General features: G+C 42.3%; 1 protein-coding gene across 1 annotated transcript; it reads right to left on the bottom strand.

Annotated features, from left to right (window-relative positions):
• Positions 1 to 25,353: 25,353 nt before the first annotated feature.
• On the bottom strand, positions 25,354 to 70,591 carry ephb3a (eph receptor B3a). The gene is made up of 15 exons (XM_064941186.1): positions 70,055 to 70,591; positions 56,136 to 56,200; positions 51,445 to 52,117; positions 47,437 to 47,592; positions 45,600 to 45,935; positions 44,947 to 45,071; positions 44,057 to 44,213; positions 43,016 to 43,124; positions 42,706 to 42,758; positions 41,898 to 42,020; positions 38,849 to 39,096; positions 32,381 to 32,596; positions 31,823 to 31,972; positions 29,795 to 29,988; positions 25,354 to 27,351 (listed from the first exon to the last, which is right to left on the bottom strand). Exons 1-15 carry the CDS (start codon positions 70,116 to 70,118, stop codon positions 27,237 to 27,239), a joined length of 2,784 nt encoding a protein of 927 aa, XP_064797258.1. The 5' UTR covers positions 70,119 to 70,591; the 3' UTR covers positions 25,354 to 27,236.
• Between the last annotated feature and the right edge of the window lie 1,498 nt (positions 70,592 to 72,089).

Below are 72,089 nucleotides of genomic sequence, written 5' to 3'. Positions count from 1 at the left end.
TGGGCTAAATCAGGGTCACACAGAGTGTTTCTTGGTAGTCTTAAACAAATAGACTTTGAAACAAAAGTATACACCTCACATACATGGTTAGGGGATTTCCAGATATAGAGTTGAAATGTATTAGATTTTGAGTTTGCATCCCAATATTCCAATATTCCAATATTACACTTATAAACATCACAGAAGACTGAAATACAACAAAACTGTTTGACATAGAAAGACCAGATTTGTCAGGTTATTATTATAAAAAAATATATATATATGAAATTATGCAAAATATTAACAACATTCCATCCATGAGGCCAACAGGACGCTTTTGGTCATTGACTGCAGGAAAGGGCTACTGGAAAGCACACTACTCCTATTTTGAAAACAGTTTCTGCAGGGAGGGGGGGGGGGTAAACACAGACGGACCCGAGTTTATGACCTTGAACAACATATTGACTCCTCCCCTCAGAAGGCTCATTTACAATAATGTAAGTTATAGAAGTTGTCTGCTGCTGGGTACTTGACTTAGCTTAGCCTACACAATAGAAAAGGGTTAGAAGAAGTCAATGACACTCTTTTGCACTGTCCTAGTTATCTCTGCATTTAAAGGATGATAACATCTTGACATTAGATTAATTGGGGCAAAAATCACGTGGTTATGTGTTATACTGGCTGCAAAGGTCAGCAATTTCTTCACTTAAAAATGTCAGGGTTTTAGATTTTTAAGAAGACAAATGTGCAGGAGTATCTCTTATGACGGTGCTACTTTACATAATAGCAATGCAATTGCTTTTTAAAAATCAAAATACTAAAAAAGGTGCAGCATTACCAAGAAACTAATACCATTGTATTCATTCACCTGCTAAAGCAGTATTGCCAGTATGAATGAGAACTAGAGGGAAAAAAGAGGAAAGTACCTGTTGTGAGTGGGCCTCAATGTGTCAGTTAATCATTCATCTAGCTCCATCTATTAATGATAACTTATGTGGTTGAAAGCAGTGAATAGACCTTTTATTCATTTATTTGATTGAACCTTTATTTGACTAGGAGAAGTCAGTAAAGAAGAAATTCTCATTTACAATGACAGCCTACCTAGGCCAAACCCTAACGACGCTGGGCAAATTGTGCGCCGCCCTATGGGACTCCCAATCACAGCCGATTGTGATACAGTAATCGAATCAGGGTCTGTATCACTGAGATGCAATTTTTTTTAAATTTAATTTTACCTTTATTTTACTAGGCAAGTCAGTTAAGAACAAATTCTTATTTTCAATGACGGCCTGGGAACAGTGAGTTAACTACCTGTTCAGGGGCAGAACGACAGATTTGTACCTTAGACCGCTGTGCCACTCGGGAGCCCAGTATCAAAGATTCATCAAAGTTAAGATTAAGTTACCATAGTAAACACAGTCAGTCTTCTTTTTTTTACAGTTAAACCATATGTGTCACGTTCTGACCATAGTTTTGTTATTGTATTCTTTGTGTTAGTATGGTCAGGGCATGAGTTGGGGTGGGCAGTCTATGTTTGTTTTTCTCTGTTGGTTTTTGTGTTCGGCCAAGTATGGTTCTCAATCAGAGGCAGGTGTCGTTAGTTGTCTCTGATTGAGAATCATACTTAGGTAGCCTGGGTTTCACTGTTGGTTTGTGGGTGTTTGTTTCCGTGTGAGTGTTTGGGCCACACGGTACTCTTTCGGTTTTGTAAATTCACGTCATCGTTTATTGTTTTGATTCAGTGTTCAGTGCCTTCTTTAATTAAAATCATCATGAACACTTACCACGCTGCACTTTGGTCCTCCTCTCTATCTCCCGACGAAAAACGTTACAATATGTGCATCTATCATTACTTTCTGCAGCGCCCATCTCATCAAATGACTCACTGTTCATGAATTTAAGATAAAGGGTCCTCGTAAAAATCCATCTCCACCTGCTTCTCAGCCTCAAACCCCTCCCTGGCCTGGCTCACGGGCTGACGTGCCAAATGGCACCCTATTTCCTACATAGTGCACTCATTTTGACCACCTTATAGGGAGTAGAGTGCTATTTGTGACGCAGCTTCTCCTTTACTCTCGAGGGCTTTGTTTGCACTAGCTCCCGCAAAGGCTTCATTGTGGCTCTAACGACAAAATCAGATTAGTGAGAATTCACAGTTTGGTGGCATGCCAAACACTTTGATGACCAAGATACAAGAGCTGCAAAGAAAATCTCATCTTCCAAGAAGTCCAATGCCAACTGATTTAACTCATTGGGGTTCAGCGGAAATGTCAGTTTTTAAATCTGTTTTCTGTGAAGTCTGGGAGAAACTCATATTGTCTTCAGTCAGCCCTAAGAATCTGTGCAGATGGACCCTTTGAAAACGATGCACTGAATCATTCATAGTTTTGTTCCCTCAAGTTCAACTCGCTAGTAATACAAAGCATCTAATCATCTTGGCCTTTTGCAAACATGAAAGTCATCTTAAGTATGCTATTGAAATATGTATATTTAATATAGCCTACATGCATTGTTTTGAAAATCCTTCATTTCTAGAACTATTTTCTTAAAATTGAAGTTTTCAAATATACTTGCAGAACTACATGTTGTACTAGCTAATAGTGAGCCCCAAAGTACAGCAACCCTCCCTACTGTACTCCAGTCTATCTCCCAGTACTCATTATCCTGACAAATCTTTCACTGTGCTATGTTCTGCTGTGAATGAACAAAGGGAGCTTGGGGGGAGGAACAGGAATAGAGGAATAGAGGATGAGAGTCTCGGAGCTTGAAGCGATGTTGGGTGTGTGGAAGTAGATTCACATCTCTTTACATACAGCTGGGGCTCAATTAGTGGCCATTTTGCCTAATTAGGTACACTCAGCCCAATTCATTGCTGAGAAAACAAATGTTGTGTGTCCAATCCCACCCCACATCTGTCTCGCTGCCTCCGAGGCAGCCTTTAGGCCTGACATACTGAAGCACACAAGCAGCTTCTTCGGCAGTGTGAAGACTCTAAGGAAAGGAATTGAGCATCTATTTCAATTCCAGTAGCTTCTAAGCCAAGGTAGCTTTGATTTTGAGTAAAAAAGTATTTGCTGTACCCAAATTCACCTCACTATTTTTGTTGTTGTTACTGTTTATGACTGCAATTATACCTTGACAAATGAGTCGTCTCATAAAGTAGGCTTTCAAAGTGTGTTTCTAATAGTGAGTGAAAAATAAAGTAGTGGCAACTTCACTTTAAATGAGTAAAGTGAGAAAGATCCATCTAGAAATTTGTAAAAATCGCCTCAGAAGTGTCTGTGTCACTCTTGTCTCATGATATGTGTTAAATTGCCCCCCAAGAGAGTTTGGGGGCCCATACTGTCAATCTCTATACTCCAACTGCGTACGCTATTAATTCACCAGACGAGACAGGTCCTTGGCAGAAGGGTCAGGCTTCTCCAAACGATCTGCCGACCCTTTCATCCCGTTCTCTCATCCCTTATCATCGGCCCGCTTCTCTCCATCTAGCTGTTGCCATGGCTACCATTCGCCAGGGATGAGGGAATGAGAAACCCACTGGAGTTCAGTGGAAAAATAACTCCTATCCTCTGTTATGTAGGACTAAATCCCGTCTTTTCATCCTCCTTTGATGGAGACATTAAACTTGTAGGAGAGAAGGGTGTACCTCACAACCTACTGTATAGTTAGAGCAGCTGACGTATTCAGCTCAGAATGTTTTAGGTAGGTCTACATCCAATGGTTATTATTCCCAAATTTTCCACAATTTGTGAATGGGTCCTTCCATATGCATTTTTGGAAGTTATATATTTCTTTCACCTGAGACCTGGAACACATTTTTAAGGGCTCATCCGGGAGTTTAATATCTTACACTCTGGGACGATCTAACGTATGAAATACATTATGGAATGTATAGCATGTACAGTATGACATCACTTTTACTTTGGTATGCTAGGTGGGAAGGAACAAAGCTCATTTAGTCTCAACAAAAGGTAAAAGGTCACTCAGTACACCTTGATGATTTTTTTTTTTAGGTCAAATAGTGTGAAGAATAGAAGACAACTGGATGACTTCACCATGAGGATGTTTCTATCCTGGCCCAATGGCAGGATGACTATACTAGGGAAACATCGACATCACTGACAGATCGTTACACACACACACACACACACACTGAACTCTGCAGAGGTCTGTGAGAGGGCATTGTGCACTGCTCACCGCTACTACTCTTACTCACATACAACGGGTTCCATTCAATTACAGAGGTCAGCAGCAAGATACAATGTAGTTCAAAACTGACAAGAGTACTAAAAGGTTGTCATTGGTAATAATGATTATTTCAATCAAGTACAGGCTTAACTGAATGGCAACAGAGGCAGACTACAATATGGAATTTTACTGAAAAGTTCGGTGTAGGCCTCGTCTCCAAGGAATGCTCCCCAGAGTCAGATGCTGCTGACAGGTTGCCCTATGCTGGGCAGCTGGCATCGAACCCCCCCTGGGGATCCGATGACGGGGCTTCAGTTGGTGGTAGTGGGGGTGTGAAAGGTCATTGGAAGACCGTTGCTGAAAAACAGCAAGTGGAAGACACAAGGTTGGAGTTGACATATAAATACTCCCCGAGATTCAAGCCCATTGGTTGAAAGAAAGGAAAGTGGTTACTGCACGAGTGAGCCTACAGGTTAATCAGCAACCGTGGTGTAATTTCCCTAGTGTGACATGCTCATAGACTGAAGTTATTACAGTATGTGAATGACATTCCACACATGTGCTAATAGAAAAGGAGGAGTAGAGAAGTGACGCTATACTGATAAGGTAGCATTATGACACTTCCTATTAATACCTGTTATGCTGACGAGGTAACATTATAGACACTACCTACAAATACCTGTTATGCTGATGAGGTAACGTTATAGACACTACTTACAAATTCCTGATATGCTGACGAGGTAACATTATAGACACTACCTACAAATACCTGCTATACTGACGAGGTAACATTATAGACACTACCTACAAATACCTGTTATGCTGATGAGGTAATGTTATAGACACTACTTACAAATACCTGCTATACTGACGACGTAACATTATAGACACTACCTACAAATACCTGTTATGCTGATAAGGTAACATTATAGACACTACCTACAAATAACTGTTATGCTGATGAGGTAACGTTATAGACACTACCTACAAATACCTGTTGTGCTGATAAGGTAACATTATAGACACTACCTACAAATACCTGCTATGCTGATGAGGTAACGTTATAGACACTACCTGTAAATTCCTGTTATGCTGACGAGGTAACATTATAGACACTACCTACAAATACCTGTTATGCTGACGAGGTAACACAATAGACACTACCTGTAAATACCTGCTATGCTGACAAGATAACATTATAGACCCTATCTATAAACACCTGCTATGCTGACGAGGTAACATTATAGACACTACCTGTAAATTCCTGTTATGCTGACGAGGTAACATTATAGACACTACCTACAAATACCTGCTATGCTGATGAGGTAACATTATAGACACGACCTGTAAATACCTGTTATGCTGACGAGGTAACATTATAGACACTACCTGTAAATACCTGTTATGCTGACGAGGTAACATTATAGACACTACCTACAAATACCTGTTATGCTGATGAGGTAATGTTATAGACACTACTTACAAATACCTGCTATACTGACGAGGTAACATTATAGACACTACCTACAAATACCTGTTATGCTGATGAGGTAATGTTATAGACACTACTTACAAATACCTGCTATACTGACGAGGTAACATTATAGACACTACCTACAAATACCTGTTATGCTGATAAGGTAACATTATAGACACTACCTACAAATAACTGTTATGCTGATGAGGTAACGTTATAGACACTACTTACAAATTCCTGTTATGTTGACGAGGTAACGTTATAGACACTACCTACAAATACCTGCTATACTGACGAGGTAACATTATAGACACTACCTACAAATACCTGTTATGCTGATGAGGTAATGTTATAGACACTACTTACAAATACCTGCTATACTGACGACGTAACATTATAGACACTACCTACAAATACCTGTTATGCTGATAAGGTAACATTATAGACACTACCTACAAATAACTGTTATGCTGATGAGGTAACGTTATAGACACTACCTACAAATACCTGTTATGCTGATAAGGTAACATTATAGACACTACCTACAAATACCTGCTATGCTGATGAGGTAACGTTATAGACACTACCTGTAAATTCCTGTTATGCTGACGAGGTAACATTATAGACACTACCTACAAATACCTGTTATGCTGACGAGGTAACACAATAGACACTACCTGTAAATACCTGCTATGCTGACAAGGTAACATTATAGACCCTATCTATAAACACCTGCTATGCTGACGAGGTAACATTGTAGACACTACCTGTAAATTCCTGTTATGCTGACGAGGTAACATTATAGACACTATCTATAAACACCTGCTATGCTGATGAGGTAACATTATAGACACGACCTGTAAATACCTGTTATGCTGACGAGGTAACATTATAGACACTACCTGTAAATACCTGTTATGCTGACGAGGTAACATTATAGACACTACTTACAAATAGCTGTTATGCTGATGAGGTAACGTTATAGACACTACCTGTAACACCTGCTATGCTGATGAGGTAACATTATAGACCCTATCTATAAACACCTGCTATGCTGATGAGGTAACATTATAGACACTACCTACAAATACCTGTTATGCTGACGAGGTAACACTATAGACACTACCTACAAATACCTGTTATGCTGACGAGGTAACATTATAGACACTACCTACAAATACCTGCTATGCTGATGAGGTAACATTATAGACACTACCTGTTATGCTGACGAGGTAACATTATAGACACTACCTGTAAATACCTGTTATGCTGATGAGGTAACGTTATAGACACTACCTACAAATACCTGCTATACTGACGAGGTAACATTATAGACACTACCTACAAATACCTGTTATGCTGATGAGGTAATGTTATAGACACTACTTACAAATACCTGCTATACTGACGACGTAACATTATAGACACTACCTACAAATACCTGTTATGCTGATAAGGTAACATTATAGACACTACCTACAAATAACTGTTATGCTGATGAGGTAACGTTATAGACACTACCTACAAATACCTGTTATGCTGATAAGGTAACATTATAGACACTACCTACAAATACCTGCTATGCTGATGAGGTAACGTTATAGACACTACCTGTAAATTCCTGTTATGCTGACGAGGTAACATTATAGACACTACCTACAAATACCTGTTATGCTGACGAGGTAACACAATAGACACTACCTGTAAATACCTGCTATGCTGACAAGGTAACATTATAGACCCTATCTATAAACACCTGCTATGCTGACGAGGTAACATTGTAGACACTACCTGTAAATTCCTGTTATGCTGACGAGGTAACATTATAGACACTACCTGTAAATACCTGTTATGCTGATGAGGTAACGTTATAGACACTACCTACAAATACCTGTTATGACGACGAGGTAACATTATAGACACTACCTGTAAATACCTGTTATGCTGACGAGGTAACGTTATAGACACTACCTACAAATACCTGTTATGCTGACGAGGTAACATTATAGACACTACCTACAAATACCTGTTATGTTGACGAGGTAACGTTATAGACACTACCTGTAAATACCTGTTATGTTGACGAGGTAACATTATAGACACTACCTACAAATACCTGTTATGCTGACGAGGTAACATTATAGACACTACCTGTAAATACCTGTTATGTTGACGAGGTAACGTTATAGACACTACCTACGAATACCTGTTATGCTGACGAGGTAACATTATAGACACTACCTACAAATACCTGTTATGCTGACGAGGTAACACTATAGACACTACCTGTAAATTCCTGCTATGCTGACAAGGTAAAATTATAGACACTACCTGTAAACACCTGCTATGCTGATGAGGTAACATTATAGACACTACCTGTAAACACCTGCTATGCTGACGAGGTAACATTATAGACCCTATATATAAACACCTGCTATGCTGATGAGGTAACATTATAGACCCTATCTATAAACACCTGCTATGCTGACGAGGTAACATTATAGACCCTATATATAAACACCTGCTATGCTGACGAGGTAACATTATAGACCCTATATATAAACACCTGCTATGCTGACGAGGTAACATTATAGACCCTATATATAAACACCTGTTATGCTGACGAGGTAACATTATAGACCCTATCTATAAACACCTGCTATGCTGACGAGGTAACATTATAGACCCTATCTATAAACACCTGCTATGCTGAAGGTAACATTATAGACCCTATCTATAAACACCTGCTATGCTGACGAGGTAACATTATAGACCCTATCTATAAACACCTGCTATGCTGACGAGGTAACATTATAGACCCTATCTATAAACACCTGCTATGCTGATGAGGTAACATTATAGACCCTATCTATAAACGCCTGCTATGCTGACGAGGTAACATTATAGGCCCTATCTATAAACACCTGCTATGCTGACGAGGTAACATTATAGACCCTATCTATAAACACCTGCTATGCTGACGAGGTAACATTATAGACCCTATCTATAAACACCTGTTATGCTGACGAGGTAACATTATAGACCCTATCTATAAACACCTGCTATGCTGACGAGGTAACATTATAGACCCTATCTATAAACGCCTGCTATGCTGACGAGGTAACATTATAGACCCTATCTATAAACGCCTGCTATGCTGACGAGGTAACATTATAGACCCTATCTATAAACACCTGTTATGCTGACGAGGTAACATTATAGACCCTATATATAAACACCTGCTATGCTGACGAGGTAACATTATAGACCCTATCTATAAACACCTGTTATGCTGATGAGGTAACATTATAGACCCTATATATAAACACCTGTTATGCTGATGAGGTAACATTATAGACCCTATATATAAACACCTGCTATGCTGACGAGGTAACATTATAGACCCTATCTATAAACACCTGTTATGCTGATGAGGTAACATTATAGACCCTATCTATAAACACCTGCTATGCTGACGAGGTAACATTATAGACCCTATCTATAAACACCTGCTATGCTGACGAGGTAACATTATAGACCCTATCTATAAATACCTGTTATGCTGACGAGATAACACTATAGACACTACCTGTAAATTCCTGCTATGCTGACAAGGTAAAATTATAGACACTACCTGTAAACACCTGCTATGCTGATGAGGTAACATTATAGACACTACCTGTAAACACCTGCTATGCTGACGAGGTAACATTATAGACCCTATATATAAACACCTGCTATGCTGATGAGGTAACATTATAGACCCTATCTATAAACACCTGCTATGCTGATGAGGTAACATTATAGACACTACCTACAAATACCTGTTATGCTGACGAGGTAACACTATAGACACTACCTACAAATACCTGTTATGCTGACGAGGTAACATTATAGACACTACCTACAAATACCTGCTATGCTGATGAGGTAACATTATAGACACTACCTGTTATGCTGACGAGGTAACATTATAGACACTACCTGTAAATACCTGTTATGCTGATGAGGTAACGTTATAGACACTACCTACAAATACCTGCTATACTGACGAGGTAACATTATAGACACTACCTACAAATACCTGTTATGCTGATGAGGTAATGTTATAGACACTACTTACAAATACCTGCTATACTGACGACGTAACATTATAGACACTACCTACAAATACCTGTTATGCTGATAAGGTAACATTATAGACACTACCTACAAATAACTGTTATGCTGATGAGGTAACGTTATAGACACTACCTACAAATACCTGTTATGCTGATAAGGTAACATTATAGACACTACCTACAAATACCTGCTATGCTGATGAGGTAACGTTATAGACACTACCTGTAAATTCCTGTTATGCTGACGAGGTAACATTATAGACACTACCTACAAATACCTGTTATGCTGACGAGGTAACACAATAGACACTACCTGTAAATACCTGCTATGCTGACAAGGTAACATTATAGACCCTATCTATAAACACCTGCTATGCTGACGAGGTAACATTGTAGACACTACCTGTAAATTCCTGTTATGCTGACGAGGTAACATTATAGACACTATCTATAAACACCTGCTATGCTGATGAGGTAACATTATAGACACGACCTGTAAATACCTGTTATGCTGACGAGGTAACATTATAGACACTACCTGTAAATACCTGTTATGCTGACGAGGTAACATTATAGACACTACTTACAAATAGCTGTTATGCTGATGAGGTAACGTTATAGACACTACCTGTAACACCTGCTATGCTGATGAGGTAACATTATAGACCCTATCTATAAACACCTGCTATGCTGATGAGGTAACATTATAGACACTACCTACAAATACCTGTTATGCTGACGAGGTAACACTATAGACACTACCTACAAATACCTGTTATGCTGACGAGGTAACATTATAGACACTACCTACAAATACCTGCTATGCTGATGAGGTAACATTATAGACACTACCTGTTATGCTGACAAGGTAACATTATAGACACTACCTGTAAATACCTGTTATGCTGATGAGGTAACGTTATAGACACTACCTACAAATACCTGTTATGACGACGAGGTAACATTATAGACACTACCTGTAAATACCTGTTATGCTGACGAGGTAACGTTATAGACACTACCTACAAATACCTGTTATGCTGACGAGGTAACATTATAGACACTACCTACAAATACCTGTTATGTTGACGAGGTAACGTTATAGACACTACCTGTAAATACCTGTTATGTTGACGAGGTAACATTATAGACACTACCTACAAATACCTGTTATGCTGACGAGGTAACATTATAGACACTACCTGTAAATACCTGTTATGTTGACGAGGTAACGTTATAGACACTACCTACGAATACCTGTTATGCTGACGAGGTAACATTATAGACACTACCTACAAATACCTGTTATGCTGACGAGGTAACACTATAGACACTACCTGTAAATTCCTGCTATGCTGACAAGGTAAAATTATAGACACTACCTGTAAACACCTGCTATGCTGATGAGGTAACATTATAGACACTACCTGTAAACACCTGCTATGCTGACGAGGTAACATTATAGACCCTATATATAAACACCTGCTATGCTGATGAGGTAACATTATAGACCCTATCTATAAACACCTGCTATGCTGACGAGGTAACATTATAGACCCTATATATAAACACCTGCTATGCTGACGAGGTAACATTATAGACCCTATATATAAACACCTGCTATGCTGACGAGGTAACATTATAGACCCTATATATAAACACCTGTTATGCTGACGAGGTAACATTATAGACCCTATCTATAAACACCTGCTATGCTGACGAGGTAACATTATAGACCCTATCTATAAACACCTGCTATGCTGACGAGGTAACATTATAGACCCTATCTATAAACACCTGCTATGCTGACGAGGTAACATTATAGACCCTATCTATAAACACCTGCTATGCTGACGAGGTAACATTATAGACCCTATCTATAAACACCTGCTATGCTGACGAGGTAACATTATAGACCCTATATATAAACACCTGTTATGCTGACGAGGTAACATTATAGACCCTATCTATAAACACCTGTTATGCTGATGAGGTAACATTATAGACCCTATCTATAAACACCTGCTATGCTGACGAGGTAACATTATAGGCCCTATCTATAAACACCTGCTATGCTGACGAGGTAACATTATAGACCCTATCTATAAACACCTGCTATGCTGACGAGGTAACATTATAGACCCTATCTATAAACACCTGTTATGCTGACGAGGTAACATTATAGACCCTATCTATAAACACCTGCTATGCTGACGAGGTAACATTATAGACCCTATCTATAAACGCCTGCTATGCTGACGAGGTAACATTATAGACCCTATCTATAAACGCCTGCTATGCTGACGAGGTAACATTATAGACCCTATCTATAAACACCTGTTATGCTGACGAGGTAACATTATAGACCCTATATATAAACACCTGCTATGCTGACGAGGTAACATTATAGACCCTATCTATAAACACCTGTTATGCTGATGAGGTAACATTATAGACCCTATATATAAACACCTGTTATGCTGATGAGGTAACATTATAGACCCTATATATAAACACCTGCTATGCTGACGAGGTAACATTATAGACCCTATCTATAAACACCTGTTATGCTGATGAGGTAACATTATAGACCCTATCTATAAACACCTGCTATGCTGACGAGGTAACATTATAGACCCTATCTATAAACACCTGCTATGCTGACGAGGTAACATTATAGACCCTATCTATAAATACCTGTTATGCTGACGAGGTAACACTATAGACACTACCTGTAAATTCCTGCTATGCTGACAAGGTAAAATTATAGACACTACCTGTAAACACCTGCTATGCTGATGAGGTAACATTATAGACACTACCTGTAAACACCTGCTATGCTGACGAGGTAACATTATAGACCCTATATATAAACACCTGCTATGCTGATGAGGTAACATTATAGACCCTATCTATAAACACCTGCTATGCTGACGAGGTAACATTATAGACCCTATATATAAACACCTGCTATGCTGACGAGGTAACATTATAGACCCTATATATAAACACCTGCTATGCTGACGAGGTAACATTATAGACCCTATATATAAACACCTGTTATGCTGATGAGGTAACATTATAGACCCTATCTATAAACACCTGCTATGCTGACGAGGTAACATTATAGACCCTATCTATAAACACCTGCTATGCTGACGAGGTAACATTATAGGCCCTATCTATAAACACCTGTTATGCTGACGAGGTAACATTATAGACCCTATCTATAAACACCTGCTATGCTGACGAGGTAACATTATAGACCCTATCTATAAACACCTGCTATGCTGACGAGGTAACATTATAGACCCTATCTATAAACACCTGCTATGCTGACGAGGTAACATTATAGACCCTATCTATAAACGCCTGCTATGCTGACGAGGTAACATTATAGACCCTATCTATAAACGCCTGCTATGCTGACGAGGTAACATTATAGACCCTATCTATAAACACCTGTTATGCTGACGAGGTAACATTATAGACCCTATCTATAAACACCTGCTATGCTGACGAGGTAACATTATAGACCCTATCTATAAACACCTGTTATGCTGATGAGGTAACATTATAGACCCTATATATAAACACCTGTTATGCTGATGAGGTAACATTATAGACCCTATATATAAACACCTGCTATGCTGACGAGGTAACATTATAGACCCTATCTATAAACACCTGTTATGCTGATGAGGTAACATTATAGACCCTATCTATAAACACCTGCTATGCTGACGAGGTAACATTATAGACCCTATCTATAAACACCTGTTATGCTGATGAGGTAACATTATAGACCCTATCTATAAACACCTGTTATGCTGACGAGGTAACATTATAGACCCTATCTATAAACACCTGTTATGCTGATGAGGTAACATTATAGACCCTATCTATAAACACCTGTTATGCTGATGAGGTAACATTATAGACCCTATCTATAAACACCTGCTACGCTGACGAGTGAGATAGGAAGCGATGTGAATTATATGGGTTTACTAGATGAATGAAAAAGCCTTACTGATTGACCTTTTGTAAACTACATCACATGCCACCTGGGACATAAATGTATAACCTATCATGTCCGTCGATAACAGAGGACGCATCACACGCGGTGGCATACGCCAAATTGATTGGACTAAGCCGTTCACTTTTTACTCTTTATGGACTCGACTGGAGTATTATGGGGTGTGTGATAAATTGTCGATGTCAGGCGTTTCCATGGGGATGATGACTTGAAAGCAAGACAAGGGAGCATGAGCATGTGAGATTGCAAGCCAGCCCATCAAACGCTCAACAGGCTCATTCATTTCACATATACCAGGTAGTTTCAGATAATAAGAATCTGCCACTGTATGCCTTTGTGTTTGTTAGTCATCGGAGGTGGCTTTGTTGCTATGGTAAACACATCTCAAAATCAAGACTTTTGTGTTGGTTGAGGAAATCAGTTTGCCTGTCTCTCCTTATCGTGTCAGATATAAATCCTGTTGAAATGGTCCCCAAAGCTGTTCTCACTCCAGTGTCCACATGCACTAGGGCCAAAACAAGGCCATTCTTGAAATAATATTTCAGAACTACAACTGCCTGCTATGGCTACATTGCACAGATACACCTTTTTTGGTGAGGAATTCCAAGCTTTAGATCCAGCAACCCCTTTCACTTTCTCTCTTTCTTCCCATCTGTTCAGAGACCTCATCGCCCCAGTATCAAACAAACTCCAGTAAGTTTGCTCAAAGGCCTATGTTACCCATCTATCTCTCTTTTCCCCTTCCCTGGTGTGGTTTGCAAATGCAAGTCGGAGGTTTGTGGGACCTTCCAATCCCATCAGCAAACACACGGACGCATAATCAGGCCAAATCTGCCCTTTCTCCTTCACCCATTCACATGCAAGCTAATTGTCTCGGTAGGCTCTTCTCTTCAACCAGTGTCCATCACTGTGATTGGATAACTGCTTGACACCACAAGTCAGTGATCAGGCCTTCTTTCCCACAATGCAATTGGGTAACACTTTAGTTACAGTATTTTTTGACTCTCGCCAGTGGCTTAAATCTCTGCTTTGAGGTCTTTGAGCTCGTGTGATTCCAATAATAGGGCACATTCTCGTTGAATGACGTCAGACTCAGTCATCTCAAACTCACAATCAGTGGATTGGCATAATTGTGATGCAGCTCCACATGATGTGTAGATCAGTGAATTAGTGTCATCCCTCGAGCCATGATGAGCAACCGTCAAATAACAAACCACATAGGTTCACTTATATTAAGAGACCAATGATCAAAACGTATCTACTTTTACTTCGAACCACAAGACCACTTCATCCTCCTCTCTCTTTTCTGTTTCTGATGACCCCCTTCGTCCCCCCGTCCCCCCAGGCACATTCTGATGCGCATCCGGCACCCTGTCCATCAGACTCAGGCCCTCTGGAGCATTGACACCAATTGGATCAATGGTAGGCTTAGGTGGCCTCTTAGCAGATCACAACACTGGCACACAAGCTTCATGCCTCCTCAGCCTCACCGGCCAAACACAAAGTGCACTGTCATGCTAATGCGAAAACATTGGAAACTAAGGATGTTAATGTCAAAGGCTGCTGGGAGTTGCTGAGTTGACTTCAAAACAGGAAAACAGGGAAAAGTTTAGCAGCATTGCTTAGGTTATTTTTGTTTGTCACAATTATACAATTTTAAGAATTATCACAATTATTACAATTCAATCGAGCTATAACGCGGACCTTCTGCGCTAAGTTTTGAATCGATCCCTATGTTCGTTAGCGGTATGAAGGTTCAACTCAACAATGTTTCTGTGCATAATGCGATCACTATAATAAAAGTGTATGGGCCTTATTCATACCGCAACATTTTGCAATTTCCCAACAACTTCGCCTGTCAACTTTTCCCCGTCCTCCTTGATACAACCTTTCATCTGCTGTGTTGAGGTTTCCTCCGATAGAGAGATAGCAGGCACAGTTGAAAGGCAGATCTTTTTGTGACTATCCCAGCAGTTTTCAGCCAAGCAACCTTTCGTTTTCTACATAAAGGGGGTAGTTTTCCACTGATGGGGCCGTACAGACACCATCATCTGCCCCACCCGCAGAAAATCGCTACTCTGTTAAAATGCCCTGATGCGTAGCAAACTCTGGCTCTGACCTCGCCCCAAATCTGCCTGCTTGCAGAGCCTCCTGTAATTGGAGACATTACATTTGCTTTGGACAGAATGGCAAATGAGTGCTTTGAGCTTAGGCAGAAACCGTACCGGTGAAATCAGAAGGTGATACGTGAGAGAGGGGGAAGTCGAGAAGTCACTGCCAATCCACTGGTCGTATGTGGGGGCCGGGGTTGGGGGATGTATCTGTGTGTGTGGGGAGTGGAATAGGGTGTGTGTGTGTTGGAGGGATGGCATGTGTGCTTTATGTGTGTGTGTGTGTGGCTGTGTGTGGGGGGAAGGGACTGTGTGTGTTGTGTGTGCATAGGCAAGCAGGTGTGCATGTATGTATTTGTCTGCGTTTGGATACATGTTTGAGCGTGGGTACATGCTGGCATGTGTGTGGATGATTATCCTTCCCCCACACACAGTCTCATGTACACACAGTATTAAGTACAAGAGCTTGTCAGTTGTTAATCTCACATTTATCATGGGATCACACTGGTGATGTGGGGATTTGACGTTTCACTGCACGAGTGTCTGGCCATCGATGAGCATACGACAAGTAAGCAGGAAATAAATTGCCCTGAAATTGACTGTCATCTATGTGCCGCGTCCTCCATTTTTACTCCATCAAGCACACTCATTAAAATCTATGGATGAACTGTCTCAGTTGATTTCTCATTACCTAATAGTCTGTAATATGGGGATGGTGTCGCATCTTTTCCTGTGAGCTTGCTGTCATCTCGCATTAAATTAGAGAATAAAAAATGAGTTCCGAGACACTCCCAGTGAGATTAAGTGAGCGATGGAAGATTGAAGATTTCTAGTCCACGGTGGCCCTGAGAGATTGTAGAAAAAATAGAATGCGAAATCCCACTACTGGCACCACGTGTCAATGGTCTTAGTCAATATCAAGCATACACAATGTCTGAAGCCAATAGCAAGTCAATGCCCTCTCATTTGAAGGGCTAGTGCACTGAAGAGCCTCTATGAAGCAACAGCTACAGTACTAGTTGTCTTCTTCTTTCCTATGAGTCTCACGTCAAAGGGTCCGAATACTTCTGTAAATGTAACAAGACTAAAGCTATATGAGAGAGCCATGTGAAGGGAATAATAATTAGTATAGTTAGCCCAAGGGCACCACAACCACTGGCCGCAAAAGACATGGATTTTTTTAGGGGGCATTACGGACACACAAAGGACATGCTGCCGGGAAATTCTAGGCATTATCAAGTGCTTGTCAAATTGTGAATGAGAGACTGATGAAGTGTGTGCAGCCTGTGCAAATAACAAAGCGGAGCTCATGCCTTTCATGCAACCTTTTTCAAATCATCATTGGAGTTGCATCTTGCAGCCTTATAATGTACTGTATTCAAAATGAAAATATATAGCCCAACGTTTCTCTCACAACTAAAGTTGCATAAATAACTCGAAATTAAGCAAATAGGAGTACCTGTTTCTTTGTTAACCCCTCAACGCAGAATAGCCGCATGTGCGCACTCCCTCAAATCGCTTGGAGAAAATATCCTTTCTATTTTATTCAGCTATATTCAATTGTATTCTTCATACAATAAAATCATATAAAATAATGCCACAAAATTCTAAGCAAATCTAAATTAACTAGTGTACACCACAGCCATATGGTCAGCTCAGAGAATGCTATTCTGTTCTTCTGAAACAGACTACATTTTCTTCCTGTCATGTACCTTTAGACCTGTCTAAAATAAATAATGGGTTTATTGTGATGGTGTAGGCTATATTACATGGATTTATTAGACTTTGTAAAATGTAGATGTTACAAAAGGTCAATTACCGTGAGACCGGCAGTTATTTGCTTGACAATCACTGGCTGACAAAATGTTATGACATCACAATGATGCAAGTTGTCAAATTAAGGTTTGTCAGGCCATGAAAAGTAATTTTTATTAGTTTCATGATTTTTGTTAATGTAATTCATGAAAGATCACTTTTAAATATGTTCAATCGATTAAAAAAAACGACATGTCAGCCATTATCAGAATGACCCTTCAGTGCATGTGGTGCTGCATGTGGTGCTGCATGTGGTGTCGCATGCGGTGCTGCATGTGTGCCATTGCAAGCGGGCCATTGCCCGAGGAGAGACCACGACATTTCAGCAGCAGGTACTATGAAGTAATGACAGACTAACTTGATCACCAATTCAACACATAACTTGTAGCAGTTGTCTCGCTAGTTAACTATAGCCAACTAAGCATTCATTTTGTTGTCCATAGATCTCCCCTGAAACATGAATATTTGAGCCTTATATACGGTATAAACATGTGTAGTTAGATACCTTGCTTTGAAGTAGCCTACCTTATCCATTCGCATTGCTTTGCAGTAGCCTACCTTATCCATTCACCTTGCTTTGCAGTAGCTACCTTATCCATTTACCTTGCTTTGAAGTAGCCTACCTTATCCATTCACCTTGCTTTGCAGTAGCCTACCTTATCCATTTACCTTGCTTTGCAGTAGCCTACCTTATCCATTCACCTTGCTTTACAGTAGCCTACCTTATCCATCCACCTTGCTTTGCAGTAGCCTACCTTATCCATTCACCTTGCTTTACAGTAGCCTACCTTATCCATCCACCTTGCTTTGCAGTAGCCTACCTTATCCATTCGCATTGCTTTGCAGTAGTCTACCTTATCCATTCACCTTGCTTTACAGTAGCCTACCTTATCCATCCACCTTGCTTTGCAGTAGCCTACCTTATCCATTTACCTTGCTTTGCAGTAGCCTACCTTATCCATTCACCTTGCTTTGCAGTAGCCTACCTTATCCATTTACCTTGCTTTGCAGTAGCCTACCTTATCCATTCACCTTGCTTTGCAGTAGTCTACCTTATCCATTCACATTGCTTTGCAGTAGCCTACCTTATCCATTCACCTTGCTTTGCAGTAGTCTACCTTATCCATTCGCATTGCTTTGCAGTAGCCTACCTTATCCATTCACATTGCTTTGCAGTAGCCTACCTTATCCATTCACCTTGCTTTGCAGTAGCCTACCTTATCCATTTGCCTTGCTTTGCAGTAGCCTACCTTATCCATTCACCTTGCTTTGCAGTAGCCTACCTTATCCATTCACCTTGCTTTGCAGTAGCCTACCTTATCCATTCAACTTGCTTTGCAGTAGCCTACCTTATCCATTCACCTTGCTTTGCAGTAGCCTACCTTATCCATTTACCTTGCTTTGCAGTAGCCTACCTTATTTTACATTTACATTTAAGTCATTTAGCAGACGCTCTTATCCAGAGCGACTTACAAATTGGTGAATTCACCTTCTGACATCAGTGGAACAGCCACTTTACAATAGTGCATCTAAATCATTTAAGGGGGGGGTGAGAAGGATTGCTTTATCCTATCCTATCCTAGGTGCTTTATCCTAACCTTATCCATTCACCTTGCTTTGCAGTAGCCTACCTTATCCATTCACCTTGCTTTGCAGTAGCCTACCTTATCCATTCACCTTGCTTTGCAGTAGCCTACCTTATCCATTCACCTTGCTTTGCAGTAGCCTACCTTATCCATTCACCTTGCTTTGCAGTAGCCTACCTTATCCATTTACCTTGCTTTGCAGTAGCCTACCTTATCCATTCACCTTGCTTTGCAGTAGTCTACCTTATCCATTCACCTTGCTTTGCAGTAGCCTACCTTATCCATTCACCTTGCTTTGCAGTAGCCTACCTTATCCATTCACCTTGCTTTGCAGTAGCCTACCTTATCCATTTACCTTGCTTTGCAGTAGCCTACCTTATCCATTCACCTTGCTTTGCAGTAGTCTACCTTATCCATTCACCTTGCTTTGCAGTAGCCTACCTTATCCATTTACCTTGCTTTGCAGTAGCCTACCTTATCCATCCACCTTGCTTTGCAGTAGTCTACCTTATTCCATTCACCTTGCTTTGCAGTAGCCTACCTTATCCATTTACCTTGCTTTGCAGTAGCCTACCTTATCCATTCACCTTGCTTTGCAGTAGCCTACCTTATCCATTTACCTTGCTTTGAAGTAGCCTACCTTATCCATTCACCTTGCTTTGCAGTAGCCTACCTTATCCATTTGCCTTGCTTTGCAGTAGCCTACCTTATCCATTTACCTTGCTTTGCAGTAGCCTACCTTATCCATTCACCTTGCTTTGCAGTAGACTACCTTATCCATTTACCTTGCTTTGCAGTAGCCTACCTTATCCATTCACCTTGCTTTGCAGTAGCCTACCTTATCCATTTACCTTGCTTTGAAGTAGCCTACCTTATCCATTCACCTTGCTTTGCAGTAGCCTACCTTATCCATTTGCCTTGCTTTGCAGTAGCCTACCTTATCCATTTACCTTGCTTTGCAGTAGCCTACCTTATCCATTCACCTTGCTTTGCAGTAGACTACCTTATCCATTTACCTTGCTTTGCAGTAGCCTACCTTATCCATTCACCTTGCTTTGCAGTAGCCTACCTTATCCATTTACCTTGCTTTGCAGTAGCCTACCTTATCAATTCACCTTGCTTTGCAGTAGACTACCTTATCCATTCGCCTTGCTTTGCAGTAGCCTACCTTATCCATCCACCTTGCTTTGCAGTAGCCTACCTTATCCATTCACCTTGCTTTGCAGTAGACTACCTTATCCATTTACCTTGCTTTGCAGTAGCCTACCTTATCCATTCACCTTGCTTTGCAGTAGCCTACCTTATCCATTTACCTTGCTTTGCAGTAGCCTACCTTATCCATTCACCTTGCTTTGCAGTAGACTACCTTATCCATTCGCCTTGCTTTGCAGTAGCCTACCTTATCCATTTACCTTGCTTTGCAGTAGCCTACCTTATCCATTCACCTTGCTTTGCAGTAGCCTACCTTATCCATTTACCTTGCTTTGCAGTAGCCTACCATATCCATTTACCTTGCTTTGCAGTAGCCTACCTTATCCATTCACCTTGCTTTGCAGTAGCCTACCTTATCCATTCACCTTGCTTTGCATTAGTCTACCTTATCCATTTACCTTGCTTTGCAGTAGCCTACCTTATCCATTCGCCTTGCTTTGCAGTAGCCTACCTTATCAATTTACCTTGCTTTGCAGTAGCCTACCTTATCCATTTACCTTGCTTTGCAGTAGCCTACCTTATCCATTCACCTTGCTTTGCAGTAGCCTACCTTATCCATTTACCTTGCTTTGCAGTAGCCTACCTTATCCATTTACCTTGCTTTGCAGTAGCCTACCGTATCCAATTACCTTGCTTTGCAGTAGCCTACCTTATCCATTTACCTTGCTTTGCAGTAGCCTACCTTATCCATTCACCTTGCTTTGCAGTAGCCTACCTTATCCATTTACCTTGCTTTGCAGTAGCCTACCTTATCCATTCACCTTGCTTTGCAGTAGCCTACCTTATCCATTCACCTTGCTTTGCAGTAGCCTACCTTATCCATTTGATCCCTGATTTATTGAAGGAGGGACGCATTTTATAGATTCAAAAGTATTTGGCTGTAATGTTACAACATTTTCAGACAAGAGTGGCTACCATCCTCCAGGATAACTACTGGTCTAACAACATTGTAGCCTAAACATCAGCTGATCAACAGGACCTTGATAAGCAGACTTGGGTGTTTCAGTGCTGGATCAAAAGCCAAGCCGGCACACCCAGAAGATCTCCAAATGGAGGGTTGACAACAGTGCAGTTCTATGTGTGGGGCTAAGTGCCTTGATCAAGGGCACAATGGAAGGAGGTGGTAGGTCGACATGGGATCAGACACAGCAGCTTTCCAGTGTCAGTAATGCTTACATTTCCATGTAGGCTATAATAAAAAACATGGACATTTGGTTAAAAGTCATGGAGAAGTCATGGAAAATGTGTATAAACCCTTGACATGGAATAATCAGAGGTCTCGATAGCATAATGTAATGTGTGAAATTTGGTGAACATAGTCTAATGGACGGACTTGGAAAAAGAGCTCCTGCACGTATTCCATCCCAAGTCAAGCACGGTAGAGAATGGAAGTTCGAAGACATTCAAAGTTCCTCCATATGTATAATTCTGTGAGCCTAATTCAGATAATGCATGTCATAATGAGATGTCCAGCTCTTCACGCCAAGCCTCCTCCTCCACCCTCTCTCCCCACCTACACAAATTTCAGTCGCGCCTCACGCACTACACTGGCTGTCCATTGTGTATGTATACAACCCAAGCCTAGGCAGCTGATAGCACCCATGCACTGCCTAGGCTAAAACAACTATTGCTTGTCCGCTCCATAGCAAACTGCTCTATCCTCACTGATTGCGAAGTTATTTCATGTCGAGATAATATAAAAACATTTTTAGTTTAGGAACAGAAAATAACAATGTAAACCTGCACTTTGAAGGCGGTTTCAACTGGTTCGGAAGTTATTTTGCAGATAGGAACAGGGGAAAGGAACAAAAAATCCTTACAGTTCGGTTCAGAGCTTAACAATTTCAGTTCCAATCCCTTCTTTTCATGTAGCCTAATTTTGGACAAGCAAATGTTTTAACCACCGATCAAGCAACATTATGGACTAAACATTCAAATCCTGTTTCTGCAACAATACTGATCAAATTAAGATCCTACACTTGTATATGAATAGGCTGTCTCCCATCAATGTATAGTTGTAACGGCTTTCTTCCTGGGTAGGAGAGAATCGGACCAAAACGCAGCGTGGTTATAGTTCATGGTCATTTAATAAGGTAACTCAAACATGAACAAGATACAAAACAATAAACGTGAAAACCGAAACAGCCCTATCTGGTGCAGAAAACACAAAAGAACTACAGAACCCACCCACCCAAACAGTACCAAGCAGCGTGGTGACAGGCAACAGCAACAGCGGCCAAAGACACAAGACTCTTGGACATGGGAGGAAATCCTCGATGGGAGAGGACCCTGGGCAAAGCCAGGGGAGGGTAGCCTCCCCAAGGTGCAGCAGGAGAAGCGGCAGCAGGAGCAGCACAAGGAGGAATGGACTTGGGAAGACGAATTGGACGGTAAAGGACCCTGGGCACAGCCAGGAGAATATCGCCGCCCCAAAGAAGAGCTGGAGGCAGCGAAGGCGGAGAGGCGCTGGTATGAGGAGGCAGCACGGCGACGTGGATGGAAGACCGAGAGTCAGCCCCAAAAATGTCTTGAGGGGTGGCACACAGGGAGTATGGCGAAGCCAGGTAGGAGACCTGCGCCAACTTCCTGTGCTTACCGGGGGCGAGAGAGACCGGGCAGGCACCGTGTTATGCTGTGGAGGCCACGGTGTCCCCAGTGCAGTGCATAGCCCGGTGCGGTAAATACCAGCTCCTCGTATCGGCCGGGCTAGAGTGGGCATCGGGCTAGAGTGGGCATCGAGCCAAGTGCCATGAAGCCGCCTCTACGCATCTGGTCTCCAGTGCGTCTCCTTGGGCCGGTGTACATTGCACCAGCCTTGCGCATGGTGTCCCCGGTTCGCCTGCACAGCCCAGTGCGGGCTATTCCACCTCGCCGCACTGGCAGGGCGACCAGGAGCATTCAACCAGGTAAGGTTGGGCAGGCTCGGTGCTCAAGAGCTCCAGTGCACCTGCACGGTCCGGTCTATCCAGTACCACCTCCACGCATCAGCCCTCCGGTGGCAGCTCTCCGCACTCGCCCTGAGGTGCGTGTCCTCGGCCCAGTACCACCAGTGCCGGCACCACGCACCAGGCCTACAGTGCGCCTCGCCTGTCCAGCGCTGCCAGAGCCTTCCTCCTCACCAGAGCTGTTAGAGTCTCCTGTCTGTTCAGAGCTGCTAGAGTCTCCCGTCTGTCCAGAGCTGCTAGAGTCTCCCGTCTGTCATGAGCCGCCAGAGTCTCCAGTCTGTCATGAGCCGCCAGAGTCTCCCGTCTGTCATGAGCCGCAAGAGTCTCCAGTCTGTCATGAGCCGCCAGAGTCTCCCGTCTCCCGCCAGGATCTTCCAGAGCCGCCAGTCAGCTAGGATCTTCCAGAGTCGCCAGTCAGCCAGGATCCGCTACCCCTCAGTCCTGAGCTACCTCAGTCCCGAGCTGACCCTCAGTCCGGAGCTGCCCCTCAGTCCAGTGGGGCCCTCTGTTAGGGTTCTTAGACCAAGGTCGGTGACGACGGTCGCCTCTCAAAGGACGCTAAGGAGGTGGACTAAGGCAATGATGGAGTGGGGTCCACGTCCAGCACCAGAGCCGCCACCGCGGACAGATGCCCACCCAGACCCTCCCCTATAGGTTTAGGTTGTGCGGTCGGAGTCCGCACCTTGGGGGGGGGGGGGTTCTGACCATAGTTCTTTTGTGTTTTCCTTGTTTTAGTGTTGGGCAGGATGTGAGCTGGGTGGGCATTCTGTTGTGTGTCTGGTTTGTCTATTTCTATGTTTGGCCTGATATGGTTCTCAATCAGAGACAGGTGTTAGTCATTGTCTCTGATTGGGAACCATATTTAGGTAGCCTGTTTTGTGTTGGGTTTTGTGGGTGGTTGTTTCCTGTCTTTGTGTTTTCTGCACCAGATAGGGCTGTTTTCACGTTAATTGTTTTGTATTCCTGTTCATGTTTGAGTTACCTTATTAAATGACCATGAACTATAACCACGCTGTGTTTTGGTCCGCCTCTCCTTCCCAGGAAGAAAGCCATTACAATAGTGCTGTCCGTCACCATGCAACTTACTGTGGGCTATAGTAGAAGAAGCATATCTTCCCCACAAGCCACACTATATTACTGATATACTGATACCAATTATATACAAGATGGAATTCATGCCAGAGCTGACCCATATATCTCAATGATGATCCCCATGTTGTTTATGAACTGGGACACAGTAGCAAGTTCTCTAACAATTCTATATGGTTTCTATATGGTATGTCTCTCTTGATGGGCCTAGTAAAAATACAGTGTCTACCCTCTCAAGGACATATCGGAGGAGTACGGACAAGTCACCATTGATCTCTCCTCAGGGAGATTATCATATGCCTGCTGGCTCAACATTGAGTCCAAAGAAATCCCTAAATATGCATAGGGCTTCAGAACCCTCCGTGAGGATCCGTTTCAATGCAGTCAATAAGAACATAACATCAGTCTCTGCAGCTAGCGTGTTGCCGGGTGACAGCTCCGCTCATCAATATTGACAAGAGAAAACCGATGTGACATGATGCGATTGTGTACAGGTTGCCAAAAAATGCACAAAGATACAGTACCAGCTTTAGAGTGATGCCAGGTTATCTTGCTTCTTTGATGCTTCTCCAACGACAGAGGGCAAATCTATAGTCCTGCTTTCTCACTAATCAGCTGTGTGGACTGGTCTTTGATTCAGTTTAAAAGTGAATGGGTTCTATAACTAATATGATATTCCTAAAAGCTGAACGTACTTGCTATTTCCTCTGTTCGTCCTACAACTGGAAGAAGAGAAGACCTGGAATTACTTTCTGCTGGACCCATGGAGAAATCAAAGAGAATACCATAGATCACTTTAATAATTTATTTGCATATGATTATCGTAAAAATACTCAAAGAGAAATGTGTATTTTGTTCATTATTTTTTTTTCTTTACAATTCCATACATCTTACTCTTACAGAAAGAAGTCTGCACTGACAGACATACAATTTTCCTATTTTTCTTCTTACACATAGATTTTCTTTTTTTCCCTGGTACATGGCCCCTTTAAACTGTCATTTTCCTTTTGATGTTGCCTCTCACCAGGATCCAACATCCAAACAAGGGTTCACACGGAGGCCAGAGGGTGAAATGAAGATGAACTCTGAGCGGATTGGTGTAGTACGGATGGGGATCATATAATAACTGTAGCACAGCGGCAGTGTTAATGTGAGAGATTGATGCTGACAGCTGGTCGTACTTCAAAAAAACAAGAGTAATTAACTGAATAATTCAAACTACATTAACATTTTGTGGGTCAGGTTGATGTTACGGTCACATAGTTATTATCTCAATGGTGACCTTTTTCATTTGCATTGATCCTTGACACATTTGACTAAAGAATAGATCTGACAAATCAACAGTCTGGTTCCATACTGTATGTGCTTTAGCCAACTCCCCTGACTACCGTTGTCAGGCCAAACATGTTAGGCATGGCAATGGATGAACACAGAGAGGAGTTGGTTGAGGCACAAAGGGACTGGAGCCCCAGGCTAAGATATCAGCAGCTAGTCCAGAATAATGGAATTGACAACTGTACTGACACGTTGAAAATGTGAGCCAGCACTGGTGACTAGAAATAGCTATTGTTCATAATTAACCCTTTCCTACGAGCAACAGCCTCCGTAAAATATTTGATTCTTGTTTAATCATTAAATTCACTGTTTAGTGTATTGAGTTTAATGTGTGAATATTATATATATATATTTTTTTAACAATAAGTAATAACTTAGCATCCAAAACAAGGCATAGTTGAATAAAATAAGAGTATGAAAATATGGCATATGTCTGTAGAGTAACAGTTATGCGGAACCATTGTCTCTTGTTTCCATGGTGTTCATCCACAACAGTTCCACTTTGGCATGACATTGCACACGACGGTGTGTCCTGTACAGTCAGACAAGTCCTTCTCAGTCACCTACTTTATCCAGAGTAGGTGAAGAGGACACACAACAACACATACAGCACCATGAAACCAAAACCTCCCAGTAACATGGAAGACCACATTTAAAAGAAAGTGGATGAAACCAGATTTTTTTTGTTAAACAGCAATTGTTATAGACGTCTAAAATCAGGTTCTCTGGCAATGGGCACTGGGATACAATCTTTCAGGTGCCCACATCCATTTAGAATCCATAGAACCCATCCTTAAAGTCCCATGTGTGAACAAGTCTTTTTTGCATCACCATTGCCCTCGTTCCTTTCCAGACGTCGAGGTCCACAGTATCCATGCCCATTGCCATCCATGGTCAAAGTCAACGATAACGGCAGAGGAGGCATGGAAATCATTTTGGGAAAAGAACACATCCCAGAAAGCACATGCAGACATGCAAACACAACCTGAGGGGGAGTTTGGCTTTCTGTCAATGGACGGTTCACAAATTCAATTCAACATCAATGATGGGTTATCCACAAGCTTCTCAAGTCTATTTTCTATGGTGCCCTACTGAATCTGTCCAAAGTCGAGACTTCCTTTACCCATGTTAGTTTTGTCTAGGTAGAGTAGATGTTTTTGTCTACTGTGGACAATGTTTTGTCTAGTTACAGTAGACAATGTTTGTTTTGTCTAGGTAGGGTCATTCATTCATCCATTGGGCTCTGCAAGTAGAGTTCCTAGGTAGTTTCTAGTGGGTCCAGTTTCCCATGCTGTCTCTGGTTTGGTTGTTTGTTGGTTTGTTGGTCCAGACCCAAACCTTAGACCCTGATGGGGAGAGTCGTGCTCATCTGTTGTCGAACTATATCATTCTGACTGCTGTCTAGACTCTTCCTGTGGTGGCCAGGCAGTGTCCCCCCGATCCGCAAAAGATCCCTGTCAACAAGAAAGGCAAAGATCAGTCACAGGTGGTTCTTTCAAGAGTACAAATTGTTAGACCAGCCTTATTAAATTCCTGGTCTTGGAGTGGAGACCCACAGGGTGGGCAGGGTTTTGTTCCAACCCAGGGTAGCGCATTGCATTCAACTTATCAACAAATCATCGAGCCCTTGATTTGTTGAATTAGGTTTGTTAGTTTTTAAAATATATATATTGTAACCGTGGTTAATTAAAAGGTTAATAAAAAATACTCTATTTAAGCAGAAAGTCAGTTAAGAACAAATTTGTATTTGCAATAATCATCTGGCAAAAGCCTGCATACCCTGACTGCTCTCCAGGACCAGGATTGAAGAATGCTGCTGTGTTTAGGTATAGTATTACGCTGTCAACAACATTGAGGATGGGAGGCAGCACACAGCACACAGCACACGTAGCAGCACACAGTGAGAATCGATCACATATGTGTTGATACCGATCATGGAAAAGACAACCTATTTTAGAAGCCAGTTCCACCAATTACAAAATCCAATTTAACCTCTGAGCAGAATCAATTCATCATTCTGGGGTTGTAATAAAACTAGTATCTCCTTCATCTTCCTTCTGAGGATGCTACATTGTCTTTTTTTGCATCTCAAACGGCACCCTATTCCCTGTATAGTGCACTACCTTTGATAGGGGTCTCTCACTCTCCCTCTGTGGCTGTCACATACAGATGAGGCCATAAATGAATCATCCGCATGCCATCTGCATACAGTGATATGTAGCATAACACATGCCAGACACACTGACATACACATACAACTCCCCATTCGACCCATCAAAGCAATGGCTTGGCCTCCCTTGGAGCATAAAAAAAGCTAATTAGCAACCTAATTAAACACATTCCTCTCTTTTAGCTTCTCCTGAATCTGCCTTATTACACACACTCCATCACCTCAGCCCTCCGGTAGTTTGTTTCCACATCGGCAGCCCCGGCTCTGTCTCTGTCCTATCACCTACATTTAAGAGACAGCCAAGAGCACAGGGGATTAAACCTAGGTCAGTCATTATGTTTCCACCCGCAATTAGGCCCACTGCTTGCAATGGGAATCGTCCGTGGGGTAATGCTGCGACAGTGAAACGCGGAAACGAAGACATAGAGCTGGCCAGCTTGTAGTCCTAAAAAAAACAAACGGTAATGAGTAACCTCTGGTTCGTCCAGTGGTTCCTATGGAGGAAATGAATGTGGAAAGACTGGAGTTTGGGGGAAAGGCTTAGGAGATCTTATACGTTTTGAGATAATATTGGTCAGTGAACATGACCTTCTATGAATTATGAAGCCTTTATGTGATTTGTGTGTTTGTTTGGATAACATAAATGCTTCAAATTTGACAAAAAGTGACGTTAGCTCGTGAAGATTATCTCATAGATTTTTTTATTTTTATATATAAGATCTCCTAAGCCTGTGTTTACCACGAACCTTACTTTTGACGTCTTTCCAAAGAAAACATTAATTTCCCCACAGGCTTTGACCAATGAGCCATGGTGGAGTTAGTGCCTACAAAAAGACATCATTACTATTGTTCTCTATTGAGGCTCAAGAGAGGAGCTGTTAAGTGAGGGAACATGATCATTTTGCGGTTTTTGTTTGGTAAACAGAGCTGATCCAGAGCTTTGACACATAGCAGTTGATGCATTAAAATACACTGAGTGTACAAAGCATTAGGAACACCTTCCTAATATTTAGTTGCACCCCCTTTTGTCCTCAGAACAGCCTCAATTCGTCAGAGCACGGACTCCACAAGGTGAACCAAGCGTTCCACAGGGACGCTGGCCCAGGTTGACTTCAATGTTTCCCACAGTTGTGTCAAATTGGCTGGGTGGTGGACCATTCTTGAATCACACAGGACACTGTTGAGCTTGAAAAACCCAGCAGCATTTCAGTTCTTGACACACTCAAACCGGTGCACCTGGCACCTACTACCATACTCCGTTCAACGGCACTTGCCTATTCACCCTCAATCGCGCACACACACACACACACACACACACACACACACACACACACACACCATGTCTCAATTGTCTCAAAGCTTAGAAATCCTTCTTTAACATGACTCTTCCCCTTCATCTACACTGATTGAAGTGGATTTAACAGGTGACATCAATAAGGGATCACCAGGATTCACCTGGTCAGTCTATGTCATGGAAAGATCAGGTGTTCCTAATGTTTTGTACACTCAGTGTACATTTTAGGGCCAACTAACCACGGTCGATATTGTTGATCGCACCCCAAAACAACAAATCAAACCAACAATAAAGATTGTATAATCTCTTAGGTTTCTGATCTCTCCTGCACACTCGTATATACTTATTTTGAAACCGTTGCCTTGTTACGTTGTCTTAACACCGGTCTTGTTGTGCAAATCAAAAATAACGCTTTCCAGTCCCCTCCACTCACCCTGAGTATGTGCTGGTGACCACCTTGAGGGTAGCGGCGTTGCGGAGAAGCTTGTCCAGGGTGCTGACGATTTGGCAGAACTTTGGCCTCAGGTTCCTCTCCTTCACCCAGCACTCCAGCATGAGCTGGTGCAGCACCATGGGGCAGTCCATGGGAGGGGGCAGGCGGTAGTCCTGCTCCACAGCAGTCATCACCTACAGAAAGTAAAAGGGTTAATATGATATACAGTACGGTACAATATATCTTGCGATGCAATGCAATATGATACGATATGTCACAACGAAATACAATACAATTTCGATACGATACTCTACGGCACAATATGACACTCTACAACGGGATAGAATATGTTGTGATATAATACAATATTCCAGGCCCCCAAAAATCTGGCAATTCAAAAGGAGAATGTTACATTGCAATTCACGGTGGAATAAAATAAAGCTGTTCCCTTTACTCATTTTCATACCTTCACTTTACATATGCATTTTTAACTGCTTGCCACAAAGCAGTTGTGTTTTTTGATCATGATAATGAATCTCTCTACTGCACTCCGCAACTTTCCTTGTTTTCTCATTGATTTGTTATGACATGTTTCTATTCTCTGTACAGGGAAGCTATTCATATCCATATGCTGTCTGTCTGTATTTGAATTACATCTTCCTGCAATGGAAATGTGCCTCCGAGGATCATACAAAACCTCTCCTATACTATTCCCACTTTTCTGTGCTGCTCTATTGAAACTAGCTGCAGTAGTAATACAACACGTTGGGATGCCACGTTTGGATGAGCATCATTGTTCTCTATTTATTAATAAGGTAGAAGCCCAGTGAGATGGTAAGATGTGTTGCGGGGATAGAGAGAGAGAGTGTGTGTGTGTGTATGTGTTTACTACTCTGCCGTAGTAAATATCTGTGGGGTGAACATGCAGGTGTAGATAGGGGTGGCAGGAGGCAATAAAGTAAAATAAAATTTAAAAAAACGCCAACCCAGGCACACAGCCGCACTGACCACCTGCACAGTGAAGATAAAAACACACTTAAGCATAACTGTCAAGCTAAAGGTAGAGGCTGCAATGTCACTGCAATGTAAACGAGCCCCCTGCAATTAAACAGTGGTTAATACATTACCAATACTTAATTTTAGGTCGTTTATTAAAGGGACTAAAATAAGCTTTGTTCCTAACTCCGGTTCTTTAACATTGACTTTCACCCTGAAAATTGTTGATTCGTGTGCACTGTCCCTATCAAATCAATACCATGAATACATAATGGAATACATAAATAAGTAGCATGCGAGTGTTGTGGAAGACTCTACCTAAAGAATAGGCAGAGAGTATAACCCAAAAATATGAAACGAAACATGAAACAACTTGAAAGACTTTGCTGAGTTATTGTTCATATGAGGAAATCAGTTCATTGAAATCAATGAATTGGCCCTAAACTATGGATGGGTGGCCCACTAGGCGGGTTCGTACCGCAACCATGGAGCACTCTGTTCACAACGTTGACATTGGCAAACCGCTTGACAACACAACGCCATACACGTGGGTCTGCGGTTGTGAGGCCAGTTGGACATACTGCCAAATTCTCTAAAACGACGCTTATGGTAGGAGAATTAAACAATCAATTGTCTGGCAACAGCTCTGGTGGACATTCCTGCAGTCAGCATGCCAATTGCACACTCCTTCAAAACTTGAGACATCTGTGGCATTGTGTTGTGTGACAAAAGTGCACATTTTTGAGTGGACTTTTATTGCCCCCCCCAGCACAAGGTGCACCTGTGATAAATCATGCTGTTTAATCAGCTTCTTGATATGCCACATGTCAGGTGGATGGATTATATTGGCAAAGGAGAAATGCTCACTATCAGGGATTTAAACAAATTTGTGCACAACATTTGAGAGACATAAGCCTTTTCTAATTATGGAACATTTCTGGGATCTTTCATTTCATTTCAGCTCATGAAACATGGGACCAACACTTTACATGTTGCGTTTATATTTTTGTTCAGTGAGTATAACTAACTCACATCCTGGTTGCTCATGTCCCAGTAGGGCCTTTCTCCGTAGGATACCACCTCCCACATGACGATTCCGTAGCTCCACGCGTCACTGGCCGAGGTGAACTTCCTGAAGGCGATGGCCTCGGGGGCGGTCCAGCGGATGGGAATCTTACCTCCCTGCAGAGACACAGGGAGACGCAGGGTTGCTACATTGGAGCATGCTGTGCGATGGAGTAAACACAGTCAGAGACGCACACACACACAGGCAGAGACGCGCACACACACAAGCAGAGACGCATTCACACACAGGCAGACATGCACCCACAGGCAGAGACACCCACACAGGCAGACACCCACGCAGGCAGACACACACTGATAACCATACTCTCATTTACAGACTGCAGAGAGACCAAAAAAAACACACATGGTGAGCACACACACACTTATACACAAAATTGCAAACAAACAAAGATAAACAAACAAACAAGCAATCACACAGACAAACATAGACATACCAAATAAACACAGATCAAGCCAACAAGCAGATCCTCCCACAACTCACACTCTCCCTCCCACACCACTCACCAGAGAGCTGGTGTAGGTAGGATCAACTGATGAGTCGTCCAGGAAACGGGACAGACCGAAGTCGGACACCTTACACACCAGGTTGCTGTTGACCAGGATGTTGCGGGCGGCGAGGTCCCGGTGGACATAGTTCATGTCCGAGAGGTACTTCATGCCCGACGCGATGCCACGCAGCATGCCCACCAGCTGGGTCACCGTGAAGCGCCCATCATTCAGCTGTGAGGTATGGGTGGGGAATGGGGGTGAGTGAGGTAGTGAAATAGAGGAGTAATGCAGACAGGGATGAGGGTAGATAGAGGGGAATGGGGGTGAGTGAGGTAGTGAAATAGAGGAGTAATGCAGACAGGGAGGAGGGTAGATAGAGGGGAATGGGGGTGAGTGAGGTAGTGAAATAGAGGAGTAATGCAGACAGGGAGGAGGGTAGATAGAGGGGAATGGGAAAGGGAGAAAAAGACAGAAGGAAAAAGAAGGAAAGAGAGACAGAAGGGAGAGGAGAGAGAAGGGGGAGATGGGTGAGTAAGAAAGGAGGGAGAGAGAGAGAAGGGAGATGGGTGAGGATAAAGTAAGAAAGGAGGGAGAGAGAGAGAAGGGGGATGGGTGAGGAAAAAGTAAGAAAGGAGGGAGAGAGAGAGAAGGGGGATGGGTGAGGAAAAAGTAAGAAAGGAGGGAGAGAGAGAGAAGGGGGAGATGGGTGAGGAAAAAGTAAGAAAGGAGGGAGAGAGAGAAGGGGGAGATGGGTGAGGAAAAAGTAAGAAAGGAGGGAGAGAGAGAAGGGGGAGATGGGTGAGGAAAAAGTAAGAAAGGAGGGAGAGAGAGAAGGGGGAGATGGGAGAGGAAAAAGTAAGAAAGGAGGGAGAGAGAGAGAAGGGAGATTGGAGAGGAAAAAGTAAGAAAGGAGGGAGAGGGAGAGAAGGGGGATGGGTGAGGAAAAAGTAAGAAAGGAGGGAGAGAGAGAGAAGGGGGAGATGGGTGAGGAAAAAGTAAGAAAGGAGGGAGAGAGAGAGAAGGGGGATGGGTGAGGAAAAAGTAAGAAAGGAGGGAGAGAGAGAGAAGGGGGAGATGGGTGAGGAAAAAGTAAGAAAGGAGGGAGAGAGAGAGAAGGGGGAGATGGGAGAGGAAAAAGTAAGAAAGGAGGGAGAGAGAGAGAAGGGGGATGGGTGAGGAAAAAGTAAGAAAGGAGGGAGAGAGAGAAGGGAGATGGGTGAGGAAAAAGTAAGAAAGGAGGGAGAGAGAGAGAAGGGAGATGGGTGAGGAAAAAGTAAGAAAGGAGGGAGAGAGAGAAGGGGGGGATGGGTGAGGAAAAAGTAAGAAAGGAGGGAGAGAGAGAAGGGGGAGATGGGTGAGGAAAAAGTAAGAAAGGAGGGAGAGAGAGAGAAGGGGGAGATGGGTGAGGAAAAAGTAAGAAAGGAGGGAGAGAGAGAGAAGGGGGAGATGGGTGAGGAAAAAGTAAGAAAGGAGGGAGAGAGAGAGAAGGGGGAGATGGGTGAGGAAAAAGTAAGAAAGGAGGGAGAGAGAGAAGGGGGAGATGGGTGAGGAAAAAGTAAGAAAGGAGGGAGAGAGAGAGAATGGGATGGTTGAGGAAAAAGTAAGAGGAGGGAGAAAGAGAAGGGGGTGATGGGGGAGGAAAAAGTAAGAAAGGAGGGAGAGAGAGGGAAGGGGGATGGGTGAGAAAAAAAGTAAGAGGAGGGAGAAAGAGAAGGGGGATGGGTGAGGGAATCGGTAGATGAAGTCAGTCAGTCCCTAAGCTTACATAAACATTATCATGACATATGCCATTACCATCCATGACTGGTTCTGTCAGTCTGCAACAGACAAACTTTTCAACTGTCTGACCCCATCTAATAAGATTTTTTTATTTTATTTAACTAGGCAAGTCAGTTAAGAACAAATTCTTATTTTCAATGACGGCCTGGGAACAGTGGGTTAACTGCCTGTTCAGTGGCAGAACGACAGATTTGTACCTTGTCAGCTCAGGGGTTTGAACTTGCAACCTTCCGGTTACTAGTCCAACGCTCTTAACCACTAGGCCACCCTGCCGAATGAATGACTATTTAATGACTCAATTCCATGTGCTGTGCTGTGTGTATGTGTGTTTTTGTGTGTAACTTCAGATGAAACAGCGTGAAAGTGAATAGGAAAGTCCGCTGTCAACTAGTTACAGTTAGAATTCAATTGTCCTTTCACAGAACGACAAGAGGTTCAACCTTTTTCTGCGTGATCCAGTCTTGACTGAAAGGAAATGAGCGTTACATTGATGGTGCCATGCTAACCATGCTTACCCTCACTACAGCTCCACAGAATTAGAATAACTAGAATGGAAAATCATGGCTCCATGACTTGAATGGGCATTTTTGTTCTAGAAATTATATTTCTATTACCAGCTCCAATACATAATCAGTCCCATTTCTTATTAGTATTGTTCATGCATGAGAGCACCAGCCGTTCCGGACGACTGCGTGATAACTCTCTTGGTAGCCGATGTGAGCGTGACTTTTAAACAGGTCAACATTCCCAAAACCACAGGTCCAGACAGATTACCAGGACGTGTACTCAAAGCATGCGTGGACCAACTGGCAAGTGTCTTCACTGAGATTTTCAATCTCTCCCTGACAGAGTCTGTAATACCTATATATTTCAAGCAGAACTTGGGTCCCTGTGCCCAAGGAAGCGAAGGTAACCTGCTTAAATGATTACTGCCCTGTAGCACTCATGTCGGTAGCCATGAAGTGCTTTGAAAGGCGAGTCATGGTTCACATCAACAGCATCAACCTGAATAACCTAGACCCACTCCAATTCGCATACCGCCCCAACAGATCCACAGATGAGCAATCTCAGTCGCACTCCACAAGGCCCTTTCCCACCTGGACAAAAGGAACACCTATGTGAGAATGCTCTTCATTGCCTACAGCTCAGCGTTCAACACGATAGTACCCACAAAGCTCATCACTGAGCTAAGGACCCTGGGACTAAACACCTCCCTCTGCAACTGGATCCTGGACTTCCTGATGGGCCACCACCAGGAGGTAAGGGTAGGCAACAACACATCTGCCATGCTGATCCTCAACACTAGGGCCCCTCAGGGGTGCGTGCTTAGTCCACTCCTGTACTTCCTGTTCACCCACGACTGTGTGGCCAAACACAACTCCAACACCATAATTAGTGGTAGGCCTGATTACCGACAACAATTAGACCGCCTATAGTCGGAGGAGGTCAGAGACCTGGCTATGTGGTGCCAGGATAACAGCCTCTCCCTCAATGTGAGCAAGACAAAGGAGCTGATCGTGGACTACAGGAAAAGGTGGGCCGAACAGGCCCCCATTAACATCGATGGGGCTGTGGTGGAGCGAGTAGAGAGTTTCAAGTTCCTTGGTGTCCACATCACCAACAAACTATCATGGTCCAAACACACCAAGATACATGTAGTTGTGAAGAGGGCATGACAACACCTTTTCCCCCTCAAGGGCCTGAAAAGATTTGTCTGGGTCCCCAGATCCTCAATAATTCTACAACTGCACCATCGAGAGCATCCTGATTGGTTGCATCACCGCCTGGTATGGAAACTGCTCGGCATCTGTCACACAAGTTATAGACTGTTCTCTCTGCTACCGCACGGCAAGCGGTACCGGTGCGCCAAGTCTAGGACCAAAAGGCTCCTTAACAGCTTCTACCCCCAAGCCATTAGACTGCTGAACAATTAATCAAATGGCCACCAAGACTATTTACATTGACCCCCCCCCCCCATTTGTTTTTACACTGCTGCCACTAGTTGTTTATTATCTTTGCATAGTCACTTTACCCCTACTTCAATCTACAAATTACCTCGACTGACCTGTACCCCCTCACATTAACTCGGTACTGGTACCCCCTGTATATAGCCTTGGTATTGTTATATTATTGTGTTACTTTTTACTTTAGTTTATTTGGTAAATATTTTCCTAACAGTACATTACTCATCTCATATGTCTATGCATTACTCATCTTGCCTATGCCTCACGGCCATCGCTCTTTTAAATATTTATATGTACATATTCTTATTCACCCCTTCACATTTGTGTGTATTTGTGTGTAGAAAGTAGCTGTTGTGAATTTGTTAGATTACTTGTTAGATATTACTGCATTGTCCGAACGAGAAGCACAAGCATTTCGCTACACTCGCATTAACATCTGCTAACCATGTGTATGTGACCAATAAAATTAGATTTGAAACTCTTTCTTAAACTGCATTGTTGGTTAAGTAAGCATTTGTGACAAATAAAGTTTGATTTAATTTGATGCCATACTTCCAAGTCTCAGAGGGAGCCTGGAAATCAAGGTTTGTTTGTCAACAACTCAGGAGGGAAACATTCCAAACATGCCAAATATGTAAACATTCTGTTTTGTACGCTACACTCAAATTTAGTTTGACAGGAAAACAAGTTTGGATGGATATGTAAACAAAATGCTTCATAACAGGCATAGATGGTTAGGTCTGTTAGGGGGCTTGTATTACTATGATCGTGGGTACCGAAAATCCCCAAAAGCCCCCAAAAAGATAGTAAAACAAGTCAAATTATTCCTCATGGAGACATTTCCCAGGTTCCCACAAGGACAAAGGCTATTTTAGGATTAGAGTTTAGGGTTAGTGCTACAATTAGTTTTAGGGGTTAGGTTTTAGGGTTAGGTTTAGGGGTTAGGGTTATGGGTTAAGTTTTAGGGCTTAGGTGTAGGAGTTAGATTAGGTTTAGGGGTTAGGTTTAGGGTTAAAGGTTAGGGAAAACATGATTTTGAATGGAAATGCATTTTAGGTCCCCACAAGGATAGTAAAACATATGCTGTGTGTGTGTGTGTGTGTGTGTGTTTGTCCTTTACGTGCAAACATGTTTGTTCTTGTTATGCATGTGTTGTGTGTGTGTGTGTGTTGTTCTGCCTGCATCCCATAGTCAGGCACAATAGTTTGGCGGGCCATCACTAGATCACGGCAGAGTGTATCCATGATTCACACACACACACACACACACACACACCCACACGGTTGGACGGACATCTGACTGAGAGGAGTGCGTGAGAAGGAGTGAGAAGCTGCTCTTCAGTCACAAGATGAGATAAGACAAGGAGGGCTATGGAGATTGCACTGTGGTGCATGGTCTTACGTTTCCTCACTGTCCTCTGAGAGAGATCATTTGTGAATGACTATGTTAACCTTGTCTGTAACCTCTAGGGTCTTTCCTGGTTCAAGGTTAAATCTGGGTTGTTGTTTTTTTGATTCGGAGGCGGGATCTTGGTGTACTCTTAAAGGAAAGGAGCTACACTTTATGTAAGCTATAGTACGATGACCTAAGAATGGACAGTGCGTCATTCCTAAGAGCTCATCAAGGATAACGGCTAATAAGAGCCAGCAGCATACCAGCAGCATACCACCCTGCATTCCACTGCTGGCTTGCCTCTGAAGCTAAGCATGGTTGGTCCTGGTTGGAAGTGGTGTTGGGATGGGGGCCAGTAGGAGGCACTCTTTCTTTCCTCTGGTCTAAAAAAAAGATCCCAATGCCCCAGAGCAGTGATTGGGGACATTGCCCTGTGTAGGGTGCCGTCTTTCGGGTGGGACGTTAAACAGGTGTCCTGACTCTCTGTGGTCACTAAACGATCCCATGGCACTTATCGTAAGAGTAGGGGTGTTAACCCCGGTGTCCTGGCTAAATACCCATTCTGGCCCTCATACCATCACGGCCACCTAATCGTCCCTTTCCTCTTCCCTTTAACTAATCCCCAGGTCGTTGCTGTAAATGAGAACGTCGTCTCAGTCAACTTACCTGGTAATATATGGGTTAAATAAAAACAAACTCAAAACGAGCTCCCACGGAGTCAGAGAGCATTGCTGTGTGTGTACACCACCCACTGTCATTACAGTAGGTGTCATGTGATAGAACTCTCCAAAGTTGCAGAAGTTCTCTACTCCCCCGCGGATTTGTCCAGCATCCACTGATGTGTAGGAGGTGCTATATGCAATTGTGCTTGTCCCCAGGCTTTTACGTAGCACAGTCAAAGAGTATCTCCATCAATGGTTTTGTGCAGGAGAATCCCTATCCGTCAGCTGTATTGTGTATAACTATGCAGGTCTTAGGATTTTCAGTACAGCCGCTATCAATAGTCATCAGAGGGGTCAGGAACGGTTCCACGGATTGTCATAACTGGTGTGTGTTCGGTACGACTCAAAGCCTCCACTGGTGTGTAGGTGGTCGCACAGTTTGTGTGATAATGCGTGACTCCAGGATTTGATTCGGTAGAGTAGACTCGATATCAATTGAATGTGTCCTGTATGATTCCATGCATCATCACAACTCAGTCAGTGTTCCCCTGAGGAAGGAGCCCCGCGCTCCATTCTCCATGAGCCTTGGGATTTTAAACAGTATACAACTCCTAGGCTATCAATATCAACCAGAGTTGTCATGTACAATTCCTCATGTCGCCACAACTGGTGTCAGCCTCACTCACCCTGAGGAAGGAGTCCAACGCTCCGTTCTCCATGAACTCGGTGATGATGAGCACGGGGCAGCTGCGGGTCAGCACGCCCTCCAGCCGGATCACATTGGGGTGGTCGAACTGGCCCATGATTGACGCTTCCCCCAGGAAATCCCGCCTCTGGCGCTCTGTGTAACCCGCCTTCAGCGTTTTGATGGCCACCACCCCCTCACGGCGGCTGGCCTGCTTCAGGCGCCCGCGGCACACCTCCCCGAACTCACCTGGGTGGGGAAGGGAGTGAGTGGAAGGAGTGGAGGAGGGAGTGTGGATTGGGGAGCGGGGGGGAGTAAGGGAGAGGGAGCATTACTGGTTTGAACTGAGGAGGAAGAAGAGGAAGAAGAGGAGGAAGAGAGCAAGGGATGGAGTTTGTGAGGAGGGGAGGAAAAGAGAGCGAGAGCTCAGGGGTCTGAGAGGTTGGGGAGGGATTGAGGGACGGAAAGATTAACCTGCGACCGGTAGTGGTGCCTGGGACCGGTGTAGGGGGAGAGGGGACGGATGAGGAGCTTAGGGGTTTTGGTGCCTTGGTAAAAAGTTGTGTGATTAAAAAGGAAAAGGAGAGAGAAAGAAGAGAAAAAGAGAAAAGCAAAGGAGGCGTTCAAGGTTGAAGTTGGGAGATAGAAAGACATGCTCTTAGAGAAGAAACAGCAGACTTGGTGAATGACAGAAGCAGACACTCTAAACTCCCCCTCCAATACACACATACCCTCTCAACAACCGCTGCCCATCCCCTGAACACACACACTGCCCACCCAGCACAAATCCTGTTCAACCAACTCCCCCCCGCCTCAACATTGACCACTCCCCAAAACACAATCGACTCCAAAAAAGCCTACCCCTTAAAATCCGCATTTCAAAAAGGCCACACTAAAAAAGGTATAATCTTTGAAAATTATAGTTATGTCACACATGCAGCTAACACAAATATATGGAAATGTCTGCTCTACTTAAAATTACAACCAACTACTTGCAGCATTAATGCAAAAATGGAAGAGGAAAGTGGAAGGGGGAGAAGTAAGGAACTTGTCTGTTGACCCTGCATTAAAGACCAAAATTGTCTAAAGAAAATGGTGATAAATTAAAAAAGTAAACCAGTTTCATTTCAGGACCAAAAAATTGACAGCTGTGCCATATAGATTGCATAATAGCTGGGAAGAGATTTCTGATGTTCCAATTCCATGGCACATGGTTTATGAACTGATACACAAAACAACCATGGATTCAAAACTCAAGTTTTTAAATTAAAATGTACAAAATTATTGCAACCAATAGAATGTTATACAGTGCCTTGCGAAAGTATTCGGCCCCCTTGAACTTTGCGACATTTTTCCACATTTCAGGCTTCAAACATAAAGATATAAAACTGTATTTTTTTGTGAAGAATCAACAACAAGTGGGACACAATCATGAAGTGGAATGACATTTATTGGATATTTCAAACTTTTTTAACAAATCAAAAACTGAAAAATTGGGCGTGCAAAATTATTCAGCCCCTTTACTTTCAGTGCAGCAAACTCTCTCCAGAAGTTCAGTGAGGATCTCTGAATGATCCAATGTTGACCTAAATGACTAATGATGATAAATACAATCCACCTGTGTGTAATCAAGTCTCCGTATAAATGCACCTGCACTGTGATAGTCTCAGAGGTCCGTTAAAAGCGCAGAGAGCATCATGAAGAACAAGGAACACACCAGGCAGGTCCGAGATACAGTTGTGAAGAAGTTTAAAGCCGGATTTGGATACAAAAAGATTTCCCAAGCTTTAAACATCCCAAGGAGCACTGTGCAAGCGATAATATTGAAATGGAAGGAGTATCAGACCACTGCAAATCTACCAAGACCTGGCTGTCCCTCTAAACCTTCAGCTCATACAAGGAGAAGACTGATCCGAGATGCAGCCAAGAGGCCCATGATCACTCTGGATGAACTGCAGAGATCTACAGCTGAGGTGGGAGACTCTGTCCATAGGACAACAATCAGTCGTATATTGCACAAATCTGGCCTTTATGGAAGAGTGGCAAGAAGAAAGCCATTTCTTAAAGATATAAAAAGTATTGTTTAAAGTTTGCCACAAGCCACCTGGGAGACACACCAAACATGTGGAAGAAGGTGCTCTGGTCAGATGAAACCAAAATTGAACTTTTTGGCAACAATGCAAAATGTTATGTTTGGCTTAAAAGCAATACAGCTCATCACCTTGAACACACCATCACCACTGTCAAACATGGTGGTGGCAGCATCATGGTTTGGGCCTGCTTTTCTTCAGCAGGGACATCGAAGATGGTTAAAATTGATGGGAAGATGGATGGAGCCAAATACAGGACCATTCTGGAAGAAAACCTGATGGAGTCTGCAAAAGACCTGAGACTGGGACGGAGATTTGTCTTCCAACAAGACAATGATCCAAAACATAAAGCAAAATCTACAATGGAATGGTTCAAAAATAAACATATCCAGGTGTTAGAATGGCCAAGTCAAAGTCCAGACCTGAATCCAATTGAGAATCTGTGGAAAGAACTGAAAACTGCTGTTCACAAATGCTCTCCATCCAACCTCACTGAGCTCGAGCTGTTTTGCAAGGAGGAATGGGAAAAAATGTCAGTCTCTCGATGTGCAAAACTGATAGAGACATACCCCAAGCGACTTACAGCTGTAATCGCAGCAAAGTATTAACTTAAGGGGGCTGAATAATTTTGCACGCCCAATTTTTCAGTTTTTGATTTGTTAAAAAAGTTTGAAATATCCAATAAATGTCGTTCCACTTCATGATTGTGTCCCACTTGTTGTTGATTCTTCACAAAAAAATACAGTTTTATATCTTTATGTTTGAAGCCTGAAATGTGGAAAAATGTCGCAAAGTTCAAGGGGGCCGAATACTTTCGCAAGGCACTGTATATATAGTCTATATCTATACAAAAAATATGGGGATTGGAAATGATGTAGACAATTACATTGATGGAAGTCGCAAACTATCTGCAATATTAAAGCTGATCTACCCCTGAAAATATATAGCTATATTGGTTACCTGCACCAATGACCTCCTCGATCTTCACACACGAGATGTCTATCTCCTTGGCAAACTCGTGGATGGCCTCGTTGGGGTCCTCGTAAGTGAACGGGTCAATGTATACTTTCACCCCCGGGGAAACTAGAGAGATGAAATTAATGAAGGGAGGATTGCGTCAGATGTTTTTCGCCAGGTCTTGAACACACACTGAGTGACTATAATACAGTCATGACTGGTCTCAAATTGGAAGCATGAACAGCATATGAGCATATCTATCACACAGCTCGGGGAGTCTTGAACAGCGGGGGGGGGGGGGGGGGGGGGGTTGATCTAGATCTAGATAATCATGGATTTCTGTGAGCAAATGCAGTTTCCTGCCTTGGTCAGATGACTGAATAATTCATTCAATCAGGTGGTTTACCATCTTGGTTTGAACAAAGGACCACAGAAGCTGCAGCTCTTCAGGACTAGAGTTGTATAGTATGCACACATATGCACGCACACACACAACCTCCTCCCCAAACACACAAATACACAACCCCCTCCCCCCAACACACACAACCCCCTGCCCCCAACACACACACATACAACCCGCTTCCCCCAACACCCACACACATACAAACCGCTTCCCCCAACACACACACACAACCCCCTGCCCCCAACACACACCCCCTCCCCCGGTGCTCACCGTACCGCTGCTGCACAAATACACAACACCCTCCCCAAACACACACTCACAAAAGCACAACCCCCTGCCCCAAAGACACACACACACATATACAACCCGCTCCCCCAACACACACACACACTCTCCCCCAGTGCTCACCGTACTGCTGCAGCTTCTCTGTGTACTCCAGCTCCGAACCGCTGTGTTGCTTCCTGCAAACAAGGACCACACACGCACAATCTCATTCGTATGATCAATCCTCATTCCTGGCTGGCACTCCACAGGCTGCTTTCAAATAACAAGCGGAAGATAACAGATTGTATTCAGACAGTCGGGATTGGAAGAATGGAACAATGCTAAGGTTGGCTTAAGCCTTTCTACGGGCTTTTCAGGATTCAAGAAGTTGCCAAATAATGACCAAAAAGGCCTGTGTTAGATAAATAGATACATATAAAAAAACACAACTTACCTAGAGCAAACAATGGCCATGACCACAATGGCAACAATGACCACTAGACCGGCCGACGCCGAGCCCACGATGAGCGGCAGCTGGTCCTGCACCGATTTCTGAGGGTCACCTGAGAAATAAAAAAAACAATGATAAACAAACAATAAACACCTGAAATGTCACTGAGGAATTCTTAAAATAAACAGCTAGTGAAATATGGAAGCGGATTCATGCCAAAACAAAATAAATGGGATGTGAATTGTATTCCAATCTGTGTTTAGTTTTACATTTAGACGCAATAAAAAAGCGCTTTATAAAAAATAAAAAAGCCAAGTTAGTGGCCTTGTGGTTAGTGTCCGCCCTGCGATTGGACGGTTGGGAGTTCGGTCCCCGGCCAGAGCGTCTCTGCTTGGCACTCTGCATTGAATTAGATTGGGGTTAAGCCCTTGCGATAGACTAGCGTCCTGCACATCTAGCTGCCTCACGTTACAGAAACAGGAGAGTGGCTGCTGCTCCTAGAAGCCAAACCTTGTGCAAGGCTACTTACTTATTCCAAAAAGCAATGCACTCTGGTAAAAAAGAAAACACGCATATTGAAAAACAAGACATTTTATTTCAATGTTTTTACATGTATTAATCCTGCATTAATCTGCTTCCGTAATAGACTGTAGAAATATCACACAGCCATTAAGAGCAATTCTTTTTTTTAAACAGACAACTTCTTCAAATGGCTTCTTCAGTGTTCTCTCACTACTTGGGTGGATTGTACTTATTAAAGTGAACCTAGAAAAGCTTTGAAACACCGGTGAAAAACAAACATGAAAGGCGTTAGCAATGGTGGAGGATACTGATAAACAGTGAAGGGAGAGAGAGAGACAGAAAGAGGAGGAGAAAAAGACAATGAACTAGTGAAGGCAGAAAAGGAAGAGAGACAGAGGGAAAGTAAGAGGCACAGAGACAGATGGGGTGGAAGAGCTCGACACAGAGCACAGAGAGAAAGAATGAGACAACGAAGGAGCACAGGAGGAGGAGGAGGAGAGAGAGAGAGAGAGAAATGCTTACTGTGTATGGAGGTGCTGAAGTCCATAGGGATACTGTAGTGTCCATAGCCAGCCACAGTGCGAGCCCGGACCTGGACAACGTAGGGAGTGGCAGCCCTCAGTCCCTCCACACGGGTTGAGCTGTGCTGGGCCGTCACCGTGTGTGACATGGCCTGGCCCTATGGAACACATCAATCAATCAACCAATCGAACAAATGTACTTATGAAACCCTTTTAACATCAGCAGCTGTCACATGATTTTACAGTAACACAGCTTAGACGGAAATCAGAGGCAGACTGACAAGGAAAACTCCCTAGAAGCACGAAAACCTTGAGGAACCCCGACAATACATGGATTAGAATCGAAAAAATGCTAAATTATTTTTCTTTTTAAAAAAGGGACAGCATTCACTTGATGTAGTTGAGTTAATTTGGTTCATAGTCTAGCAGCATGTCTATGTCCATCGGACACATGATGCTGATGCTGCTGAAGAAAACAATACACATCTGCATCAAGTGAGCGCTAACCTGTGAAATGCCAAAAACAACCCAGCTACATCAGACAAAAAATGCAATATTTACTTTTCAAACATATTTTGTACAATTGTTTTCTTTCCAGTGACTCTTCAAACTTAAAGTACAGAGTAAATGTTTCCTAATGTAAATCATGGTTGAATCAGAGAACAGTGAGCCTGGTCCCAGATGCGTTTGTGCTGTATAGTCAACACATACAAGTTGGCTATACAGCACAAACAGATCTGGGACCAGGCTAAAGGCTGGGAAAAAGGCATTAGGAGTGGGCTATATAGCACAAACAGATCTGGGACCAGGCTAAAGGCTGGGAAAAAGGCATTAGGAGTGGGCTATACAGCACAAACAGATCTGGGACCAGGCTATAAAACAGTGTCTTACCCTTTCGTAGTACTTAATCTCGTAATCCAGGATGACCCCGTTGGGTTTCTCTGGGGGAAGCCAGGACAGGCTGAGGGTGTCTGATGTGGACTTCATCAGGTGCACTGTGGGTATTGCTGACGGTGCTGTGATTGGACAACAAAAGAGGGTGATGTAAATAAGTAAAAAGAAATGCAAGCTTTCATGTTGAATATGTTAAGAGCATTTTTGTTCCACTGTATAAATGAAATTCGCAACGTGTACAAGCTCTTCATTGAGCATTGTTTACGATTATCTGACTTCTTACCATGACATTTATCTGACCATTCTCCATGGCATTTCAGTTTATTTGATTTGGTACTAAGCTGAAATGACACATACTGAGGCCATAAACTCACACAAAGCATCAGTCCTGAGAACAAGATGAGACGGTAGAAAGTAGACAACTTTGTTGCTGCTAACCTGAGTTGAGTGGTAAAGTTGGTGACACTGAGTGGTGTGTCGTCGTGTAGTCAGAGAGGCGATGTTAAGTGGTAGGTAGCTACTTTACTTACAGTGGTGACCTTGAGTGGTGTGTTGTGGTGTGGTGAGGTGAGAGTGAGTGCCCGATATCAATTATTCATGTTGAGTGCTGCTAACGTTAAGCGCTGACAAAGCGTTACGACGATACTAACCGGCCTGGTTGGTGGTGATGTTGACGGTGGCGTATCGCGGTGCGCCGGGGCTCTTCCCAGAGACGCCGTTGACCGCCTGGACCTCAAAGCTGTAGCGGGTGTGCGCCTGCAGGTTCCTCACCACCACCTTCTTCTGGGTCAGGCCGAGTCGGCGCGGCGACATGTCCATGTTGTCGTCGCAGCGCGAGCACGGGCTCTGGTCGCGCTGACACTTCTTACACACCACGTTGTAGATGACGTCGTCCCGCCCGCCGACGTCCAGTGGCTCCTCCCACTCCAGGGCGATCGAGGTCTCGTTCACCGTGGAGATGACGTTCTGAGGTGGCGAGGGCACGGCTGGACAGAAACGCCACATACGGGTTAGTGATGTCCTCTGAACACCGCTTATAGAGGCTAATATTGTAGAACCTCACTGTTAAAACCATAGTCTTCGAACCCCACTCTAAGCATTTATGATTTGCTTACTAAAGATACCAATTAGGGCTTATCTTCCTGGGTCCATACAGTTCATACAATTGTCCACTTTCTGGTGGAGAAATATGATCTCCAGCACATAATGAATTGAACAGAAGTCTTCATTTATTTTATATATACTATGTTCATTCCATGCATGACTTCAACATTATAATTCATGGAACTTAATAAATCATTACCCATTAAATAGCAATGGGAGTTCATTCCATAAAGTAGAAATATGTTCTGCTATATACATGATGAAATAAATAGCAGGATTCATACAGCGAATATAAACCATATCCAAGCCACGCTTGACTTAAACATCACTATTCATGAAATGTGATTCATTACCCATAAAATAGCGATGATCTGAATTTAAATGATCCATTGCACAGCGGTGGTGCATAGTAGTGTATACCTATGGAACAGTGTTACTCAATGGAGACGAGTTCTTTAAATAAGAAAGGTATGAAATCGGGGTAACGTGTGATAAATGCTACAGGGGACAACTGGAGCAGCAAGCAGAATGTTTCTTTCATCCAGTTACAGAGGCTGGAGGGGAAATCTAAACCCAAAGCCCTCTCAAAGCCGACTCAGACAACACCTACTACGGCAGCAGCACATGGCGAGGTAATGCTTTCAGAGTGTGTCAGTTCACGCATCTCAACCAACTCAGTTCAGCTCCTCTGCCTGTTCGTCCTAAGTGGAGATAGTCGTCGTCGTCCCCCCCCCCCCACATGCTCTGTCCTATCCAATTAGACTGGCACAGTTTAGAATGTGGCCTCATCTAATTGGGCACAAAGTCTGAAATGCTGGGCTCCCGACGTGAGCCCCGAGCTGAGCTTTCGAGTACAACACCCTCGACCCCTTGCTAAACATTGTCTGCCAGGACTGGCACACGCTCTGACAGGCTATAGGGGATGTATGGAGTCCGAATGGTCTGCGATGATAGTGGCACAGTGGTATGAAAGGATTTGGAAACAGTGACACAGTCCGAATTTTCTCAACAAGGAGAGTGTGCACGAGTCATAGGGGCTCAGTCACAGTTAATGTATGTTATGCCAGAGGGGAAAAAAGGCCTTTGGTGTTAGGCTATGTCACAATGTCAAAGCAGTGCATGTCTATCATACACATATTGTGATATCTCTGAGAAAAAGGGGGATTTCTCTGATAAAGGTATCTGTGTAAACAACCACAGTTGCTCAAGTTAAAACTAAACTGCCTTCACAGACACTTGCACCATGGCGGTTTTCGAAAACTCTCTGGGCCAGTTCTTCAGACAAAGGCTAAGCCTGGTTCTACACTAAATCGCATGGAGAATCTCCATTGAATATCTTCGGCCAATGACGACTGCTAATGAAAAACGGTGAGCTTGACTTACTGGTGCAGGCTGAGTCCGGAGGGTCACTGTCGGCACGGTAGAAGCCATTCTGGCATAGGCAGATGTTGGCACCCCTGGAGCTCGTGCGACTGTTGAGGGGGCAGGGGTAACACGAGCCCTCCCCCTGCTTGTACTTGAATGACCCGGGGGCGCACGCTATATTGGGAAGACAAAAGCGAAAGGGACAGTCAGAACACTGTCAAAGTCAATAAAGCACAACACCAAACCAAGGCCGGCAAACATACTACAAATCTCAGTCCGGCTGGGGGTCAAGAATGTTAGAAAGGCCTAACTGTTGATATAGGGCCGTTCTCGTTGAGTTTGAGAGAGCTACTCTGTCCAAATCTTTCAAACCATAATGTCACACTAGACTATCTCTTTCGGGGTAAGTTTGAATGGGTGAGGAGCACCTAAACTCGTTATTATGGAAACTTCTAGCGAGGGGTGTGAACACAATTGCGATCGTAAACAATGAAGAGAAAAACATTTTCTTTCCCCCTCCTACAAAATTAAAATCACAGTGCAGTTATCACGAAACGTATTCTTTGCCGTGTTATAGCCTAACTAGACGATAGGCTATAAAGGCCTGGGGAAAGTTGGGTAATTTAAATAAAACCAGAGAGATAGAGGTGAACTTCAGGCTACTTGGCAAATTTGCAAGACAAGACATTGCGAGATGCAGATTACCATGACATATCCACACGGTTCTTTCTGCCTGCCCCCTCCTCTCTCTGCCTCGTGCCGGCTCGTCTGCTCTTTCTCTTCGCTAATGATGCAAGTGTGTGTTCAGTCTTCAGTCTGGTGCGTGTAGAGTATCCTAGCATATTCCTTAATGATAGGCCCTGCTTTACTGAAGTTTGCAAGATGAAGCATTCCATTGTGAGATTCAGCTTTTGATTGCCGATAGATAGGCCTCATGCACGATTCTGACTCTGTCTACCTAGTGGCAGACCTGCCTGTACTGTGCCCGTTCCCTCTTTCTCCCTTGCTTTGGAAGACGCAAATGTGTGTGTGTGTTTTTTTTTACAGAGGTACACCAACTAATCCGTTTCCTCCGTTCCAAAAGTATCCAAATCTTAGGAGTCGATTCCTTGTGGATTCTAATCTTGGCACTCAGAAATGGGAGTCGACACCTGGAGTCGACGTGCAGGGAGTCGATTATTTTGGAGACGACTCTCCCCCACCACGTCATTGCTGTTAACGGTTGGGGCAAAATGGCAGAGAAAGGCAAGCGACATCAGCGAAGTCCTACATGGCAATGCTTTGAGACGTTAAGTGAGAAGGCGGTAAAATGCAACATTTGCGAGGTGGAACTGAGGTACAGTAATGGTAATACAGGTGCAATGCTTAACTATCTGAAATGGATGCACTTTGAAATCACACAGAATTTATTAACATTTCTTTTTCTTATCGTTTTAACGGAAAACCAATACAAAAAAAAATTAAACGCTAAGATTTTTTTCTCTCTCCTCATTTGTCACATCCCTCTAGCTAACCTGTCAAAGACCTCCATGTCATATCATCACACTCGACTACCTCAGTCCGTGTGGGGTGGAAATATGTCAGGAAGCCGTTAGAAACTTCTAGCTACTCTGTGCAAATCCTTCATACCCTCTCATTTTCATCATAACATATGAGGGATTTCAATCTATCCCAGAGAGGACTATGGATGACAGGTAAATTGAGAGCGAAAGATGAAGATGGACGGATTACAGTAGATTGTTCCAGTCTGGCTAACAAGGGTGGAGGATACTATTGAAAGTAGGCATACACCCGAATCCATCACTCAGGTGTCTATCTGGGGCTTAGAAGAACACAATTCAAAAACGTGGGTCCGAACACAAAGCAGCTTGACCATCAATCATATGCAACTATAGGGATGCTGTTTTGCTTCTCTTTGTCGGGGCCCATCCTCTATCAATTCAATCGCCAACGTCATTGACAAAAGTGTCAAGATAAACCAGAAAAGGTCTCAACCTCAAATGGGGTTAAGATTTGCACTAAAAGTCGGGTTAAGGAGGTTTACACTAAGAGGTTGTAAATATCACTTAGAAACTAGACTCTACTTTCACCTTTCTCACATTCCTTAAGTGTGGTGTAAAACCGTGGCTCTGGCTAACATCTGTCTTATCAGCATGGGTGCTCGTAAAAACCTTTCTGGCGAGAGGTTGTGATTAACTAGTCGGGCTAAGTGGTTTTCCAGTTTGATTTTAAGCTAAGTCCTAATTCTCCGGGAATGCCACTTCGTGTGAATTTAGCTAACTTTAAAGTTCCGCATTCTAGCTAAAAAACATGTAATAAATAGTTTGGTTAAGATAACATGAAAATGTGTTTTGGATCTCGTAACTCGACTAAGACCTCAGACCCAGATACACTGATTTATGTTTGTCTTATTATATACTGCACCATCGTTTTCTTTTGTTTGTTTTGTTTCTCGAGGACAATCACTTGAATCCTCCGCTTTAATCCATTAACCTTGGAGGGAATGCCCATTTGTCTTTCTCTCTCTGATACCGGAAAGTTCTGTGGACCTCACTGGCCTCTCCCTCTCTACCCCACCTCCCGCTCACCCTCCCTCCCTCTCCCCCCACCCACCCTCCCTCTCCCCCCACACACCCTCCCTCTCCACCACCCCTCCCTCTCTCCTCCCCTCTCTCTATCCCCTCTTTCCTCTCCATCCCTCCCTCTCTACAACCCCCCTTCTCTCTTCATTCTACCTCTCTCTCTAGACTGAGGTAACGTCCCTGTGATTAATGGTGAGCGGTGGCAGTGTTGGCTCACGGTGGTCTGAGCCGTGGTAATGAGTGCAGCCGCCTGTAGATGAACTAACGGTGGGGAGACCATACAGGAAATTACACTTCCTCCTCCTCGCCACCGCCCGCCTCCGCCATGCCTGAAGCCTCTGGAGAGCCTTTTATCAGGCGTCGACAACAGGCTTTTAACCTTGAGCCGCCAAATGGCCATAAAAGAGCTCTCTGGCGCGTGTTATTCACAGTTTCTCACGCCCAGGTGAAGAAAGGAGAGAGACGAGGAAGCTTCTCTTTCTTTCTCTGACCGTTCCTCATTTTGGCATGGGCAATCAGCAATTCACAGCTCAATCTCATTGTCCTTCTCTCTCCCTCTGTCTGTCTCTCGCTTTATCTCTCCTTCTCACAATATATCTCTCTCCACCTCAATATCTCTTTCTCCTTTACAATCTCTGTCTCCCCCTCACACAATATTCTCTCTCACAATCTCTCTCCCACTATCTTCCTTTCTCTCCTCACTATCTTTTTCCCTTTCACTATCTCATTCTCCCTCTCCCTCCGATCCCCCCCTCTCTCAATATTTGTATGCTGCTGCTCTCCGCAACAGCTCATTAATGCAAACTCTCCACCCTCCTTCACCCTTCATTCATGCGCCACACAATACATACAGAGGGTGGAGTAGACTGTGTGACTTGAATTGAGCATAAAAAACCCAGGCTTTGGCTAAGCATTAAAAACCAGGCTTTAGTTAAGCATTACAAACCAGGCTTTAGTTAAGCATTAAAAAACAGGCTTTGGTTAAAAACCAGGCTTTGGTTAAGCATTATAACAAGGCTTTAGCTAAGCATTAAAAACAGGCTTTGGTTAAGCATTAAAAACCAGGCTGTAGTTAAGCATTAAAAACCAGGCTTTAGTTAAGCTCTTGAAGCTAGGGGGCACTATTTTTATGTTTGGAAAAATAACGTTCCAAAAGTAAACGGCCTATTTCTCAGGACCAGATGCTAGAATAAGCATATAATTGACATATTAGGATAGAAAACACTCTAAAGTTTCCAAAACTGAGTTAAACAGAACTGATTTTGCAAGCTAAAACCTGAGGAAAATCCAATCAGGAAGTGCCCCTGTCTTTGAAACCTCTCTGTTGTTATGCATCCCTATTGCCCATTTAAAGGGATATCAACATTAAAAAACAGGCTTTAGTTAAACATTAAAAACCAGGCTTTAGTTCAAAGTAAAAACAGGCACCTATAGACAAACTCACCCTGGCACTGTGTGTCGGCCATAGCAGGCTCAAACCCCGGCATGCAGGTACAAGACCCCACGGGAACCATCCACTCCCCATCCCCGTTGCAGTATAGCTTAAGAGGGACGGACAACTCCTGCGCGTTAGACACACACGCCCCCGGGGCGATGACCAAGGAGGTGGCCTCGGCCCCTGTGGCCGTCTCGGGGAAGACGGCGAAGTTTGCGATGGTCGTCGAGCACTTCTTGAAGAAAACCCGCACGGATATCAAGGACATACAAGCCCCCAGGTCCTGAAAGGCCAGGTAGAAGCCGGCCTTGGAAATAGGGCCAAAGCTTCTCACTTTGGTGTTGATCCTGCCTGCCTCGAGCAAGGAAAAACTCTCATCAGGGGCAATGGTGTCAACTTTGACATAAGGGGTCTCCCTCCACAAGGGACTACTTTCCGTAGCGGTATCGCCATCAGACTCGTAGTAGAAGAGGTTAAAGGTCTCCTTGCAGGAGCCGGGGATGTTGGGAATACTGGCACAGTCACGGACGGAGAACTTGAGCTCCACGTAGACGCGCAGCACGCCCTTACGGGGGATGAAGTCCGTCCTCAGCCAATTGTTCTGGTTGGGTTCGCGCACATTGCACACCTGGTATGTCCTGATAGGACTCATTGAATCGTCGTAGCCGCTCACCTCCTCCCACTGCAGGAAAACAGACAAACAATGTTACTAGTGAAGAGAACTGTCGATATCATCAGACCTGGGTTCAAATAGTATTTATTTTATTTCAAATAGTTTAGCTGCGTTTGGTTGAGCTTGCTTGAACCAATGCAATAGTGCCAAAAATGCAAACCCTACTCATCTGGCACTCCAGACAGGCTCTAACATGCAAAGCCTTTGAAAGAAAACAAATACTAATTGAACCTAGGTCTTCATATAATCATAGTATAATTGCACAGGAAAGGTAGCAATCAGAATGTCCTTCCTAGGAAATGTTGGTTCTCCAAATGCTACAGTAATTTAGTAAGGGCTGATATTGAAAGAGATTACAGGGCCTATTTTTAATGAGTTTTGCCATTTCTAATGTCAAATCGTGTATAATGCAAACAGTGCATTATTTACTAAAGGGGCAATTCAAATGAAATGTCCTCTTTCTGGTTGCATCATGGAGATGTTATGGTGTATAGTGTAATACTTGAATTAATAGACTGGCTGTTTATTTGCTCAAATCACTGAACACAACAGGCGCTTATTAGAGACCGGCTTCTATTTGAGCCAGGCGTCTATTTCCCTAATGCGCACAGCTTTTGCTCATTTGAATAGTTAATTGTTTAGTTCCAGCATTCACTTCCAGCATTTTAATACATTTCTTAATTTCCTTCAATAATGTGTTATCATTTACACACTGTGTCACATTTTATTTTGTCTTAGTATGCCTCTATTTCAACCCCCAAAATGTTTTTCTTTCACAGAGCAATTGTTTTCGTGTTTGACCATACATTTTCAGCAGTTCTTACTTTTGCCATTAGAGGGCGATCGGACGATTTCTGGGGGTGTGTACTCCCCAAAGTTGTTGACTGTTTTTATGCTTGCCCGTTAGCTAGAAGTTCTCAGCTGTTTGCAACCAATGGCTAGCAGTTTCTTACTTGTGATGAAAACAGATGATTGACATAATCTTTTCGAGACGTTACTGAATTATTTCATGCAACAAATCAAACGTTACAACTCAAAAACAATTCATGGTAATTCATGGTTACCGCATAAAAAATTCATTTAGACCCGGTGTTTATTTGAAACAGGTGTTTGTGTGTTGAAATGTGTGCCATCGCTCGGCTATTAAAAGGGACAGGCGGCTATTTGAGACTCAGCGTTTAATTGAAGTTTTACGGTACTTTACGATTCAAGTGGTATATTTCAAGTGGAACATTTCCAAGCCTACTCTTCAAAGCCGTGAGAAGTATTTTTTGCATGCTATGAAACGTGGTCAGTACACCTCATTGAGTGAAGCAGTCAATTAATTACTTCACAGCACTTAGCTTCAACAACGGTCTAACGATGATATGGTTCTCTACAGTCAGCAAATAAACCATTTACACCAGTTCATATCCCCAGATATTCTACACCAAATATATTCTACAATATAGGCATGACTACCTATTGGAAATATTCAAAGAGCTATCTATTACAGGATTAAATCCATGATTAACCATGATCCATGATTAACTGGGTTATTAACATATTTTTGCCCAAGGAATAAATCACCTTTTCCAAGAAGTTAATCTTTTGATTCTAACAACTCAACCTGAATAATTCATTTCCATTCTTAATGAGGGCTCCAAACATTGATCAATTCAACAAGAGGAACAGAATGCATAATTCCATATTTGGCAGAGCATGCACGCATGCAATTTATTCCAAAACGATGAGTCCAGGAGTCAGCGTTCTACACCATAAATCAAGTGCAACACGTCTCAGCAGCAATACCTCACAAATATGATAATTGCACCCGGACAGAACGTATGGGCTTGTCACGCATTTTGAGAGGGCCGCCTTGCCCTAATGACATATGACTTCTTGGGGTGCAAAGACATTCGGTGTGAGTCTGCAGAAAGGCCTGAAAAGAATGGACTGCCGAAGATTGTTGCCATGGTAACCCATTGGTTTCATCGACTGACTTTGCGCTCACGTACAAAAGACAAATTACACTGTCCGGGAGTGGGGATGGTCTGTCAAGCTGTTAGCCTAGGGGTCAAATATATGTTGTTTTATTTTCTCACCATTTCTATGGGGGATATGATCAGCTGAAATATTCATTCCCAGCTGTAATTTGCCTATTGGCTTCTTCCACTTTAAGAGAAATACAGTACAAGTCAAAAGTTTGGACACATGTACTCATTCAAGGGTTTATCATAATTTTTACTATTTTCTACATTGTAGGATAATAGTGAAGACATAAAAACTGTGACATAACACATATGGAATCATGTAGTAACCAAAAAAGTGTTAAACAAATCTAAATATTTTATATTTGAGATGATTGAAAGTAGCCACCCTTTGACTCGATGACAGCTTTGCACAATCTTGGCATTCTCTCGACCAACTTCACCTGGAGTGCTTTTCCAATCGTCTTGGAGGAGTTTACACATACGCTGAGCACTTGTTGGCTGCTTTTCCTTCACTTTGCGGTCCGACTCATCCCAAACCATTTCAAATAGGTTGAGGTCAGAGATTGTGGAGGCATCTGATTCAGCACTCTATCAATCTTCTTATTGGTCAAATAACCCTTACACAGCCTGGAGGTATGTTGGGTCATTGTTCTGTTGAAAAACAAAATGATAGCCCCACTAAGAGCAAACCAGATGGGATGGCATATTGCTGCAGAATGTTGTAGTACCTCATTGAGCCAGCCATGCTGGTCAAATGTGCCTTGAATTCTAAATAAATCACCAACAGTATCACCAGCAAAGCACCCCCACACTATCACACCTCCTCCTCCATGCTTCACGATGGGAACTACACATGTGGGGATCATCCGTTAAACTACTCTACGTCTCACAAAGACACGGCGGTTTGAACCAAATATCTCAAATTTGGACTCATCAGACCAAAGGAGAGATTTCCACTGGTCTCATATCCTTTGCTCGTGTTTCTGGGCCCAATAAATTATCTTCTTCTTATTGGTGTCCTTTAGTAGTGGTTTCGACCATGAAGGGCTGATTCACACAGTCTCCTCTGAACAGTGGATGTTGAGATGTGTCTGTTATTTGAACTCTGTAAAGCATTTATTTGGGCTGCAACCTGAGGTTGAGTTAACTATAATGAACTTATCCTCTGCAGCCGCGGTAACTGGGTCTCATGAGAGCCAGTTTCATCATAGTGCTTGATGGTTTTTGCGACTGCACTTGAAGAAACTTTCAAAGTTCTTGAAATTTTCCTTTATGTCTTCAAGTAATGATGGACTGTCATTTATTTTGCTTATTTGAGCTGTTCTTGCCATAATATGGACTTGGTCTTTTACCAAATAGGGCTATGTTCTGTATACCACCCCTCCCTTGTCACAAACCCAACTGATTGGCTCAAACGCATTAAGAAGGAAAGAAATTCCACAAATTAACTGAACAAGGCGCACCTGTTAATTGAAATGCATTCCAGGTGACTACCTCAAGAAGCTGGTTGAGAGAATGCCAAGAGTGTTCAAAGCTGTCATCAATGCAAATAGTGGCTACTTTGAGATTTTTCAAATACAAAATATATTTAGATTTGTTTAAACACTTTTCTGTTTACTACATGATTCACGTGTTATTTCATAGTTGTTATGTAATTCTCTATTAATCTACAATGTAGAAAATAGTAAACAAAGAAAACCCCTGGAATGAGTAGGTGTGTCCAAACTTTTGACTTGTACTGTATTTCCAAATTCTTCAGCTAGTGTTGCTGCAGCCGTGTTTGTTGCCATTTTGGGTCTATATGTACTCAATTTTACTATATTGGAGATTTGTGTTTTGGACTATTTTGGAGGTTTGGGGATCTTCATTTAAGAAAACTTTGCTTAAAAGTAAAACTTAAAGGTGTATGTTTCTCATTTGTTTTTAGCAACGAAGAAAAGAAAAGAAACTTTACAAAGAGAGGTATAAAACAATGGGAGGTGTGTCGTTTAAGTCAGGAGGAGCTGTACTAAGTAGCAAATGTAACAAATGCTGTGGAATAACAACACACTCACCCCACTCTCCGGAAATGTGGTCCAGGCCAGTTCTGTGGTCGCCCACTTGCTGTCCATTAGTGTTTCTATAAATCAAGAACAGGAGAGTTAGTTAAACCAAGAAGCTATTGTAACAAACAATAACTCAGGGTTTCCCAAACCCGGGGCCCCAAGGGGTGCACACTTTCGTTTTAGCCCTAGCACTACACAGCTGATTCAAAACATCAACCATTCATCATTCGAATCAGCTGTGTAGGGCTAGGGCAAAAACAAAACCTCCTTGGGGTCCTGAGGACCCGAGTTTGGGAAACGCTGCAATAACTATTATGTGGTGGTTGGAAATAAAAATTATAGTCCTAAAAGCAGAAGTCTATTATTTACTTTATTTATTATTTTTGTCTATTCTTCTCATAAGACGACAGTAAGTCTATCGGCATCAATTCCACACGGATACATAAAAAACTGGGTAGACAGAAAGTCTGTCATGAGAAAACTGTTAAATCCTCATAAAGCTCTAAATAAAAAGATGATGATGGAAGAAAAAATCTGTCTGCCTTTGATATCACTGAAAATGTAGAAATTTGAGAAAAAAATCCCTTCCTCTAGGAGGGAGAAATCATCTCGATCGAATTTCAAAGCTTTATTACTAAGTGATATCACAATCAATCACAAATCACTACTCGGCCCAGCCATAGTGGATTCCCCAGAGTGGTGACCTCGTATTATGCAGGTCATTTTGAGAGAGTCAGGAGTATGAAAATCGAAGGATGAGGAGGTTAAACAAATACAGGGAAGAAAGAGGAAATAAGAGGATCAATAGACCTCGTTGTCACCTGTCAATCTGTATGATGGTTGAGAGAAGTCATCAAAACACACCAAAGGCTTGCAAAAGGTTATCTTCTTGTTGTTTACTGGAATGCACCTCCAATTTACAGTTGTGCCAATTACTTTGAATAGAAGCTCAAGCATGGGAGCTTGGGCCCCCGTGTGGCGCAGCGGTCTAAGGCACTACATCTCAGTGCTTGAGGTGTCACTACAAACACCCTGGTTTGATTCCAGGCTGTATCACAACCAGCCGTGATTGGGAATCCCATAGGGTGGCGCACAATTGGCTCAGCATTGTCCGGGTTTGGCCAGTGTAGGCCGCCATTGTAAATAAGAATTTATTCTTAACTGACTTGCCTAGTTAAATAAGGGTAAAAACTCAGGGTTGGGTAGGTTACTTTCTAAATGCAATCCATTACAGTTACTAGTTACCTGTCCAACATTGTAATGTAATGTAACTTTTGGAATGTAACTTTTGGATTACCCAAACTCAGTAATGTAATCTGAATCATGGTGGTCTCCGACTTGTGGTCAGAACAAACTTAAACTTGCACCTTTTTTCAATGCTGAATTGAATGTCATTGAGAAAAAGGTTTCAATGTATTTTAGCAAAAATCCTTTCTGAATTTAAAAGTAATCCAAGAAGTAATCATCTAGTTTTCAAAAGTACCTGTAATCTGATTAGAATGGTTTTTGCTGGTAACATATCTGATTCCAGTTAGTTTATTTTGTAATCAGTTACTCCCCAACCCTGAGGACTAGTTTCCTTATTACCATAGTTTGGATCTAGATTAGCTATAAGGTGTAAAAGGTAACCTTCTTGATTATCATTCACTTTACAGACAGACTTTACGGTATGGTGCCTGCTAAAAAAATCTGCCAATGTTTTTTAGAACCCAATTCACATATTCCCATTTTTTTTACCACACTCTTGCCGGGATAAGTCTTTTAAATCTCCGGTGTACATGCGGGCAAGTTTAGGAGCGATAGTAGACGTGGGCCACATGTGGGTGGACGTCAATTTGAATAAATCCATTGAATATACACCATCACAAGGAAATCCGTTATTACATTTGTTTTAGGCAGGTCCTAAGAAACATTATAAGACTAATAAAATGTAATTTCTAAAGAATCGAATGGCATATTGAGAAGAATTATGTTACTGGTCTGTGCAGCCCACAGTTGTTTTGTTCATTAAACAAACAAGACACACTTAGCCGTCTATAAAATATGTGTGTTGACTGCGATTAGGGTAGCCTAAGAATAGAATAAGCATAACAGAATAAAATACAAATAGTATTTATAGATACAGCAAGGTGTGGAATGGCTGTCATTTTGAATTGAGCCCATGGCAAGCACATGCTTTTTTTAAATCCACGTTTCATGTCTTTTCCTACCCTCACTGCGCTTTGTTAGGGAGGAAGGCGTTGGGTCTTTCAATGAGAGTGTCTTCATCACGATACCGATAGAAAATAATCGAAAATCTATATATTACAAAAGCATGTGAGTCTTGTGTTCATATTTCACAACCTCCGTGATCTTTTGGAGTTGGCTACTGCGATCAAGCTAAATAATAGGCCTGCACTTGATTTAGGCTACATTATTGCAATGCGAACTGTATCTAATCAGTGATAGATGAGCTAGCCCCTCTACTTATTGGCCCAGACAGAGATTTAACCAAATATACAGATGGCGATTCACTGAAACAAAATCACATTGATTGATTAAGAGAAGTCACAGGCAACTGAAGAGGAAATAATCCACTTGTTATGCTACATACAGTAACATGCTTGGCAAAATGCTCTGCTAACAAATGAGCCAACGAGACAAGATTATCATGAGCAGCACCTCAATTTGGCTACCATTTCCACAGCCTAATTGTAGCTCAACCAATATCCAAACAAAGATTTAGTGAAAAGAAAGAAATCGCACATTGATTGATTTATCAAGACGAGTCCCCGCGCTTGTCTCAAAGCAGCGCAAAATGGCGCCAAAACAGTTGATCTCACTATCGCTTCAAATGTATTATAATACAATTCAAAAGGCTGATTGAGCACCTTTTTAATGAAGAATGTGTTTGTTTTCCATGACTGTGTTTGGCTTTCTGTGTATTGATGTGAATATTGACATGTGTATTTATGTGTATATATGTGTTTTGATGTGTATACGGGGTTCATCTGTAAAAGGGCATTTCCACGGTAACAGAGTGACGCTGAGACTCATTTTCTCACATTGAAATGTATGCCAAGCAAAAACCATTGATTGCAAAGTTTAACAAACCATACACCTATGAGGGTCTACTTTTAACAATTGCTACTGACAATTTTACTAAAACACATTTACTTGAGCAACAGCGCCAATGCAAAGTTTGGTAACAGAATGACAGTAAAATCTCTCTCAGTTTTTCATGTGACCACATTATTCAAACTCTTTGTTAAATATCTAGTCCGACTTAAGATTCAAAGATGTCTGCAGAAAGAATGGGGTGTCAGCTATAACATGACACCTTGAGTTTGAAAAAAATCTACTTTGATTATTGAACTAAGTGAAGTGGGTCAACACTCGGTAACAGAATGATGGTAACAGAACGACACCATGGGTCCTGGATCTGTACTATACAGAAATGTATAATTGTGAATGTCATTCTCTTCATGGTGATGCATCCTAAATAGGTACACAAAGGTAGAACATTTTTTGTTTGAGTATTATTCTACCCAATGGGTATTATTCTAATGAGATCTGCCCCCCAAACAAGGCCCAATTTGGTTGGTCCATACTAGAGGTCGACCGATTAATCGGAATGGCCGATTAATTAGGGCCAATTTCAATTTTTCATAACAATCGGAAATCGGTGTCGATTTATTTAATTTTTTTACACCTTTATTTAATCTTTATTTAACTAGGCAAGTCAGTTAAGAACACATTCTTATTTTCAATGACGGCCTAGGAACGGTGGGTTAACTGCCTTGTTCAGGGACAGAACAAGAGATTTTTACCTTGTCAGCTCAGGGATTCAATCTTGCAACCTTACGGTTAACTAGTCCAACGCTCTAACCACCTGCCTCACAAGGAGCCCGCCTGTTACACGAATGCAGTAAGAAGCCAAGGTAAGTTGCTAGCTAGCATTAAACTTAATCAATCATAATCACTAGTTATAACTACACATGGTTGATGACTAGTTTATCTAGCGTGTCCTGCGTTGCATATAATCGATGCAGTGCGCATTCGCGAAAAAGGACTGTCGTTGCTCCAACGTGTACCTAACCATAAACACCAACGCCTTTCTTAAAATCAATACACAGAAGTAAATATTTTTAAACCTGCATATTTAGCTAAAAGAAATCCAGGCTAGCAGGCAATATTAACAAGGTGAAATTGTGTCACTTCTCTTGCGTTCATTGCATGCAGTCAGGGTATATGCAACAGTTTGGGCCGCCTGGCTTATTGCAAACTAATTTGCCAGAATTTTACATAATTATGACATAACATTGAAGGTTGTGCAATGTAACAGGAATATTTAGACTGATGGATGCCACCCGTTAGATAAAATACGGAATGGTTCCGTACTTAACTGAAAGAATAAACGTCTTGTTTTCGAGATGATAGTTTCCGGATTCGACCATATTAATGACCTATAGCTCGTATTTCTGTGTGTTATCATGTTATAATTAAGTCTATGATTTGATAGAGCAGTCTGACTGAGCGATAGTAGGCACCAGCAGGCTCGTAAACATTTATTCAAACAGCACTTTCATGCGTTTTGCCAGTAGCTCTTCGCTGTGCTTCAAGCATTGAGCTGTTTATGACTTCAAGCCTATCAACTCCCGAGATTAGGCTGGTGTAACTGAAGTGAAATGGCTAGCTAGTTAGCGGGGTGCGCGCTAATAGCGTTTCAAACGTCACATGCTCTGAGACTTGGAGTGGTTGTTCCCCTTGCTCTGCATGGGTAACGCTGCTTCGAGGGTGGCTGTTGTCGATGTGTTCCTGGTACGAGCCCAGGTAGGAGGGAGGAGAGGTACGGAAGCTATACTGTTACACTGGCAATACTAAAGTGCCTATAAGAACATCCAATAGTCAAAGGTATATGAAATACAAATGGTATTGAGAGAAATAGTCCTATAATTCCTATAATAGCTACAACCTAAAACTTCTTACCTGGGAATATTGAAGACTCATGTTAAAAGGAACCACCAGCTTTCATATGTTCTCATGTTCTGAGCAAGGAACTTAAACGTTAGCTTTCTTACATGGCACATATTGCAGTTTTACTTTCTTCTCCAACACTTAGTTTTTGCATTATTTAAACCAAATTGAACATGTTTCATTATTTGAGGCGAAATTGATTTTATTGATGTATTATATTAAGTTCAAATAAGTGTTCATTCAGTATTGTTGTAATTGCCATTATTACAAATACATTCTAAAAATCGGCCGATAAATCGGTGTCTGCTTTTTCGTCCTCCAATAATCGGTATCGGCGTTGAAAAATCATAATCGGTCGACCTCTAGTCCAGACCGGACAAAACTTTACTAACCATAGATGGCTATGCTTCACAAGTTTTCACAATACAGTAAAGAAAAGAAAAGTCGAGTATAGGGCTGTGACGGTCATGGAATTTTGGATGATGGTAATAGGCCCGCCAAATGACCACGGTCTCCGTAATAACGGTTAGAATAGCAAAAAGAAAGTTCAAATAAGTGTTCATTCAGTATTGTTGTAATTGTCATTATTACAAATACATTATTATTCAAAGTAGCCACCCTTTGCCTTTGCCTTAATGACATTTTTTTTATTTTCGGTTATGACGGTTATTTTATTTCGTCCATAACCTTCAGTTACATGGTTATACGGTAATTGTGCCAGCCCTAGTAAACTATACAGTAGGGTACAGCACAGGGAAATTATTGAAAAACGTATCCATGCCTTCATTTCCCAAAAATATAGACTCTTAGCTTTCATTTTACACCAAATTCTATATGCTCCTATAAATATAGGATTTGAAGGCAGTTTGCTACTTAAGGAAAATAACCCTGCTGTAACATAAAATGTTAATTATTATGTGGATTACAGTTAATGGATATTTTTGTAGGCGTTGATACATTTGTCAGGGCAAATCAAGTGTAATTTCAAAGTGAAATTAAAAATTTTAGAAGCCTGCTGAACAGGAACAGCCTGCTGAACAGGAACATTCTCAGCAACAAAAGTGATCAAATTAAGATCCTACATCTGTATGAACTTCATGTTTGTCCTCATGCGCCCTTTTACATGGAAATTGTCATGCCCTGATCTGTTTCACCTGTCCTTGTGATGGTCTTCACCTCCTCCAGGTGTCGCTTTTCCCCCAGTGTATTTATCCCTGTTTTTCCTGTCTCTCTGTGCCAGTTCGTCTTATATGTTTCCAATTCAGCCAGCAGTTTTCCCGTTCTCGTGCTTTGCATTCGCCTTTTTCTAGTCCTCACGGTTTTGACCCTTGCCTGTTTCTGGACTTGCCTGCCTGACCAATCTGCCTGCCTTGAGCACAAGCCTGTCTACCACTCTGTACCTCCTGGACTCTGCTCTGGTTTTGACCTTTTTGCCTGTCCATAACATTTCTCTTGCCTATCCCTTTGATTAATAAACATTGTAAGACTCCAACCATCTGCCTCCTATGTCTGCATTTGGGTCTCGCCTTGTGCCTTGATAGAAATGACCAAAAGAGACATTGGTTTCAGCATGACTCCCTGTCAAAATAAAGGTTAAATAAAATCTATTAGTGATTTTGGAATGTACTAATAGAGTAATTATACACCTTTGGCAGCGATTATAGCCTTGAGTCTTTTGGGGTATGATGCTACAAGCTTGAGAATCTTGTTTCTCATGGTCTGAGAGTCTTTTAGGTGCCTTTGGCAAACTCCAAGCGGGCTGTCAGGTGCCTTTTACTGAGGCATGGCTTCTGTCTTGCCACTCCACCATAAAGGACGGATTGGTGGAGTGCTGCAGAGACGGTTGTCCTTCTGGAAGGTTCTCCCATCTCCACAGAGGAACTCTGGAGCTCTGTCAGAGTGACCATTGGGTTGTAGGTCACCTACCTGACCAAGGCCCTTCTCCCCCGATTGCTCAGTTTGGCCCAGCTCTAGGAAGAATCTTGGTGGTTCCAAACTTCTTCCATTTAAGAATGATGGAGGCCACTGTGTTCTCGGGGACCTTCAATGCTGCAAAACTGTCTTGGCATCCTTACGTCAGATCTGTGCCTCGACACAATCCTGTCTCGGAGCTCTACAGACAACTCCTTAGATCTCATGGCTTGGTGGGACTGTGGGACCTTAAATAGACCGGTGTGTGCCTTTCCAAATCATGTCCAATCAACAGAATTTACCACAGGTGGACTCCAAGTTGTAGAAAAATCTCAAGGATGATCAATGGAAAGAGGATGCACCTTAGTTCAATTTAAAGTCTCATAGCAAAGGGTCTGAATACTTTTGTAAATAAGTTTATTTTTATTTTTATAAATTTGCCAACATTTCTAAAAACCTGTTCGCTTTGTCATTATGGGGTATTGTGTGAAGATTGAGGACATGAGAAGAGTTCCACGCACTAACATACAAAGAACATTGTAGATTAGAGGTCCTGTATCCACAGGCTTAACACATTAGTTCAATTCAGATTGAGAAGAATTTACTGTAGGCCCAATACTAAATCAAAAGACCATCCCAAGTGTACAACTCTCTACCTACGCATTTGCTTTCCATGTACATGTACCGTTTAAGTCTCCCCTTGCTGCTATAACTCAAATCTGTCAATTTGATGGGCTTCTTAAGGCAGCAAGAACATTGACTAGCTGTCTTCACATTCAACAAGAGCCAAGACAAAAAGCCCATCTAAGGGTCCAGGTTGATTCTTTTATGTTAGATCCAACGCTCTGTGTGCATAGAGGTAACATAAACTCTACTCCAACTGAACTCTCCACAGACCCCAGCGAGGCTCATTATTACTTAGCATGTGTTTGCCTGGGAAGAGTTCCACGCACTAAACACACAAAGAACATCAGTGTAGATTAGAGATCCTGTATCCACAGGCTTAACACATGAGTTAAATTCAGATTGAGAATTAACTGTAGGCCCATTACTAAATCAAAAAAACGCTTTAGACGCGAATGAAGTATATATAGTTTTTGACAGAAACCTGAAAGCCGGACACAGCTTTTGATTGAACAGCGTCCCAAATGTACAGCTCTCTACCTACGCATTTGCCCTTCATGTACATGTACCATTTAAAAGTCTCCCCTTGATGCTATAACTCAAACGTACACCCCCCCACCCCCCCGTCATAAAACTGGCAGTGATGATGCCTCCCCCAGGGCCAAAATAACTGTGCTCAAACGGGAACTTGTTGTCCTTACAGCATCTCATTCACCGCCCATGGTGTATACTGTTTTTGATCACTGGAGCAAACATGCTCACTGCTGCTATGGGAGCACACATGCTAATATTTAATTCACTTTGTTGAGATGGGCTGCTATGGAAGGAAAGCCTCTCCTCGTATTAATTTCACACTCCCATCCACAAACAGATGAAATATTCAAAGGCGTAACATCTCTCCACTGATTTTGTGCATGGTCGGCTACATACAACAAATGGGTATTTTGACTGTAAACAGCAAATTCGTAGTGGCAAATTCAGAGTGCTTAGGCCTACTGTATGACTATCTCGCTGTCTAGTTTGCGTGTGAGTGAGCCTTCCTTTTCCTCTACACACAATTGCAAGATTGAGCAATGTTATGTTTGACGCTTGTTGAACCGCTTTAATCAACTCAAGCCGACCCCAATTCAACGTTCTCCTTCAGGCTATTTGCATCTGCGCATATGGTTCCATTCATAATTATGAGTATTTACTGTATGCTCTCCAGAGAAGAGATAAATAAAGCGTGCGCCGATATGGAGATGCTCTTCCGTAGTTATACGTGTGGAAATGATTGGATATTAGTGTGTTCTTCTGCAGCCATACATACCTAGTGAGCTATTTCTGTAGGATGTTAAGGTTTTCTGAGCTATTACGTAATTGCAGCTACGTTCCAATACCATGCGACTCTGAAAATAGCACAAGTGCACAACATCACTGTTATAGGGGTTAGTCATAAAGAGGATGACAGGGTCAGTGAGTCACATGTCCATTGCATGGGTGACTAGGAGGCCAGAGCTTATGTCACTAGCTAAACTCATGGACAGACCCAAGGACACAGTTGGACATTCCACTCAAATCCACCCAAAAATTCGACTGACATACACTGGTGTTGAAAAAATACATATCCTAATGGAAACCAAGACTTCAAGACTTCCATGAATTCCAATGAATCTATTGGAGTGAACTAAACGGCACTGTACCTCACTCAAATTAATTGGATTAATACGAAGGACAAAAAGTAAATAAATAGACAAAACAAAAGTAACGGAAACCAACAGGCAACTGCCAATTCAAGAACCAAATTCCAATGAAATCTCTTGGAATCCACCATACTGACAACGAGGCATCGACCCCGACAACCTTAAAACCCATAATACCCTTCAACTTCTCCAACCTGCCCCCGTCCTCAGAGGACAGACATTAGTTAACAACCCAGTGTTGTGTAAGTGAAGTTGTTGGTATGTGGGAAAACTGGCTGATCATCAGCCTATGAAAATCTCTGTGAGACCAGCTAGGGAGGCTGCCGCTGCATTGATTTAGACGCTGGCACCATAATTGATGAGCGATAACACTGGCTGGCGTCCAAGAGAAGCACATTTTACTCAGGGAAGAAAAGGCAGGCGGGGAACGTGGTGGAATTTGGAGAGAAATATGTAAAGGAGCTGGTAGAGTCTAAATGAAGTTACCTTGGTTTAGATTTTCTTTAAGTATGGTACATGGGATACTTCGACATGGACCATACCATTACAACCAATCACAAATTATTGGCATAAAAACCATATTCAATATATCAGATTGACAATTCATAAATACACAGACTTCAATTAAAAGTGTAGGACCCTGCATAAAGCAGAAATAAATCCGGGGACATTTATCGCTCCCTGGGTTTTGACCAGTTTGACATAACCCAACACAGAGGATAATGCCCCGTTCATGTGCTAGTCAGAACTAGGAAACTCTGAAATTTCCGACCTGCTAAACTACAGTAGTTGGCCAAAGCACGAGTAGAAATACAACCAGTTAGCAAGTCGACTAACCCATGAACTCAGCACAAACCGGTTTGCCAACAGTACCAGTCAAAAGTTTGGACACACCTACTCATTCAAGTGTTTGTCTTTATTTTTACTATTATTGTAACAGACATCAAAACTATGAAATAACAAATATGGAATCATGTAGTAACCAAAAAAGTGATAAATCAAAAAAGCCCCCTTTGCCTTGATGACAGCTTTGCACACTCTTGGTTGAAGTGAAGCTGGTTGAGAGAATGCTTGTCTGTGGATATTTTGTCTCAAATTTCAAGCAGCTGAAGGAAAAACTGCCCAGACAACAGGTAGAGCTAGTTCAAATGTAATTATATTCAACAGTCTGGCTTGTAAGGAAAATTTACATGATTTTGCACTCCAATATTTTAGGCTGTATATACCAATTACATTGTGTATTACAGTCTGCTTGATCAGACAAAGCTAAAGGCAACTTGCCTACATGTATCTTTGGCCTGTCATTTTGTATGTGTCCAATGACACACACAATTGACTGGTATTGATTGGCTAGAGAGAAAGCTTCAGGATATTAGAGGATTTGTTTCTTCTTTCCTCTTTAAATTGCCAGAGATATTGGCTTTTCCCTACAGGAAAGAAATGTATAGACTGACGCTAACGTTTTTTACACTGAGCATGTTGTAATGTTTGGCACCTATTTTGAACATATATGAAAACAGTCAGTATATAACCTCCCCATCAGTGTAATGTCAAAGACACTGATAACTAACTCCTAGCTGTGGTACTTTGTGTACCTTGTGTACTTTGTGAGAAGCAAAATACAGTATGTGGGTGTTTTATTTAGGATGAATCCTTTATGTCATATTGAGCTGTGTCATGGGCTTGGTCAAGCAACCCAACATAATGAAATACTCAACTAGTAGGTGTGACAACGCAGCAAAAGGTACTTGACAATAGCGACGGGGATGCAGCTGCAATGATGTGTGACACATATGGGTGACACGTGGAGGACCGAAAATGCATGGGGCGTCCCTGCTTTCCTTTGTGGGGAAAGCTATACCAAGGAACTGTCTCTGTGTGTGTGTGTTGTGTGTATGTTCTCATTAGTCCATTTTCCTAGAATAAATCCAATGCGTGACTAAACCACAGCACAATACAGTGGTGTGATACAAAACAGGCCGTACCCGAATAGTATGAACATAAATGGTAACTTTGTATCCAAACAATCGATCAACTCTAATCATTTTCAATTGTGGCAACAGAGGCGATTTAGCAAAAAAAAACTATTTTTAAGCCTATCACAGTTAAAACCTGCAATGAAAATAACAGATTTTTGTATACGCCATGCCATTGGCAAAATAAAGCTGCACTTCATCTTATTATACAATGTAATATTCATATTCAAACATAATCGCATTTTTGGCAGTTCATCATGGCTTGCAAACACCCACATTCTTTGGAAACATCTAGGCTGCTAGTCTGATTAATCAGGCTGTAATACGCAATTCATTGGTATATACAACCTGAAACTAATGCCTGCAAAATTGTGTAAATGTTCCTTACAAGCCAGAATACAATTATATCTAAACTTATTCTACCGGTTGTCTGGGCGGTTTATCCTTCAAGCTGTTTGCAATTTGAGACAACATTTCCACGGGAAAGTATTGTTTACCTGACTTTCTGTAGAGCCTGTAGGTATATGGTTCAGTGACATCTGCTGATGGCTTTTTAAATGAATTGGATTGATTGATTGAGTTCAGCACCAAGGTAAAAATGTGTTTTATATTGGATATTTGTTTTTCTCTTGTCAATTTCTATTGAACCAAGCATGCCATGACATTTTATTTATTTAAATAGGCAAGTCAATTAAGAACAAATTCTTATGACAACCTACCCCAGCATAACCCTAACGACACTGGGGCAAATGTGACTGCCCTATGGGACTCCCAATTACAGCCGGTTGTGACACAGCCTGGAATTGAACCAGGGTCTGTAGTAACACCTCTAGCACTGAGATGCAGTGTCTTAGTGCACTGCACCACTCGGGAGCCTCACATTGAAAATGATATATTCGGACTCCTTTTTTGTGTGAATTTCATTACTCGTTTTTTTATTCTGATTTAGATAAAATATATATATTTTAAACCACGCAACAAAAAAGGTTTTGATTGTTCGTCATCCTCCCTTGATTCAGAATATACAATATTCAGTGTAATGGTAGGCTTGGTTCAATAGCCATTGACGAGAGAAAAAAACGAAGATCCAATATAAATTCACTTTACCTAGGTGCCAAACATATACAGTGCCTTGCAAAAGGCCCCTTGGATTTCTTCACATTTTATTGCGTTACCAAGTGGGATCAAATTTGATTTAATTGTGTTTTTTGTCAGCAATCTACACAAATTGCTATTTTCAAGTCATGCCATAGATTGTCAAGCAGATTTAAGTCAAAACTATAACTTTACCACTCAAGTACATTCACTATCTTCTTGGTAAGCAATTCCAGTGTAGCTTTAGCCTTCTGTTGTAGGTTATTGTCCTTCTGAAAGGTGAATTCCTCTCCTAGTCTCAGGTGTAAAGCAGACTAGGATTTTGCCTGTGTTTAGCTCCATCCCATTTCTTTTCATCCTGAAAAAATCCCCAGTATTTGCCGATGCTTGAAAATACGGCTGCAGTTATACAGTGTTGTGTTGTGTTGGATTTGTTGTGTTGGACTTTGCATTTAGGCCAAAAAGTGTATTCCTTTTTTGCAGTAATATTTTAGTGCCCAAAGATGCATGTTTAAGAATATTTTTGATTTAGTATACTTGTGTTCTTCTTTTCACTCTGTCATTTAGGTCATTATTGTGGAGTCAGTACAATGTTCTTGATCCGTTTTCTCCCATCACAGCTTTTAAACTTTGTGGCTGCTTTAAAATCCCAGATGGTCTCATGGTGACATCCCTGAGCAGTTTTCTTCCTGTCCTGCTGCTCAGTTCAGCAGGATGACTGTGTCTTTGACATGTCTGGGTGGTTTAATACATCATCCACAGCATAATTCTTAACTTGACCATGCTTAAAGAGAAAGTTACCTACCTACCAATCAATGCCCTTCTTTATGAGGCTTTTGAAACTTTCCCTCATTTTAGTAGTTGAATCTGTGCTTGAAATGGAATACTTGACGAAGGGAACGGTAACCTTTTATTCAACTAGGCAAGTCAGTTCAGAACAAATTCTTATTTACAATGACAGCCTACTCCAGCCAATCACTGCCATATGTGATGCAGCCTGAATTTGAACCAGTGACGCCACTTGCACTGAGATGCAGTGCCTTAGACTGCTGCGCCACTTCGGGAGGCAAACTAACAGATGTAATGTATGGATGGGTGGGGGACAGAGGAAAAATGAAAGTTAAAAAATTATGTCTAATGCTATTATTTCACAGAATGAACCCATGTAATTTATGTGATTTCTTAAGCTACATTTGACACTTTCACCAAATTAGGCTTGTGGAAAACGAAAGCAAGGACTATATTTGTTAGATATATATATATATATATGCTATAAAAAAACATATGAAACCACGTCCACTTTGACATGAAAGTATGTTGTGTGGATTGTTAACAAAAAATGACAATGGCATACATTTGAATCGCACTTTGAAACACAATAAAATGTGAAGAAATCCAAGGGGTCTGAATACTTTTGCAAGGCACTGTACCTACCAGACCCCTAAAAAGTCGGGTAAAAAAAATATTTCCTGTGGATATTTTGCCTCAAATTCCGAGTACAGATTTTTATATTTACTCAACATTCTGTCTTGTGAGGAATATTTACACGATTTTGCAGTCATTAGTTTCAGGCTGTATATACCAATTAATGGTGTATTCGAACCCGATTAATCGGAATGGGGCGACATGTAAAAGAAAAGTTCAAGCAAAAGTGTAGTATATTAAAATGATTTGACATACATACCTTCAACAGCTAATACCACGGGAAGCACAAAGCTGCATATCCACAGCAAGTAATCCATTGTCATAAACTAGGATCTTGCAACATTAATAAAGGATTTGCCTGGACCCTTCAGATGGTGCCACACAATACACAGCACCTAAACCACCCGAGACGTAGAACCTTTTACAAATCTCTTTATTCTCATGTCTTGAATTAATGCAACAAATAAAAACCATCCCATTCCACTAGCCTACATCCAATCGCCGAAAGTAGTCATTTTTGTTATTCATTCAAATCATCGTCCAAATCCACGGAGAAACAGCAAAGCTATGGAGCATTACAATGCGCTTTCTCTCCGCCTTTCTCGCTCTTTATCGATGCCAAATTGTAGTCCAAAAGCGCATCTTTACACTCACACATTGCTCCAAAAATACTGCAAATCTTCTTCTTCTTTTTCTTCGAAAAACTCAGTAATCCACTTCGCTGACTCAGATGTAGCTGTTGCTGCTCAAGGAGTGTTCGTTGGAATGGCAATTGGGACTGCCGAGACAGAGGGGGGCTGGGGCGTGCGGGTGAAGGGGTAAGAAGAGGGGGGTTGTCGGCTGCGGAGCAGCTGCCCCGCTCCGCGAGTCACACCCCCTCCCGAGACGCAGAGAGAATGTCGTGAACCTTGGGGACCAGCATCAGAGACAAGAGAAAGGCCTTGGTTTATGTAGAGGTTCTGTTCATTCAAATCCTAACCTGTCTGAATCAATCCATTTTCGATACAAAACGAACTGTGGATAGGTGACGAATGTCGATATCTACGCCTCGTTTTGAAATGGATAGATTGCGCCTCCCGCGGGTTATTGAGTGTCCAATCATATTTTATTTGTCACATGCTTTGTAAACAACAGGTGTAGACTAACAGTGGAATGCTTACTTACGGGTCCTTTTCCAACAATGCAGAGTTAATTAAAGATAAAAATGAAAAATAAATCGAAATTGTGACAATAGGAATAAATATACAGTGAATAATGAATAATAATAATGAGTAAAATTACATGGCTATATACAGGGAGTACCCGTACAGAGTCCATGTTCTGGGGTATGAGGTAATTGAGGTGTATATGTACATATAGGTAGGAGTAAACTGACTAGGCAACAACATAGTAGACAGTAGCAGCAGCGTATGTGGTGAGTGTGAAAGTGTGTGTGGCATCAGTATGCATGTGTGAGCATATTATGTTTGTGTGGTGTGTGTATTTGTGTTTTGGGGTGTCAGTGTAAGTATGTTTGAGTGTGCGGGTAGAGTCCAGTGTGAGGACATAGAGTCAGTGCACAAATTGGTCAGTGCAAGTCGTCCAGGTAGCCATTGATGAGCTATTTAGCAGTTTTCTTGACTTGGGGGTAGAAGCTGTTCAGGGTCTTGTTGGTTCCAGACTTGATGCAGTGGTACTGCTTGCCGTGTGGTAGCAGAAAGAATAGTTTATGACTTGGGTGGCTGGAGTCTTTGACAATTTCATAAGGAATAAGGTTTTGAAATGTCTGTCCTATGTCTAGGAGATATAAGGAAGCTCAGGGAATATATATATATATATTTTTTTTTACACATTAAACCCCTTATTTGTGATGGCACAAAACTACATCCATTTGTTTCTATGGGTTACCTTCGGATGAGTCCCGTGTCACTTGTGGTGGTCATAGAGCAAAACAGAGAACACCATCATGTTCATTTGAGTCTCCCCTTTCCATTTTGTAGAAGACAGGCTTTCAGGATGTTTCATGGTCTGACAAACACCGATGTAGCAGATGCGGTGCATTGGAGTGCTGCCCATGCAAAAAGACCTGATATCTCTACCTTAAATTGACAGACTTTGATGGGATTTTTTTTATGATGTTACTTAGACTCATAAGGATCAAGACTCCATTACACTACACCTCTTCTCCTTTGTCTCTCCCCCCAGTAGTGTGTGTAGGCTACAGGGCATGGCACTCATGAGTCCCATGTTCAAACAAGGCTCCCCTTCAACACTGCTAATTCATCTGTCTCTCTCCTCTGTTTCTCCCCCTCCCC

The sequence above is a fragment of the Oncorhynchus masou genome, chromosome 3 (genome assembly GCF_036934945.1).
Source record: "Oncorhynchus masou masou isolate Uvic2021 chromosome 3, UVic_Omas_1.1, whole genome shotgun sequence".
Lineage (NCBI taxonomy): Eukaryota > Metazoa > Chordata > Actinopteri > Salmoniformes > Salmonidae > Oncorhynchus > Oncorhynchus masou.
The sequence above is the reverse complement of the archived record's forward strand: the minus strand, read 5'-3'. Positions and strand labels throughout refer to the sequence as shown.

Bases quoted from the DNA above. Each gene is read 5' to 3' on its own strand.
- ephb3a (XM_064941186.1), bottom strand. From the start codon at position 70,118: ATGACAATGGATTACTTGCTGTGGATATGCAGCTTTGTGCTTCCCGTG. The intron at 47,593-51,444 runs GTGAGTTTGTCT...TTCCCAATATAG, and splicing joins GGCCGACACACAGTGCCAGG to CGTGCGCCCCCGGGTCATTC. The intron at 45,936-47,436 runs GTAAGTCAAGCT...GTTTCTGTCCAG, and splicing joins TCCGGACTCAGCCTGCACCA to CCGTGCCCTCGCCACCTCAG.